Here is a 72089-nt window from a genome sequence, read left to right on the forward strand (position 1 = left end):
CAATCAGGCAGTGCTTCAGGAGCGCTGATATGGTCTTCCTGTGAAGGAATCTCTGGAGTCCTAATTTTGGGGACCCCCCTCTGTCCCGAAAGGGGTGTCTTCCATTATTGGAACACCCTCTGTCTCTGGGGGAGTCCTCACCATGTGCCTCATGGGAAGGACCTTGAGATTTTTTGTGCCACATCTTTCCACTCCACTGGTTCCTGGATAAGGAGCATTGAGGTTTGGAAAAATGTAGACCCACAGCAGACAAGGTCTTCCCATCTTGTTTGCACCTGGCTAATGTGTCCTTGACCTTAGAACTGAACAGAGCTGATGGTTCGATAGGGAAATTTAAAAAGGAAGACTTGAAGGAGTCCACAAGGTCACAAATGCGCATTCAGGTGTGGCGTCTCATAACTATACCTGCACCCGCAGCTCTAGCCACCCCCTTGGTTGCATGGGACAGTAACCTCATAGATGAGTTGGAAATTGACTCTAGGGTGGCAAGTTGGGAAGCAACTTTATCACATGCCCCATCCGAAACTTGACCCACGAGGGTTCCAGAGAGCTCGGTGATGAGGTCTCTCTGGAACCTCGTAAAATGTGCCAAAAAGTTCAAAGACCTGACAGCAAAGGTCGCTGAAGCAAAAACTCACTTCCCTAACCTATCCACCATCCGGGACTCTCTGTTGGCTGGGTGGACAGTAGGACTTTCCTCTGCAAGGTCTTTTTTCATGGCCACCACCACCACCATAGCATCTACTGGCAAACCTCTAGACCAGTGGGGTTGATTCTCTAAGGGGACAGTATCTTATCTGATCTCCTGGGGATGGCCTCAATGGTGTCAGGATTCTTCCATGCCTGCTTCATGATGAGCTTGACTAACTGATTGGCAGGGGGGGGGGTCACCCAAGAAGTAGAGGGCCGAGAGCAGAAGGCCTGCAGGAATATGGATTTCAATGAGGAAGGGTTGGAGGGCTTCCAGTCATCCCTCTGCTTCAAGATTTCCAGGATGTCTCCAAATGAGACATTGTCAGGAGGTGACCATGGGGACCCTTCCCCATCATCGTAGTCCATATCTTCCATGAGGGACTCATCTGGGGAGTCCATGTGTTTCCTCTTACATGCTCTTTCCGGGGGGGGTTCTTTGGTGGTAGCAGCCAAAGAAGACTCAGAAAGGGAAATACCCTTTACAGGGGTTTCCTGAGTCTTGCGCTCTTGGAGTCCTGGGGGGGGAGTGGCCTTTGATAGCTGCAGCTCAGAGGGAATGGGTGGTAGTTCCAATGCAGGAGGATTATTCAAAGCAAGTACCCTCTCTATCAGCCAGAAAGCAGGCCAGCCTGAAGAGGAATTGGAGCCCGGAACCGAAGAAGACAATTTCGGAACCAGAGTCACACGCCACTCCACACAGTCCGCTACTAGGGATGTAGCCTCAAGCAAAACTGGGGTGGGAGTCACCCTCAGACCCAAAGACAGAACCAGTGACACAACCGGAATCATGGCCAGAACTGAGTGTTCCACCCCCCAAGCATGAGATTGAGCAAGGGTGGGTTCCAACGGAACCAAAACCCAAAGGGGTCTCAGAGCCTCAGAAACGGTCATTGGCATTGAGGCAAGGGGTTCTCTTGTAGACGTCAGAAATATGAGCCTCGGAACTGAGGGGTCCAAGGGAGGAGAATATGTGAGGGCCGCCAGGACAATGGACCCAAAACCCGGAGTGGGGTGGGCTCTAGGAAAATTTGTAATTCCCCTGGTGGTCAGCAGCTGATCAAAGAGGCACACCACGTCCAATTCAGATAGGCTCTTAGTGGACCTTACCGATGCCCCCGAGGGGGAATCTGGTCAGTTTAAAAAGGGTCTGAAGGCTTGTTTGGCAAATGGATCCACAGCCGGGCAGTACTGGGTCCGTGGTGGATTGCAAAATGGCACTGAGGATTCCAGTTTAGAAACCGGTAGCAGAGGAATAATCAGAGCTGAGAACAGGCCTGGAGCCGAAGTCACAGCTGGGGTGGAGGTCAATATCGGCTCCAAAGATGTTGTTGGAACAGACGTTGGAATGGAGATGGGCATGTCGGTGCTGAGGTAGAGGCAGGCAAACTGTCCGGAACCAAAGTTGCAGTGGGAGCCATAGTCATCGGTGCCAGGACTGGCTCCAATGAGGCGATCATGGCAACTTCTGAATGAACCACTGGAGCCAAACTCGGAGCTGAGGTTGTCGGAACCGAGGAGGCGATTTGATGCTCGGTAGAAGTCTTATGGGCTTTGTGCTTATGAGTCTTGCCCCTATCACCGGCCAATGAAGAGGGGTCAAAACGAGGATGTTTTTTGTCCACAGAAGGAGGGGATGAGACCTCCAATGTCGAAATAGCTTCCGAAAAAGAGGAAAGTAGGCCCTTGAGGATTAACTTGTTTCGTCTTTCATTCAGTGTCTACTGACTGAAGCTGGCACAAATGTCACAGGGAAGTTTCATCGATAAGTGCAGAACCCCCAAACAATGCACACATTCCTCATGTAGATCACTATTCGGGAGTTTACCACTGCAAGAAGAGCAGTGTTTAAACCTTGTAGTCCCTTTCTTTTCAGACATAACAATAGAAACACACACAACGCTAAACTAATAAGAAAAGTTAGAGAGAGAGAAAGAGAGGGAAATACCAACAATGGTACTGGGAATACCACAAGGGTAAAAAGGGCAAATACCAACAATGGTATGAAAAAGGAGATACCTGTTGGTAGAACTGAGTGTGAAAATAGAGAAATATAATAATTTGACAGGAAAGAACTCACAAATACTTATAAAATTTGAAAAATATAACACTTAGCTGGAGAGCTCAGTGAAACGCTGCTATATGGCTGCATGGCAAATGAGATATGGGGTAACTGGGTGAAGTGCTTTGTGGGTAGAGCTCAGTGAAACGCTGCTATATGGCTGCATGGCAAATGAGATATGGGGTAACTGGGTGAAGTGCTTTGTGGGTAGCAGCTTAGCTTGAGAAGTTTTGGTGCACGCAAGCTTGGTATAAGGCCGACTCAGTTCCGAGGGCTCGGAATCGAACCCATCAGTGATGAATTGGAAGAAGATTAACAACTTCAGATTGTGTGTTTCTTTATGGGTCTAAGTGAGTGAATGAGCAGTCAGAGGTTTACATGCTTAGTCTGTGTGTGTGTGTGTGTGTGTGTGTGTGTGTGTGTGTGTGTGTGTGTGTGTGTATATGCAGGCTACTTCTACTTGCTGTGTGGGTGCATGGGATATGAGTGTATTTGTGTAAATGGGTGGTTGGGGTTTTGACTAATGTGATTGTTGAGCAGGATGGGTGTTTATGTGACTCAGTGTCCTGAGCAGAATTTATCCCTCAAGGGAAGTGGGGTCTCAGAGTTTGTTATATTAATTTTGGGGTGAGAATGGGGCTTGTCACATGCAGAAAAACACATTTGTGTGTTTTGGCTTGAGGGTATGTTTGTGCATGTGTATATTTTGTATGCATGTGTGTGTGGGTGTCTGGTGTGATGAGTATACGAGGTGATTTGTGTATGTGTCTATGCATCATTGATGTTCTTTTTATCAGGGAAGTGCCTGTTAATTAGTATGCTTTTGCTATTAAGAACAACACCCAAATGTACACAACCTGGTGCTTTCTTTAAGGTCAGATTCTAAAAGAATGATAAGCTAAACATACTGTGCCAGTGGACTATGAAGGACAGGCAAGCAGTACAATTAACGTGTAAGCAAATGCCATATGCTGGGTAGTGGTGAAGATATGGTGAAAAAACCCCCATCATAATGCACACCTATGGAAATATAACAGCTAGCTGATCCAAACTAGGGAAATGAGCATACCCATAAATGCAGGCCATATCCAGTGCAATGAACCATAGGTAGGAGAATGTGGAAGCACTTCTATTAATATTATCATCAGAATGTCAGATCTATTCACAATGAAACATAATACACATGTGTAAAATAAACAGCAAGTAACAGTCCAAGAAAGAAAGAAAGAATGTAAGCTTGGATATTAAAGAATAATTATTGGTATTTGGTACATAATGGACTAACAATACATGCAAGCAGACATTCCCCATAATGAGTGAATGACTTAACATAGGTCAGAAAACAGATAATTAAAATGGTGATGTGGCACATCACCAGCATTGTACAGGAAATGCATATAAAATTACAGGGGAGCAGGACATGTGTGGAGAGCACATGCAGCACACCCACTTAAAGGAACGGGAGAGCTAGGAGAGCAGAAGGGAGGAGGAGCAGTAAGCAGGATAACACAAATGGAAAAAGTGACAGTAAGGTCAGATGGGTATGGATATTTTCTTTGCAGGGATAAGCCTCTTTGTGTGAAAAAAGAGGGTCTGGGTGGGGCAAGGTGCATGGGAAAGGTTAAACTGGACAGAAAGGAACACAACATAGTTGACATATGACAGGATCTTGGTGGGAATGTGTCCATACTGGAAGGCAGCACACAGACAGGCAATACAGCAGCGGGGATGGAAAGACAATAAGAAATAAAAAAAAAATAGCTGGGTGTAGGGGCAATGCATGTGCCAGCATGATGTACAAACCATGTAGTAAGTAAAGAAATAACATCACCAACTAAGCACCACTTTGCTAAGTATGGGAGGATGTCCACCACATGACACATGCATAGAGAATTATTGTACATTCTCATGATCGATAAATGCTGTGCAGGGAGGCAGCAAGGACTACCTTGCAGGGCTTAACATAAACAGGAACATATACATGCTAAAGGGTGTATGCAGGGACACAACAGGTATGTTACCACATAATAGTCAATACTGGCATCATTGACAAAGATATGTCTGTAAGGTGACACCAGACAGCCATGGCATGTGTCGACAAAGGGCAGTAGCTAAAGGAATGCAACATACGTACATAGTCACAAATACAGGGAAAGTAACATGTAGAGGCACAACTGGTGACACATTTGTGGAACTGGAATGGAAGGAAGGTCTATGTCAATGGGCCACATGTGTTGTGCCCTCTGTAACATACACAGTGTTTACAGGGATGTTAAGTGGATACAATGAAAGATGTGTAGATGACAGTCTGCTAAACAGTAAAGGATGTATCCAGAAAAAGCAAGATGTACACTATTAAACTGGGTACCGTGATGAAGTAGCAACACAGACTCTGCAGGTTGATGCAGAAAAAATGTGAAATGGCACCATTATGGAGTCAATGCAGCATACATTTTGGTTCAACAGATGATAGACAACAGTGAGGGACACACACACATGCACACACACACACACACACACACACACACACACACACACACACACACACACACACACACACACACACACACACACAAGGGAACATGTGCCAGAGGCACTGGGGATATGTACTGAACTTCATACTATGCAGGGCTAGACCACATAAGTGGAGGATGTGTGTGCAGGTAAAAGAGGTACATATGGTTGTAATTAACCAGATGACAGCCGTCACCCATCAAGGACAGGAGAACAAGTGGTACGGAGATGTAAGAAGCAGAGCAAAGCATGTTGCCAGTGTTGCCTAATGGTTAAGGTGTTTGCCTTACAAACACAAGGTGCAGGGTTTGAGTCTTACAAAGAATAATTGGCTAGGCTTCAAATGACTCGCAAAGGCAGTTAGCCTAGTATGAACCTATGAACTTCAGCTTCTATGAACATCACATTATGGATATAATGCAGCTTCACTATATGGTAGGACACATCTGTATTGTGGGATACCTCTGTCAAGTGAGTCACAGGGATAACCGATGTGCAACAACAGTGTATAATATGTATTATGCTGTAGTAGAGTGAGCATATGGCAGTGGAAAGACACCAAAGGACCATGATGGTCAAAACATGGGAAATGTTTGTACCAGTGCTGTATGTACAGCAGGAGGGACACCACAGCAGGGATGAAAGTGAGACAAGAAGCAACAATGGGTATCAAAGGTCATTTGTCAGGTAACCTGGAAAACTGTACATCCAGTTGCACAGCAAGTTGTATCTGACGTACACAGCAGATGTACTATGGCTGAAATATGTCATCAGTTTGCCATACAGTGAATGTGTGTATTCACAAAACCATTTTGTAAAATGCAGCAGCACAGTGTAGAACAGCAGACTAATAAGTAGTGTCAGAGAAGTTATGAAGAATCCACCACAGGCAATATCACTTCATTAAGGAATAATGGGTCCCCAGATTAAGGAACAGCAGGGTGGAGCAGGAGAAATCTGAAGAATATTTGTCACATGGTGATGCTGTTGAGCCTTCTGTGGGAGACTGGTTTGAAGCAAGGGAAGGAGCAGAAAACAGTGATAACTCTGAAGCAGGCAATGTTGCAAAGTAGTGGGCCAAAGGGTACCCATATGAAGGAGAAGCAGATGAAGCAGGGTGTATCTAAAGAAAACATGTCACAGAAAAGATGTTCTGGAACATTTTGTGGAATGCTCACAAGAAAAGGACAGCAAAGAAGATACTATCAGTCCACAAAGAATGATTTAAGGGAAGACCTTTTTCCCTTAACAGATCATCAAAAACACTTATATAAACATGTTAAATGCAATGCACAGTTTCAGAACAGACCAACATTTAACATGTACTGTTGCCAGTAATAAAATAAAAATACAAGTACAGGCAGCAAAATGTAGATGGTATGCAGATAAATATAAAGGAAAAGTACCAAATAAGCGATTCATTAATGAACCAAGATATTTTATTGAGAATTGTGGAGAAAAAACAAAAGAAACAGCACAAAAAAAGAAGAAATAAGCAGATTTTAGAGATGTAGTTATAAAGACTCCAATGAATATAATAAAGATGCTGAATGGATAGGAGAATTAAAAAAGAGAGAGAGATAAAAGAAGAAACAGTAAAAAGCTCTTATGTAAATGATATGAAATGGGATGGCAAATGGCCAAAAACATTGAGACAAAATTAAGAAAAGCTCCAAAATGAAAAATCCCAGGCCCAAATGCAGTACCTAACTTCTGGTTAAAGGTATTTACATCTTTACACAAATATTTATCCCCGAGTAAGAATTACTTGTATGAACATCTCAAACAGACAGCAACCTATTTAAAAACAGGAAAAAAATCCTCCTCAAGAATGAACCTGCAAGCCATCCTAAAAAAACTATAAACCAATAATTTGACTTCCAACAATATACAAATTACGTACTGAAAATGATGCAGACATGGTTTACAGTCATCAAGAAAAAAAAATTCAATTATGGCAATAGAACAAAAGAATAACAAAAGAAAACCACATGGAACAAAGGATCATTTGTTGCTAAAAAAGCATAACAGAAAATTGTAAAAAAAGGGGAAGAATTTAAGAATGGCATGGCTAGATTACAAAAAAAGCATTTGACCACATCCCGCATTCACTCACAAAGGAATGCTTACAGATGTGTAAGATACACTCTATATTGATCAGTTACTTTGCAATGACCATGAAACAGTGGCAAACTACTTTGCAGTTCAGCCACGACAAAGGGCACATTTTCATCCCAGGGATAAAAATTCAAAGGGGGATATTCTAGGGTGACACTTTTATCACATTTACTGATTTGTCTTGCCCTTAACTTATTACGTTGTTTACTTAAAAGATTAGATTATGTTTAGAATTTACCTCATAGCAAACAACCTTTTTAAAGATTTCTCATCTACTTTTTGTGGATGACTTAAAACTGTATACTTCATCAAATGAGTTGCAAGCATAACTGCAAATAGTTAAAACTTTTTCAGATGATGTAAGAATGATATTTGATCTTGATAAATGTGCAAAAGCAACATTTAAAACAGGAAAGCTACAGCACCAAGAAAATATCAGCTCGGGACAGGAATGTGATAAAAGAACTTGAGCAGGAGGGAGTCTATAAATATTTGAGATTAGATGAAGGCTCAGCAATAAAACATGAACAAATACGAATAAAGCCCAGTAAGGAATATTTCAGAAGACTAAAATTAATATTGAAAACTGCCTTGACATCTAGGAATAAAGTCCAAGTTATAAATCAATTTTCTCTACAGTTTTAGGGTGATTGTCTTGCCCCAAAAATTATTGGATCAGATAGACAGGAACACTAGAAAACTGTTTCATGCTTATCAAATGATATATATATATATATATATATATATATATATATATATATATATATATATATATATATATAAAAAATCAGTGTATACCAAGATTATATATTAATCTTGCTGAAGAATATACGGACTTCCTCAAAATTGATTACCTATAGAGATCTGCAATTGTGGGACTGCAAAGCATATCTGCTGACCTTATCAGATCCAATCATTTCAATGTTAAGTGGGAATGAAAATCAAACCAAAAGTAGGTAAAAAAATCAGACAGCAACTAAATGTGGCAAAAAAACAAAAGAAAGAATGTAAGGCAAAGGATCAGATGAGAGGGAAAGAAAAGTGGAAAATTCATAAAATATAGTGGCAAGTACAGAGCTTTCCTGTAACAGCCCATATTAACTAAGATTTGAAACAAGAATCATTAAGGAGAGGTGAATTGAAACCAAAAGATGAAAGATTAATAATGGCAGCGCAGTATAGTGGACTATGTACACATTCATTTACAAAATACTATTGATGTGCGGGAGAAATAGATAAGAGCAGGTTCTGTAAAAAAGAACTGGAAACCGTTGCATGTCTTGTTGCTAGGTGTAATACACTCATGGCAATGGGCCTGTATACTGAAAGGCACAATAATGTGGCAAAACTGTTGTACTGGGGATTGTGCAAACATTACAGTATGGTAGTAACTGAAAAGCATTTAGGAACATGACCACAAAACACAGAGAAAACTGGCTTCACAATGCCCAATTATTACTTAACCCCAAAAAACAAAACTACTCTTCTTCTCCCCAAAGCACACCTGAAGGACAAATCCAGCTTCAAAATCTTCTCACTTAACAATAAAGAGATAGAAATGATATCCCATACAAAACTGCTTGGTGTGACAACTGATGATGACCTCAGATTTGAAATCCACATTCAAAATAATATAAAAAAATCACCTGAGCCTTGGCATGCTTTATAGACCTAAAAACTTTCTCACTAACTCTGCTAAAACCACCCTAGCATCCATTGACCTCTTTCCTTCACTCTTAAATGGTGCCCTATCCTTACTACCTTGCAGGTATCTGTTAAAACTAAACTTGAAATATCCTACAACAAAGTTGCTAATTTTGCTGCCCATAAACAATACTATACACATCACTACAAGGCCCTTAAAAGTTTTAACTGGATTGAGCTACCCATTACCTGGACTTCATACAACCAGCTAGTGCTCATGACATCATTTATAAACCCCATGCCTGTCCTGCACTAAGCTCTTTTCTTCCTTCCTATCACCCAAAACTGACCCCTTTGTTGTAATGATAAACAACTTTTCACCATCTATAAACCTCAAAAAGCGAGTGAAAATAGCCTTTACTGCTACTCTGTTGCTAACAAATGGAATTCTATTCCACAGGCTATTAGAACTGCAACGTATCATCCTTCCTTCAAGCATCTTCTGAAAGACCACCTATCAAACTCATGGCTCTGCTCATGCTATACCCCCAGCTGAACATAAATCTTGCCTACTTCTCTCCACCCTTGTCTGTACAGATTCTCTACCCATCTCCACATCCTCATCTTCAATTGGCTATCCTACCCTCTCTACCACTTTACATAATATTTTCCTATCACCCTCTCCTCATACTAATCTAGCCTAATCTCTCTCCCCTTTATATTTGCAATGGAATTAAACACATGACTTTTACTTATTACGTCCGTAAATTGTCAAAAGGATGCTCTCCAGAATTGTATGCAGTGTTTTATTTTGCTTTTTCTCATTGTTCTCTTTCTAATATATTTTTAGTATATCTCTAATGCCTTACAATATTTTTGATTATTTTTGAAATGTATAATTTTCATCTGTTTCTTAAGTAATGAGTTTGAATTTTTTTATTTTCTCTCAAGTGGAGCTTTTCTCCCCTAGCTTCCTCTCAAAATAGGCTCTTGTGTACCAGTTGGACTTTCCTGGTAAGCAAATGTCAATAAAATAAATAAAATACACTTGCACTTATATATGCCACCAAAGCATTTAATTCCATCTGAAATATAGAAGGAGTTAATTCTGGGGACATTGCGGGTGCTGAGAAGATCACTCTTAGCTAACATCAAAGACTGAAACAATACTAATTTCATGAACTCAAATTATACTATGACTTAGAAATGGGATTCTTTCCTGTCATGGTATTACAAACCCAAAAGACTTGGAGAAAATAAACTTGGCAAGTATAATATGGTAACCATAGAACATGTATAAGTAACAAGTGGCAAGCAGATGCAAATAAGCAGCATATCTCTCGCATTGGTACTAAAAGCGCATGACAAAGTGAGCACATGACAGGCATGTGATGTCATGGTACCAAAGGACACCATCATGGAAATGTCAGTAAGAAGCCATTGTGCAATATCAAAGATAAAGCAAACATGCATCTTCATATGCCATGCAATAGCCATGGATAAAATGCTCGACAATAAGACACACATATTAAGACAGACTGAATGGAGTTGACCACACATTTTGCATAACACATGCCATACATAAATTCTCACATCACTTCATACACTTGCAGTAGCAAAACTATGTTGACATGTGCCCACATGCAATTGCCCAACACAACAAACTGTACAGTATCAGTATGGAATGCGCAACATACGCATATATGGTTCTGTTACCAGGGTGCATTTAGGGTCTACCACAGGCACATGTATGTTTGATGCAGACATGTTATTGCAACACTCTTTATGCCCAATGTGCAACAAGTAGTATTGATGGCTAGAATACTGTAAGGATAATAGCTGCACATAGCTGTGGACAACAGATATGTATGCATGTTGAAGCATGCACAGAAGTTCAAACCAAGACAGCAGCATAGCATAAGAGGTCAAAGACTGTTACTACCATGCCAGAAGACAGCCTACACATGTGTGCAGGAATGTGAGGTGAACAGTGTGGTAATAACCTGTGATTCCACAGCAGCACTAGGCACATAAACATGTATATGGTTGTGGAAGACTACAATGCCACTTATGACATTCAACAAACCATTCTTGGCTGCAGTATACTATGAATACATGTGTAGAAAGGATTGTAGTAGTACTGCTGTCACATGTCCTGCCTCACAGCAATGATGGTGATGATTACAACAGTGCTAATATGACAACTACAGAGATCAAGCACATGGCATAAATACTCTACAGTAACCCACAGACAAGCTTCAGTGAATCAACATAATACCATCAACCCCCAGTGATTATACATCCAGTAACACAAACCCAGGTGTCATGGAGGACATCAGTGTCAGTGGTTTGTATCCCTAAAAGTAGGGAAGATGTGTATTGACTGCTTTGGCAGTGGTAATCAATGTGTATCACTGATATGTGATACAAGATATCATAAAATAAATGTAAGTTAGGATATACCAGAAGGGACCAGTCTACCTTTCACAGGTGGACACTGTAATGTCAAGACACTGCCCAAATAGTAGTAAGAAGCACACAGCACTTAGCAATATATGTGCATCAGTGATTTAACAGTGAACACATCCATGAGGTAGATGTCGATACAAAGTGGTGGTGGTGGTGTGGATGAGATGGTGTCCACCACCTCTGTGTATCACCTACTAAAGCCAATGCAGCTGTGAGATTACAACACTGGATGGAGAAAATAAATGGACTGTACATGATGTACTGACACATGATGGAGGGACATGGGAAGATAAAATGCAAACAATGCCTACAGCTGAGACCAGCCATCACTGTGCCTACTGCCATCCCTGGCAAGGTTGGCAAAAGCAGTGCTGAAGACCCGATGCATGACTCCAGCCATCTTCCTGAATATTTCCTGAAATATATCTCTCATTTGCTCCTGGAACACTTCATAGATGATCTGTCACATTTCATCTTTAAAGTCAGTATAAGTAGACCTGGGAATGTTGATGGCATGAGCCAAAACAATGTCCTGGGGCAAGTGTTACTCACTTCAATCTTTGTTGGTGGTTAGCATTGCTGACCTGGTCCTCTGACTTGTGGACTGTACTCATTGGGGAAATCTATATAGAGAAATGTATTTTCAGTATGGTAGATCACACACTCCCATAAAATTTATCACTATTAACAGCACTCAGTTGTACATCAGCAATATATGTGTCCAAACACATAGGGTGCTCATTAGATATACATGTGTATTAGTAACAGGTATGTACACCGTGGCATACATTTTCTTCATCATGGTATATGGTAGTTCACCGCATGTAGCATGCACCCAACAATATCCACAGTATAGCCACAACTTATCAGCATACTATACATGCAACAGTACAACAGGGGCTAGAAATGTGGGGCACCTGCTCTCACAGTATGTGCTGAGTGGACAGGATAAATTACTACAAGCATCACAACATTGACTGCATGGATAAGGAATGCACCTTTGAATGACAACAATCTGTTGCAACACTCATTGGGTGTTGGCAACAGGTCATGTGAGGTACAACATGATATAAACACAGCCATGCCTCCATGCAGTATTATGTCCACTATGTAGCTTGTGGAAAATGCCACAGTATATGACAGATGTTCATGACAGTGGTAATATGCAGACACCACTATGGCTACTGTGACAAAGCATATGTACTGGAGCATGGGACACTGATGTTCAATGGTCCTAGTTCAGATAAAGACAATGGTTACCAACATATGTATACACATGGGATCCTTTCTGCAGCCAGTGGTATAGCATGAATTATGTGATATAGTCTTGTCCAGTTTGCACATACATGGATATCAGCAAGAGTCATATCAGCATGCACCCATAGTGAATATGGGTATGGTAGCAAAGGAACCATAACCACAATAGAATGTGCATAACACAGAAATACATGTACCCATGCAGCAATGTTGAGAGAACTAGGACATAGGTTCATAGGTTCATAGTTTGGTACTGAGCTATCTGCCCGAAGGCATATATTAGCCCAGCCACATTGTGCGGTATTCACCGCCCCTTTAGTAGTTTCCTAGACCCTTGTACTAGCAGCTAGTACCCTTGGCCCCTATCTAGTAGTGCTGTTGGTGTGATCCCCGGTGTGAACTTTCTGTTACCCATCCACTCATCAAGGTTCCTCTTGAAGAGTGATAGTGAGGGGCTCTGTCTTATGTAGAACGGGACCCTGTTCCATAGTAAGGGAAGTCTCTGCGAAGGGAATCTATCCCTCCAGCATGTTCTATTCATTGTTGTGTTGATGTTTATATCCCTAGAGTGTTTAGCTCTAGTAGATTTGATTTTGCTAAGATGGAGCATGTTCAACAATTCTGGGTTGGACATGGCTCTGTACGTTAGACAGAGATCGCCTCTGAGAAAGTGGTATGCAACAGAGAACAGTCTTAGCTTTTTCAATCGTGCTGCATAGGGCAACTGTCTGAGGCCAGTAATTCTCTTGGTTAGGTACCTCTGTGGTCTCTCCAGCTGCTGGAGATGTCTAGCCAGGTACATTCCAATTGGTGCATTGTACTCAATAATGGGTCTGATGAGGGAAGAGTAGAGGGGCACCATTACATCCTTAGATCTTGATGCAAACCCTTTCATGATCAGATAGGTCACATAGAAGGATTTTCTAACCACTTTGGCAACATGGTTATCAAAGGAAAGCTGGCTATCTACTTGGGTCCCTAGATCCCTTATTTCTTCTTCAGATTTCAGGGGATTACCTCCTATGTTGTAGTTTGCGGGTTCTCTGTTTTTTCCAAAGGGGATTACTACACATTTTTTTGCATTTAGCTTGAGACCATGGCTTTGACACCATGCATCAGTCTCATTTAGGCCCTTCTGGAGGATCTCCATGTCGGCCGGAGACTCTATTATAGCACCCAGTTTGCAGTCGTCCACAAACTTAGTCAGCCACAGCCCTTCCGTGCTTATCTGTACTTCTGAGAAGTATATGCCAAACAGGAGGGACCCAGGACAGAGGCCTGAGGCACACCACTCATTACTGGTCTGGATTCGGACATAGATCCCACTACTCTTACTTTATGGGATCTGTCTGAGATCCAGTTTGCGATCCATCTTGTGACGTAAGGGTTTATGCCCAGGCTGGTGAGCTTATCAATAATATCCGAATGGGGAATGGTGTCAAATGCTTTAGCAAGGTCAAGGTAAGCCGTGTGTACCTCCTTTCCCTTATCTATAGCCTGAGTAACTGTCTCAAAGAAATCCACCAAGTTCAGGAGGCATGATCTGTCCTTGATGAAGCCGAACTGTGTGGGGTCCAGCGACTGGAGGTTCCCAATCTCTCCATTTATGAGTTCCATAATGATTCACTCCATAGCCTTACAGATCAGAATGGTCAGGCTTATTGGTCGGTAGTTCCCAGGGTCAGTTGTGGCCCCACTCTTGTGTAGCGGGACCACCGTTGCCGTGCGCCATTCTCTGGGCACATATCCTGTGGAGAGGCTGAGACAACAGGGCATTAAGATGTGGGGTTAATTCCTTTAGGAGCTCACGTATGACACAGCCTGGGACACCATCTGGTCCCATGGAGGCAGTATTTTTAGCTTTAGATAGAGCTTTATTAACCAACGTATCAGTAATAATTGGACTTACACAATCCCCTGGAATGATAATAGGCCCTGTAGGTGGTGGGGGGGGGGGAGAGAAATTTGCACTGAACCTGTCAGCCAAGATGTTGGCAATGTCAGAAGGGTCGGTGTATTTTGTTCCATTTTGTACTAGCTCAAAACAGACCTGAGCGTTGCCATTTAGGTTTTTGATGTAGCCATAGAAGGCCTTATGCTTATTCTTGGCAACTTTCTTTTCAAAATTAGCTTTAGTTGACTTGATGAGAGCCCTCAATGTCTTACTAAAGCTGATCAGGGATGATTTTTCTACTTGAGATTTGGCCTTTTTTTGTATAAGTCTCCTCCTTTTATTGTAAAGTTTGCTTATGGTCGGGGGTCCACCAGACTGGTTTCTTCTTGCTTGAGGAAGGAGTCTTGGTTTTATTTGGGATAGCACGGTCCATGCAATCCTGAAGATGCATATAGAGTGCCTTGGTGTAGGATTCCACATCCTGGATATCGTTATCCTTCTGCAAGGGAATAGTGAAGATTTCCACTTCGGATGCAAGTAGTTTGAAGTTTGCTTTGGAAAGATTTTTGACTATGTTTTTTTTGACTGGGAGCGGTGGAGGGGTGAGGAGGTCCAGGGTTATCAGTTTGTGGTCGGATCTGACCAAGGAGGGAGTGATAACGGGTGTGGTACAGTGGGCGCCTATATTTGTGATGTGTGTGTGTGTGTGTGTGTGTGTGTGTGTGTGTGTGTGTGTGTGTGTGTGTGTGTGTGTGTGTGTGTAAAATATACAACTGGTGGTTGACAGATGTGATACATGTATGCTATTTACAGTCAAATGCATGCGAACTATAGGTGTCTTTCAATCCTCTCAATAGAATTTACACTACATCAGTGAACATAAGATGTGTGTTATGTTCAACTAACATACTGTGCCATAAATAGGCGACATGTAACAAATGCATTGTTCCATCTGTCTCGAAAAGGCTAACATCATTTAAATTTATAAAAAATGAGAGTTGTATCATGGTCATGTAACACTCAATCAGTATAACTTCCTTGTTCTGCAAATGTTTTGAAAGATGATGTTTTGAAATTACTTGAGGCTAATCCCAGGCATGGTGCTGTGTTGGATATCTGTGGACATGGCTTTTTGAAAAATTGTTCTACTTCTGCTTGCCTAATCAGTTTTTATGATTATGTTATTAGGACTATGGACAATGGATTGGGTGTTATTGTGGTATATTTAGATCTCTCCAAAGCATTTAATAGTGTGCCACATTCAGTTATGATAGAATGTATGATGAAACTTGGTATTAATGCCGTTATACTAAACTGAACTAACTTGTGGCTTTTTAAAATGCAGTTTAATATAAACACTGGAAGTCATTTCTTTCCCAATTGGCTGGAGTTGACTCAGAGGGTTCCTTAGGAGTCTGTTTTTGATCCAACACTTTTTCAACATAGTATTTTCATTTCTGCCTATGCATAAAAGTATTTGGATTACCTGATATGCAGATGATATCAAGTTAGGATCAGTTATTACTAATGAAACTGATTATAATATGTTTATTGACTATCTTTCAAGTGTAGTAAAATGGCTAAATAGGAATGGGCTTAACATAAATTTTAGAAAATGCAGTTTCTTGTCTTTGGGGCCTCTGAAAATCAATCATGACATCTTATTAAGGAAGACATCTATTGGCTGTACTTCCTTATTTAAAGAGCTTTGTGTCTACATTGACCTCAAACACAATTTTAAAGCCAATGCTTCAGTGGTCAAACCTAAAGTCCTAAAAGTATGTGGCCAAGGTTTCAGAAATTTTAAATCTAGGTCTTCTGTTTTACTTACAGAATTATTTTTAACATATGTTAGGCCAATTATTGAGTCAACTTTTGTTTTCCTCCTACTCTAAGAGTGATTTAACTCTCCATGAAGGAGTATAAAAAATAATAGACATTTGATGTTCAAGATCATAGCTTTTCTGACATGCTTCAATACTTAGGTATATTTTCCATTCACTACCACTTTATAAGAAACAGATTTAAAGCTTTACAAAATGAGGAGTTAAGAATCTTGCTGGGTTTGGAGTTAACTCACTCAAAAAGATCATTATGAGATAGTTCATAGGTTTGTATTAGGCTAATGGCCCTGGGGCCTTTACAAGCCTAGCCATAGGATTACCCTGGCATAGTGCCAACCGACCTTAGTTCCCAGTGCCTCTGTCAAGTAGAGCAGCTGGAGTTATCCCTGGGGTGAATTTTCTGTTTCCCATCCACTCATCAAGATTTCTCTTGAAGAGGGTCAGCGAAGTGCCCTGGTTGACATGTATGGGAAGTCTATTCCATAGCATGGGCAGTCTCTGGGTTATGAACCTGTCCTTCCAGCATGTTCTGTTAATTGTGGTAATGAGGTTGAGGAGGGATTGGGATTTCTTTAGATGTAGCATTTCTAACAGAGCTGGGTCAGACATGGCCTTGTATGTCAAGCAGAGATCGCCTCTAAGTAGGCAATATGATACAGAGAATAGTTGGAGCTTTTTGAGTCTGTCCATATAGGACAAGTGTTTAAGGCCTAGGATCCTCTTTGTGAGGTACTTTTGTGGCCTCTCCAGTTGTTGCAGGTGTCTAGTGAGGTACATGCCAAATGAGGCATTGTACTCGATGATTGGTATAATGAGGGAAGCGTACATGGAGACAATGAACTCTTTCTTCCTGGATGCAAAACCCATAGTAATGAGATGTGCCACATAAAAGGACTTTCTGATCACAGTGGCAATGTGGTGATCAAAAGAGAGGTTGCTGTCAACCTGTGTTCCCATCTTATAAAGCCTTCTGTGTTCAGTGGACTACCATCAATGTGGTAATTCATGGGAACAGGGTTTTTCCCAAAGGGGATGATGACACATTTTTTGGCATTGAGCTTAAAGCCATGGTTCTGACACCAGTCGTTGGTCTCAGTGAGCCATTCTGTAGGATATCAACATCACTTGGGGAGTTAATGATAGCTACCAACTTGCAATCGTCTGCGAACTTTGTCAGCCAGAGTCCCTTTGTGTTGGCCTGGACTTCAGAAAAGTAGATACCAAACAGGAAAGGATCCAGAACCAAACCCTGTGGGACTCCACTCATGATTAGTCAGCAGTCTGACTTGGAGTCAGCTACTTTCACACTGTGGGTTCTATCTGTGAGCCATTTTGCAACCCACCTAGTGATATAGGGGTTGATGCCAAGCTTAGTGAGTTTTTCTATGATTCCTGAGTGGGGAATGGTATCAAAAGCCTTGGCCAGATCAAGGTAGGCTGTATGAATTACCCTTGCCTTCATCCATAGCTCTGGTGACTGACTCAAAGAAGTCGACCAAGTTGAGCAGGCATGATCTACTCTTCACAAAACCAAACTGTGTGGGATCCAGAGTTTGGAGATTCCCTATATCCTTGTTTATTAGGTCCATGATGATGCGTTCCACAGCTTTGCATATCAGACTCGTCAGGCTAATGGGGTGATAGTTCCCAGGGTCTGTAGTCTCTCCTAATTTGTGGAGAGGGATGACTGTAGCAGTGCACCATTTGGTAGGGACAAAGCCTGAGGTGAGACTGTGATTGAACAGGGCACACAGCTGAGGTGCCAGTTCACTCTGTAATTCATGTAGAACACAACCAGGGATATTGTCAGGTCCCATAGCAGCTGTATTCTTGACCTTGGACAGTGCTGTTTTAACCTGTGTAGCAGTAATACTGGGTGCCTGACAATCTACTGGTATTGTGACTGGTCCTGTGTGTGTGTGGGGGGGGGGTAAAGTTGGCAATGAATCTGTTGGCCAGTATACTAGCAATATCTGTTGGCTTGGTATAGGAGGTACCATTGTGCAGTAGCTCAGATCAAATCTGGGTATTGCCGTGAAGATTCTTTACGTAACTATAGAAGGCCTTGTGGTTGTCTTTACTATCTGCTGCAATTCTGTTTTTATATCTAGCTTTAGAGGATTTGATGAGGGATCTCAACTTTTTGTTGAGGCTGATAAGGGAGTTTTTCCACTCTTGGGACTTTACCTTATTCTGCATCAATTTCCTCCTTCTGTTGTAGAGTTTGTTTATGGCAGGGGACCACCAAATTGGCTTCCTTTTTTTGGAGGAGAGCATCTTGGTTCTACTGGGTATGGCAAGATCCATGCATTTGTGTATTTGTTCGTACAGTGCATTGGTGTATGATTCTGTGGTCATGCAACTATTCTCCATTTGCATGGGTGCTATGAAGTTAGCCACCTCTGTTTTTAGGAGCCCAAAGTTAGCTTTGGAGAAGTTTTTCATGGTGGTCACCTTTGCGGGTTGGGGGTGTGGATTTCCAAGGTGATTAGGTTGTGGTCAGATCTAACCATGGAGGAGCTGACTACTGGTGTAGAGCAATGGTCAGCCATGTTAGTAATGACCAGGTCAAGGATGTTGCTATTTCTAGTGGGGGTAAGAATGAGCTGGTCCAGGGCATTGGAATTAATGAACTCCATGAAACTTTGGGCAAATGTATTCGTACATGAGTAGTTTACCCAGTTAATGGAGGGGTAGTTGAATTCACCTTGTAAGAGAGTGTTAGGTTGGACCCTAATATTCTCCAGGGTGCTTAGGAACATGGAGTGTGAGTCTTGAAACATGGCTGGGGACCCATAGCAGGCTGCGACCTGAATCGCTGTCTTATCCAGTGTTAGTTGTACCTGAAGTATTTCTGATGTGTTATGTTGGGCTACCAGTCTGGAGGTGTGCACATCCTTTATGACTATGGAAACACCACTGCTTTTGGAGCTTCGGTCCAAGTTCTGGGGCCGAAAGGTGTGGAATGAGTTATAGCCTGGTAGTGCAGGGGTGCTTTCTGCTGCCTTGAACCAGGTCTCTGTTACAGTACAAATGTCGATGTTCTACATTTTAAGGAGTGCTTAGAGCGAGTGCATTTTGAGATTTAGACTTCTAGCATTGAGCAGCATGACCCTCAGATTGCATTTGTTTGTAGCTGTTACAGTGGTAATTTGATCTTTGGAACACAGCCTAAAAAAAGCACTATAGGGGTTGCAAAAGCCTTGGCCAGTATCCGGAAGCCCAGGGGTGACAGATGCAGCCATCTCTGGCAAAGAATTGAGGTCTGTCAATCATGCCATTCCAGGCAGACAGATACTGGATCCCCTTAGAATGACACCAGAAACTTAGCCAGTTGTTGAAATTGATCATTTTCTACTTGTACTGTTGTATCATTCTGGGTGATGGTACGATGCTGCTCAGGGCTAGGGTCATACCCACCTGGGCTACATAATCCAAGAGCTCCTCTATGTCTGTTTTCATGTAGTTCAGGGTGGTACATCTCAGGTCATTCAAACCCACATGTACAATGACAGAGTCATATTTCTACCTGTTGTTGAGGGACCTGAGTGCGTGCGTTATGTGGCTGATCCTGGCACCTGACAGGCAGCTGACTGTTACTTTCTCCTTATTTAACCTAGTGAGTGGGACATCAGTGTACCTCACTATCGAGTCACCTATGACTAGTGTCTTGGGCATGCTGTTTTGCCTTAGGGGCTTTGGTTGAGTGGCACACTCTTTAGGAGAGTTATGTGTCTCGTAATTAGTGTTGTGTTGTGGTGGTTGAGTGCATTTCTGCCTTGGAGGTCTCTTCTGCTTGGGTAGATTTTTACTGAGAGTCTCCTCAAAGGTGGTTGTATGGTTTAGTGTTTTTATGTGAAGGCAGTGCTGGTGTGTGTTCTGGAGGGCTATGTGTTCCATGTGGTGTGGTGCAAGTGTGGGTATATAAGTGCATCTCTTGCAAGTGTGGGTGTTGGAAGGTAAGAGGAGAGGGTTGTCGGTGTACATTGCCTCAGGAAGCCCAAGTTCACCAGGTTAATAGGAGAAAGCACAGGGAACTGACCTTTTAATGTGCCTGGAGGGATGGGCTTTGATAATAAGTACTGGATCTGTTTCCTTATAGAACGTTTAGTGCTGGTAGCACTTTTGTGTGCTACAATAATTGCTACAAGAAATCTGGTAAAGTGCCAGACTAATAAGCTAGTATAAGTGCAGGACAGGAGAGAACTAGTAGAGCTAAGGGAAAAATTGACAAGCAGACTCTGGCACTGCTCAGAAGCTTACAAACAGTTCTGGATACAGCAAGTCTGTATCTGGACTAGACTAGTTACAGGAAAGGCTTTCAAACCAGAAAGTTGAGAGAGATGGAAAAACTGTCCAAACGGCCAATAAACTACAATTTCTGGGCCAGAAACCACTCCTCTTGTAGTAGATAGGCTACCCAGTGCTTACCACTCCCACTGATAAGCTAGAAGGCTTCCCTCCAACACAGAAAGGCTTGTGGGGCTGTATTACCTTATAAGCAGGATTCAAAATAAAACATACACCAAAAGGTAGTTATATAGACTTTATTTCTACTGACACAAAAAACTAACAAGCTAATAAACTCTATTTGTCTAAGAACAGAAAAGTGAATTCATTCTATTCTACTAAAATAGAGAATTCAATAGAAAATAGAATTAGGCAATACATTTAAAGAAAGTTATACATCACTGATAAAGAGAAAGCTTCATCCTGTCTTCAGTCTTGACTGGGAAGCTCTGCTGCAGTCAGGCAGGAGTCTTCATCGGGAAAACAGTCCTGGACAGTGCGGTGGGGCTTCTGCCTGAATGTGGAGAATCCCATCTATATATAACTAGGTTGCTTACCACAAGTCATGAGAATCAGTACTTTTCCAGTGTAGGCTGGATCTTGCTAGAGCATTCTGTGGTGTTGGCCACCCACCCCAGAAGGAACAGCAAATCCTGCCAAGTACAATGATTCTGCAAATTTCAAATGCTACACTGGAATATTCCAATGACCTTACAAGTTGTAATACTTTACCAGAAAATTCCAGACAAGTAATGTTTCGTAATCAAATATAATAACTTGCTGAAATCATCAGAATGTTCCAGAAAAGGGCATCATCCCTTATGCCTGCTGAAAAGGCTGGGATGTTCCAGAACATAACATCATTTTATATATCAAAAAGAAATAAAGAAATTAAAAAGAATGTCAAGATATAGTGAGGCAACAGTCAAATAATCACATTCTCTCAATGTTCCCCTCTTTCATATCACATTCGTATCACAGGGGCTCAGACGCTTACAAACAGTCTTGGACACAGCAAATATGTATCTGGACTAGACTAGTTACAGGAAAGGCGGGAAACAAGCGCAAATGTAAGCTTTTAAGCCAGAAAGTTGAAAGAGATGGAAGAAACTGCCCAAAAGGCCAATAAACCACAATATCTGGGCCAGAAACCACTCTTCTTGTGGTAGATAGGCTACCTAGTGCTTACCACTCCCACCGATAAGCTAGCAGGCTTCCCTCCAACACAGAAAGGGATTGAGGGGCTCAGGAGCTTACAAACAGTCCTGGATATAGAAAATCTGTATCTGGACTAGACTAGCCACAGGAAAGGGGGGAAACAAGGTTAGAATTTTTTTTTGCAAAGTGGAAAAGGAGAAAGATGGAACAGAAGATAATTCAAGGTCAAGAATCTAACTGGGTTGGCCTTCTCAAATGTTCTCTTACTATTAGGTAGAATGAACTAATGACACTAGACTGGGAGGAATGTCCCAGATCACATATACAGCATGGGTGGGCAACTGCAAAGCCACCAAGTATAAGAACAAGACAACAATAGGGAAGGGGTGGGAAACTATTACAGCTGCTAGCTGTAGTCACTAAATGAAAGTTTTAAACAGATAAAGGAGCAAGGAGACTCTAGAGAATGCTTTTAACTGCAAACAAATCATCTATATGATACCTGACTAGAACACAGAAACCTGAAGAAAAAATGCACAGAAAAGCACAGATAGAGCACTCATAAACAGAAAATACAACTCTTAGTAAGAAAAAACGGTTTATAGTTAAGTAATTCAGTAAACATGCACTTAGAGTAATGAAACAATATCTAGCAATGAAAAATACAGTTAAAACAGTATAAAACAGTACATAAATGCAGTGAAGCAGTAAAAAAAGCTTTATAACAGTGCAAAATGTAGTAGATTAACTGTATAGCACAATTATAAGTGTTACAGAAGTGCAATTCAATGGAATAAGTGTAAGAAATACTTATTCTGCTCTTGGAATCTTAAGGAATTTCTCCTTAGTCCCAGTAATGAATTAACATCCACAGCCTGGTAAATACAAGCACAGCCCTTTGCAGACGCAGGGTTTACATACCAGAAAGGATGGAAGAATCAATAAGCTCGAATTACTACTCAGTCCTATTAGCCCCTGCTGTTACCCAATCACTCATGTTGCAGAAGGTCAGGAAACCCTGTTACTCTCAACAATACTGAAGACAACACACTATTAGCAGAAAATGTCTGCCAGAAACACAGGAAACTCGACAAACAAAACTACCAGGCCTGAACAACAGCAGGCCTCAATCAAGATTATGCTACCTGAGTAGAACACAGAACCCTCATGATAAATGCACAGAAAGAGCACTGACAAACAGAAAATACTGATCTCAGTATGAAAAAGCAGTTTACAGTTTAGTAATTCAACAAAAATGCAATTATGGCATGCACACTATTACAGCTACTAGCTGTAGCCACTAAATAAAAATTTTAAACAGATAAAGTTGTAAAGAGACTCTAGAGAATGCTTTTAACTGCAAACAAATCAGTTATATGATACCTGACTAGAGTACAGAAACCTCAAGGAAAAATGCACAGAAAAGCATGGATGGAGCACTCATAAACAGAAAATACAACTCTCAGTATGAAAAAGCAGTTTACAGTTAAGTAATTCAATAAACATGCAATTAAAGTAATGAGACAGTATTTAACAATGAAAATACAGTTAAAACAGTATTAAACAGTACATAAATGCAATGAAACAGTAAAAAAGCTTTATAACAGTGCAAAATGTAGTAGATTAACTGTATAACACAATTATAAGCATTACAGAAGTGCAATTCAATGGAATAAGTGTAATAAATACTTATAGGTTCATAGGTTGGTACTAGGCTATCGGCCCTAGGGCCTGTACATGCCTAGCCATAACAATTCCCTGGCTATTTCTTCCCACAGTATTTACTTCCCTGGAACCCTCTCTATTCTGTTATTGGAATCTTAAGGAATTTCTGCTTAGTCCCAGTAATGAATCAACATCCACAGCCTGGTAAATACAAGCCAAATAATCAGCCCTTGCAAGTCTTGGACCCAGGACCCTGCACACCATAGCCACAACAATTTACCAGTAGTCTGTATTACCATCTTTGTTCTTGTAGAATTGTAAGGCATTTTAAATTCACTTCATACAACATTGTTTGTATATGGAATAAACTCTCAGTTCATAAACATAACTCTAACTATATGAACACTTTTAAGCTATCACTAGCTTCTTGGCTGGGCCATTTGGTGTTCTCAGCAGATGTGAAATCTGTGTTCTAACACGGCCTCTGGCCTGAGCACAGGTATACCTTGAATTATGAACTACTACACAGGATGCCACACAATGCAAAAATACAAAACTATGGAGTATAGGGTACTGGTTTCAAAAGCTGGCCCCAATACATAATGAAAAATTCACAGAATACTGGAATAATGTACACTGTAACATGTTCAGTGGAATGTTGAACTACATCATTGGTCGTAGGTAAATGGAGAGAGGTATGATTAGCATGGGTGCCACATCAATCACCTACACATCCCAAAGGCATAATGGGCAGTTTGGCCACCACACACACACACACACACACACACACACACACACACACACACACACACACACACGCACACACACACACACACACTGCAGCAAGTATGAACATTATAGCAGAAATATCATTCCCATTGAGGAGTAACCGCACCCTACATATAGATATACTACTGCCATATAGATGCATAATAATGTTTCATATGAACACATCTCATAGGTTCATAGGTTAATATTAGGCTGTTGATCCAAGGGACCATTAGTAGCCTAGTCATAGTATTGCAAATTGTCAGTTCCCATTGACATGACCGATTTATATCTAGTTTTGACTCCTCTCAGTGAGGACTTGATGTGCAAGATCAGGGTGCATTTATGATTGCATAAAACAACAATGTAACAGAAAATAATAAAAAGCAACAAAATGGTCACGAACACAAGAATATGATTTTATTACCAAGACTTAGCGCATCGGCTCCATAGCAGCCTTCCAAGAGTAACAAACACTAAAAAAAAATCACTAATTTATATAATACATCCAATAACTGAATTAACATTCAATTGTCTAATTATAAACTTCCAATTACATTCCTTATTTAAACCATTAGGTTCCAAAGTGTTATACTTTAAAATAAATAATGTTTCTTTGTGCATCAATTTGTGTTTAACATCGCAACATTCTCCAAAAATAAATTAACCTGTTCTAAAACAGTTGCTCTCAAACAGTCTGGATTAGATGCATGGAAATGCTTAAAATGTGCATCCAAAGGGCTATCCATTCTCTCATTAACTATATCCCTAATATGTTCTTGTACACGTTTTTGAAAGGATAGCTGCTGTGGTGAAGCAGTAGCATTGTCAACTCACAGCAAGAGGTTCTCCTGTTCGATTCTCAGCTGGAGTGCCTTCTGTGTGGAGTCTGAATGTCCTCCCCGCGGTAGAGTGGCATTCAAAAGACATGTGTGAATGGGCGTGCCTTCACTGAAGGTTGGGCATCAGGCTGGCAACTTGGCACCATAAAAATCTACTGCCAGTCATTAGCGGACTGGAGTTCTGCTGTGGCAACCCCTAACTGGGAAAAGCCGAAAAGACAAACAACAACAACATGTTTTTGAAAGGATCTAACAGTCTCACCTATATAATATAGCCCACAATCACATTTCAGCAATTATATAACATTCTCTATGTTACAATTATAAATTCCATTTGGAGAAAAATACATTCCATTTACATTATCAGACTTTCTAACTATGAATTTGCAAATACAACATTTCTTGCAAGCATGTGTACCCCTGTTTACAGCTACCTCATTATTCATAACAGCATTCGGTGGAATAATCTTTATGTACCAGCATGTCTAACAAATTCCTTCCTCTCTTATATGATAGTTGAACATTTTTAGATAATATTTTCTCGAGATTTTATCCCTTAATAATAATGGTCAATAGTTTTTAACCATAGTGATAATTTTTTTGGTCAAAACATTATACGTGGTCACAAAATAAACCTTTCTACCATAACTATCTTGCTGATTATAAATATCATATTTGTCTCTTCTTTCGTTACCTACAACGTTAACTTTTATGGGGGTATTGTATTTATGATTGCCCATACATTCATCTAGGTAACACATGTGATACACTAAAACATTGCATGCTACCAAATTTGTCATGTGAACCTAAGGGGTCTGGACATTATACTATTACACATCCCTGGGCCCAATAATGGAAAGTACTATGTGTCATGGAGGTATGTATACATACACACACCTTTGAACTAAAAATAATGACTATATGTTACTGACACTTCAGTGGACTCCCAGACCACTTTGCACAAATGATACACCTATAGAAAATGAAGTGTAGGATATTCTCATTGTATAATACTTATGTGTGCTGCTTAAGACAATGCTCACAAATTACAAGGAAACATTTTAGCCCATTTCAATGCACATAACAACTACTTGTAAAACTAACACCATAATAAAAGTATAGTACCTATAAGAGCATCCGTGCATGCATATATGAATGCTACAAAGACCTTGTTTATCTACACATGATAAACATACAGAATGTGGGAACACTGTGCAGCTGACACCCTGGGACTGGTGGGTGTCATAACTGATACCTGTATGTTCGCTGTATAAAATCCAGGTCCTGTTTTTATGTCCAACAAAGGGAATCATGCACTATATGGCAGTTCGTTATGAAAATCAGCAAATCAGTGTGCAATGACTAGACTGCAGCTATAATGCTGCAGCCTGAAGTATATATCACAATGTCAGGCTACATACAATGGTCCTTATCAGAAACAGCAGGCATGCTGCCACAGAAATGCATCTACACAGATATTCCCATTCAGTACTGGAACTCTAGTGTGAAGGAGGCATCACCCATAAGGAAAGAGCTTAGAAGATATGCAAGTCTTGTTATCCAAAAAAAGTCACAAATAGTGCCATGCACTCACTCCTCCTCTCCTGTAAACAATTTCGGATAATGTCGATAGTGTCACATCTGTGTTCTGTTTAAGACCACCTCTGCTGTGCCTATATGGATACATAAGTACATAGGCTGCATTAATAGTTGAACCCAAAGTATACACCCAATTGCATTGTTCAAGTATGAAGCTCTGGACAGTAGTATTATGCCACAACTCTACTACGGCAACATCTCTGTATCACTAAATATGTCACAATGAATGTTGTCTATAGGCATCCAAACCTCAACACTGACAACTACTCGTGTGACACAGCAAACTACACACAAGTACATTGTTAGAGAATCCATGGCAAGGGCTTCCACATAACATATGTATATGCCAAACCTTTGTTTACATTGATGTACACACTGTCCATGACAATCTGTGCCAGATGACTATGCAAAAAATACTTTCTCATACCATGCATGCTCACAGGTCATTACTGTTGTGTGTACTCTACTATCTGCTTAACACTAATTTGAACAACATCAAGGGAATATATTCCACCATCTAAATCAGATGCCAGAAATGTGTTCACCAACTTGTACAATGCCCTATCATACAAGTATATATTTAGCTATTTCCACAAATAAGTACATGTACACCTACATATACAGTTTGTAAGTACAATGATGTCCAGGTATATATATGTGAATATTATCATACGTACGACTTTATATATCTCCATGATTATTGCCTCCAAATAAAACCTGTTCCACCAGAAGGCATTAATTAATGTCCTTTTGCATGAGCACATGTGCACATGTTACGGTCCGCTACATATCACAGAAATTCATGTTCTGATGTATCCCAATGTGACTTTCCACACATCCCCATGGAAACAGCCATGCATATATCAAAGTAACAATTCTTTACATATATACAGATTTGTTTGTCTTACATTACTATGGTATGAAATATATCATGAATAGATGAAGCAATGCAAGGCCCTGTTTGTATGCACCTTTGAGAATGGCTATTATTGCTTTATACATACATGTGGATGCAATGTCTGGATGCAGACATTTGTTAAATAATTTATTCGTACATGTTGCTGTACATATCAATCTGCAAATAGCAGATATCACTCTAGAATGTAAAATCACAATAAGTGATAGACAGATACATGTATTGATAAACACAATACATTGTCATATCAATGACACTAGCAGAGATACCATGATTAATGTCATAAAAATGAAAGATGTGGATACCACAGCTGAGTCAAATATGTAGTGTGATTGTACATTATACAATACTGCAGCAGTACTGTAGTGGTGGTGCTGCGGTAGCGTTGTCGCCTCACAGTAAGACATTGTCCCATTCGATTCTCAGTTAGAGCGTCTTCTGTGTGGTGACATGTGTGAATGGGCATTCCTTCATTGAAGGTTGTGCGTCAGGCCCGGCAAGTTGGCACATAAAAATCTACTGCCAATCATTAGCGGACCAGAGTTCCACTGTGGCGACCCCTAACTGGGAAAAGGCGAAACACTCAACAACAACAATATTGCAGCAGTAGCATTATGATATGATATGTACTGTATATTCTCAAATAGACTGGTAATGTAGGCATCAGACAGGTGTGTAACACTGCTATTAGGTCACAACCATGTTAATATGGAAAACATCCACAATGCATTCTCTTATGCTTCCTATTAAATTGCTTGTGTGCAACCCCATACCTCAGTACATAGAATGTATGTTAAAAAAACAATTATTCTGATACACTGCATCCTTGTATGTTAAGGCACATTATGGAACAATGATGATGGAAGGGTTCTTTTTGGCCTATACCTTGGCCTAGGGGCGTGTGCAACACAGAACTATGGAGTTGTACTGACAATATTCTCAATGTTGGGGTTCCAGTTCAGCTATGTCCTGGCCAGCCATTCTGGGTCATGTTACTCTGGTACTAAACAGTCTCGATATTGTGGTACACATTCTGCCAGAGCACTAGCCTCCATATTGCCCACCAAATGATGGACTTTAACAATCACATTGTGCTCAGATGGGATTATACAAATGGTGAAATGACATTATTCTGCTTATTATGGGGCTAGGGTCAAATGCAATTGTTACTATGATGACATGACACGATGGATTTTAATTAAAGTAATAAAGGTCTTGCTTTGCTGCAGAAGTTGTGATCAAGCAATAAGGACAGCACCATATACACATTTTTACAATTACTGTATTTCATTCCTTCATATAAAACATCTATAGGCATTGTATCAACAATGGGTTTTCCAACCATGAACAGGACTTCAGCTAATAGACAAGACTATATTAAATAAATGAAAGTTTATCTACACAAATTGCAATGATCAAAAATCCAGGACCTCGAACTTGCAATTGTGGGGGGCTGTGCCCCCCACACCCCCTAATAAATATATATTCCAACTCCAAGATCTCACTACAGTGAGGAAAGGGCAAATATTCTGATCTTCACTGTACTGTGATCTCACAAAAAAAACATTGAGGTCCTGGATTTTCGATCATTGTAGTGTGGATTTAGATAAACTTTCGTTTATCTAATATAGACCTGATTTTGTTTAATATAATACACTTTGCTGTACCACACCTATGTAACAATGCATTCCACAAGTCAACTCTGAGGCACAACAGGTAGCATCCTGAAAAATTAGTTGAGACCTACACCATGAAAACATCTGAATCATTTTAGCATTGTATTGTAATACTACATTTGACAAACAGAACAATATGCAAGTATGGGTGTTAAGGCATGTAACTTGCTGCATAGTGTAGTCCTCTGGCAGATTTCACTGCATTACCTCCAAGCATTCATCTAGCTCTGGGTTCATCCAGTGGTGCAGGTCATCATACTAGTGCCTTACTTGGATGGCAGTCCGGTAGCTCCCCCTTCTAGTTCTCAGATTCTGGATGACCTCCTCCTCAGTGTCAATCATAGGAAAAGAATGCCAGGGATCTTGTAGTCAACCTTCACATCATGTATAAGTATGAAGAGCATCCAGTTCGGTGCACAAACTTAACCCAGTCTCTTAACGTTCAACATAACTTTACAGTCAGTCGTGCAGTCATCAGTAAGCCATATGCATTATAGCATAACTTCATAGTAGACAAATTACATCTTTTTGAATTTTTCACACTCCAGTCCTGGGCATGATTTCAGCATGTACATAACCATATGACAGCATGTGTAGACATTGCTACCCATTCATAATCTTTGACGTCATGAACATTTGTGAACAGGTACAGAGTCAGGCACTACAAATATTCTTTATTATTAGTGATGGATGCTTAACTCATGAGTCATGCTCTTTCATTTGGAGTAATGCAGTTTCACAGTATTCCATCTTTAATGGAGATGGGTGTAACTCATATTTGAATGGTGACAGATGGGGAGCTACTGCTTACAACTGATGAAGATTATTATGCATCCCTTGAGCTGCTACTGCTGAACTTCAATGTAATTATGAAATTTAGATAATTTTGTCAGGTTTTATGTACATACACATACATATATTGTTCATTGCCTTCTACATGTTTGGGACATCGGCAGCTGTCTAAACCTGTGCACTTTTAATTTTGGTGACAGAGTAGGTTCCTCAGTATTTTAACTGCATAAAGTGTGTAGAGACATCTCATTTCATTCACAGCTATAGTTTTTGACATCTGCATAACATAGTTCTGTTCTGTCAAAACTTGTAAGGGCACTGACTGCACTGTATATATTCACTATCAGATGCATGGTTGCCTTCATGGCCCTTGTAACTGTTTAGAGTACTCACAAACATCAGCTTTAATTCTCATGTGTGTGCATTGCCATTCATAACTCCATGCCATCTGCATATATGCCATCCAGAACATTTTGGTATCAGCAACTGCATAACGACAACGCAGTATTTTCATGGGTGTGTGACCTATCATAATTCACCCACAGGCCATCCCATCCAGAACAAATGGGATAACAACCACTACTCTCTGTTTCTGGCTATTAATGCTGGTATGCACTGATTACTTTTACTCCAGCTTCTATTGCAGATCACGTATCATTTACATTGTTACCAGTCTGTGGCATTCAGTGATCCTGAATGATGTACATTAATGTAACATATTGCATACTGAGCTGACCAACATCTGCAGTCAGTGCCTGTTTGCACAGTGGTATGCTAGTGGTATGTGCATCATAGGCCCTGGCATTTATTGATGCACATTAGGTTTGCATGTTGATTACTGACCATCACTGGGTGTATTGGACTGCAGTAGTCTCCAGCTATATGTTCATTGTAAATACTGTGGCCATGTTCTGGTTTATTTCAAATGTCTGGTCTGAGAAAGAGACAAAATAATTCTGACAGTTAGGATCAATGAAGTATTAATAGAAGCAGTGTGAGTGCATAGAAGAGGATTGGTTAGCCTTTGTGGTGACAGATTCCAGTGCCTTAATCTGTAGAAGGATATTGTCTATCATGTTAATGCCATTGGGAGTCATGAGAGGAGCACAGAGGTCTGTCATCACTGTGTAACAGATGTGATAAACCATGCTGTATAGCATGCATGATGTTTGGATCTATAGAGTGAGGTGACAGTTTGTGGACCTCCACCACTATTTCTGACTTATACATAGGAATTTATGGTGTCCCTCTGAAAGCAAGACGGTAATCATCACATTCTTGTAGGGGGCATTGAAGTAGGTGTAGCATAGCATCCAGGTATGGTAATGTAATTGCTATGTATGTACCTCAGGATAACAGACTCACTCATTGGGCAGGCCAGGTACAAACTGCATTTGTATCACAGGTGGGAGAGCTTCTCATTTACAGAATATACTATATGAGGATAATAACTCAGGTAAGATACAGCTGCACATGTGTATAGTGCACATATACCTAACATGGGTAAAGTACCAATTGACCTGCCATTCTTTACAGGATCCTCACACGATGGTGAAGCTGAGGATGGTAATGGCAGTAAGCAGACTCATTCTTCTTTGATTTCATTGTCTGTCTCACATACACCTGTTATTTAGTGTTCTGCACAGTGATGTGCTTTGGTAGTAATAACTTAGCATTTCCTCCTTTGCAGCTCCTACTGGATACTTGTCATTATCATATTCTTGTACTGACTGTGATAAATGTGATGATATTGGTGAAACAGCACAACATGTCACACACATAATGTAGTAGCGGGTGAGGATGTACATATGCTGTTGCTGTTGCTGGCCAGTCACAGACCACAGCACCACTTCATGTCCAACTGTCAGGCAACTGATACCTAATGATGTTAATATCTTATTGGGTGAAGATGAGCCCACAGAGCATGACCATGGTTCACAGTATGGAGGTCCAACTGCTGGGTAATACACTGCCAGCAAAAATGGGCAGTACACAGAGGTGCAAAGGAGCAGCTTGCATGGATGCATCTCAGAAGATATCTGCCTGCCAGTACAGGTACATGAAAATGTGCTTTACTGCATTTGTACTCCAGATAGTGCTCATTTTACCACAGACTGTATTGCTCAGCAACTAGTCATTCAAGGTCATTGTGTAACATGTCTAGTTGCTGAGCAGCACAGCATGTCTAGTTGTTTTGTTGCTCAGCAACTCTACATGCTACATGATGACCCTGAATAACTTCTTCAGAACTTCTGGCCACTATTGGTAGCCACATGGTGTCTATTGTGAACATTATTCAAAGTATAGAGTGGACCCTTTCAGCACAATACATGTACAGATCTGTGGTCCAGTCAACTAGGATAATGACTAGTTGCTATGAATGTGCCACATGTGGCACTTTGTCCATTGCACAGCCCACTGGATACCTCACACTGGGTGCTGTTATTAGCAGTTCAGGTACAACACAGATTGTCTGTAGTTACCCTTTCCCTACTTCAGCAGTTGTGTACCCAGAGTATCCACCCACCATGGAAGCAATGATGACATGCTTGCAGTTCCACATTGTGTAGAAGTGGCTCCGCTTTGAGATTTTTGATTGGCTTAAAATGGCAAAGCAGAGCATCTTCTGTATATGAACCAATCAAAAATCCCAAAGCATATCTCAAGCAACCAGAACATACACTTAACTGGCATAACCAACATCTACCAATCCCTACAGGTGCAGGTTAAGTGAGACTTTACTGTACATACATATATCATTATGATGGCAGCATCTTTTGATTACACATTTATAAGTGCCTGATACCTGTTGCTGTGAGCAGTGACCCCATCATACATGCCATGACATGTTTACTCTGAATACTACTATACCTGTGACCTGTCATAAAGCTGTGAACTGGACTTTGCCATGTTGCCTGTTCTTCATAAGGCGGTCACCACTGCCATCACCCTTGCCTTGTTGGTAGCTCACTTGGGTCATCCTATTTGGCTGGTAGTGACAATGGCTGTTCATGTTCAGCTACGTGGAGATCTTGGGGTAGTTCATTGACACCTTGGATTGGCAAACCACCATGCTTAACTGTTAACATACTGTGTAACATGGCACACATGGTGACCATCTGCACTGCCTTATCTCTACATCACCCCCCCTAATATTAGGTAAATTAACATGTAGTACTGAAAACCTAAAGGTATGCATATCATTAGTTTGTAATACATGCTTAGATAATGCGAATTTGATAAAGATGTTTCCTCACCCTTTCTTTTAACTTTCTATCGGTCTTACCAATATAGAAAGCACTGCAGGATGTACAGGTAGCAATATAAACAGCATGTTTAGTATCACAGTTAGCAGTAACATTAAAAGAAAAAACTTGATTAGTTACTGGATGCATAAGCATGCTGATATTAGAAATATAGCAGCAGAAGTTACATTTATTGCATGGTTGAGTACCATTAAAAGTTAATGTTCCTATGGATTGTTTATTACTGGGAAAACACAACAACCTATGTAAGTTCTTCTTATTTTTAAAGATAAATCGTGGCTGTTTTCCAACAAACATTTTAATTTCTGGATCTATTGTGAGTAGATCCCAATGCTTACTAATAATCCCTTTAATCAATTGAATGTCCTGAGTGAAAAATAAAGTTAACTTGTGCTGCTGCTCACTGGCTGTATTAAATGCACCATCAATATTTAATTTATAAGCTTCTATTCCTGCTTCAGAAAAAATGGGACATGCTCTATTTGTTCTAATATCTCTAATATGAGTAAAAACTTTCTCTATTTCTGCTGGCTTATAACTTCTAGCATGTAACCTTGCACCCAAATCATTCAATTCTTCTTCAAAATCATTCAATAAGGGATTTAACCTGGACGCCCTAATACCTTGTCCTTTAATAATATTAGAACAAATATGACTAGGGTGCATGCTGTTTCTGTGCAGAAGTGTATTTTTATAACATAATTTCCTGTGCACATCTGTATTAAATTGTCCATTTTCCAGCCGCCAAATAGATACATCAAGGAAGGCAATATTCTGATTGGAATGAGCCATAGTAAATTTTAAGTAAGGGGTCAAAGAATTAACTTGCTTCTCAAACCTTTTAGTTCTTCTAAAGTACCCTTCCAAAGAATAAATAGGTCGTCAACAAAACGCCTATAGGAGAGTACATATTTCTGATAAGAATCCAAGCAAAAGAATTTCTGCTCCTCCCATAAAGCCATGACCAAGTTGGCGTAGCTATTGGCACACGAAGTGCCCATAGCTACGCCATCCTTTTGTAAGAAAAGGTCATGGTTGAACAGGAACACATTGCTCTCTAGAACAATTTCTATTAGCGAACAAAGGAAGTCTATTCTGTCTGATGACATATCAAAGTGTAAGGCTAGATATGTCTGAATACTTTCCAAACCTGAAACATTAGGGATATTGGTAAATAATGATTTGACATTCATGGTAACCATTATTGGTACTTGGTATTCAGACAAATCTTTGGTCGCTTCATAAAAATCCAACAAAAACTGCTTGGAATCTTTAAGTATAAAATGATTCAGGTCTACAAAAGGTCTTAAAGTTTTCTCTATAAAGATAGATAAATGTTCTGTGACCCATCCTCGACCAGAGACAATTGGTCTCATTGGAGGGTTGGTTGGGTCCTTATGGACCTTAGGTAGACCTTGGATAACGGGGATCATAGGGCTCTCTATTAGAAAGTACTCATATAGCTGAGAGTCCAACATACACAGTTTGTACAAATCATCAAGGGTACTATATACCCTTGCTACAAGATCCTGAACTTCTAGGTCTGAGACAGGGCTATAGTAGTGTGTATCATTCAACATTTCAGTCATACTAGTGTCATAGAAAACTTTATCTTGTACTACTATGGGACCTCCCTTATCTGCAGGTCTAATGGAAATGTTCCCATCATTCATTAGATCATGCAATGCTCTGATCTGTCTCGGGTTCAGATTGTTCTTAGTCATAGAGGTGTCTATATTAGTACTTAAGGAATAAATATCCTTCTCTACAACCTTACTAAAGGCATCAAGTAAAGGATGCAAGTTAGGTACAAAAAGGCTAGGTTTCTTAAACTGTTTATTTATAGTTGCTGGATTGACATCTGAAAACAACATTTTTAACTGTAGATTTCTCACAAAGAGTTTAACATCTAAAATAGTGTCTGTTAAACTACTCCGTCTAGAAGGGATAAAAGACAGACCCTTATTCAAAACTTCTAGTTCATACCTATCTAACGGCCTGTGTGAAAGATTCCACACTATGTCATCCTTTCCCACATTTTCTTTAGGATGGGTTTCTTCATTTCACCTGTTAATTCCTTCCTCTTCTGCCTCCCCCTGCTCATTGAGCGATTTCTCCCCCGATGGTATGTTTCTGCTATTGGGAAAGGGCTAGGTGTCTCTTGTTCTTTGCTAATACCACTCTGTGTGCTGTATATCTTACTACGTACTACTGGGCCATTACTGCTAGAGGCACCACTATTTGTAGCTTTTATGCCAGATGTATTGACACCATTCGCCTGTTCATCTTCTTTGGTTATCAAAGTTACATTAGCTTTCCTAGCTACATTTTCATTATCTTCTGGTGCTACTGCAGGACATCCAGTGTGATTATTGTTACTATTATTATTAATATTAACAGCCTGACTGTCACAAACATTATCATTAATAACAGGTTGTTTACTTAAGGCACTATTAATCATACCATCATTATTGCTACTAGACACAGGTAAATTACCTTGTCTATTACGAGAAACAGACTGTCTATTCCACACATTCGTGTTATTCCTAGGCCAGGTAAAGACCTGGCCATGCAAGAAATCATTAGTATCTCTCAACAATTTATGTTTTTTCTGCTCAAGAAGTCTCTTTTCAAAGAGGTTGACATTGTCAATTAAACGATCAAGTCATGGTTCAATAGCGTTACTACTAAAATCATTATACAAGTCAATTTGTCTCTTCTTGATAGCTTCTTGTAAAATAAGCTCCTCAGGCACGAAGAATTCATTTAAGAGTTTCATATAGTTAATGCTCACCTCTATGTTGAGCTGTTGCCATCGGCTTAGAAGGCCCGGATAAGTATTGCCGGTAGTCAGCATTTTCAATAACCTCAGCCCCCGCGGTATAATCCTTTTGTAGATGCAAATCTCAAAATGAAAATGTTGCATCTGTAAACGTTTCAACTTCAGTAGATCAAATTCTAATGAACTTAAAGCCGAGTTGAATCTTTCAAAATCTTCACTACTCAGCGTTGCACTGTCATTAGCCATTGTTGGTTCATACTGGGCTAACGGGTTGACGTCAGCAGCTAGGCAGCGCTGGAGCCGCTCATGCGGCGGTCTTTTCAATTGCAAGTTATCAGGGTTGTAAGGCAGTTCCAAGTTACTATCCAGGTTGCTCCCCATGAATTCAGCCATGGTACCACTGTGGTATAAAAAAACAATATAATAAATAACCAAAATAAACAAAAATACCACCAGTGGATGAATGACCGCAAACAGAAAATAGTACAGAGCCAGTATATGAAAAGTAAAAGATAACTGTTCTCAGTCAAACCAGGCTGTAAATAAGTCAATGATGATTAAAGTATACAGTTCAACGTCTCTTCAGACCTTCAGATCAATATGAATCCAAACAAGGGTAACTGAGAAATCCAAACTCAATTCTGAGCATAAACATAAAAACTTTCTTTATTGACAGCAAATTCAGTTGGTAAGCGCTTTCGCAATACAGCTTTATCAAACCTATACTGACCAATGCTAAAAAAGTGCTTATATAGTGCTTCTCTAATAAGATCATTAGGACAATTAATCAATAATATAAAACGTTCCTTAAAGAGACACCAACTTTAAAAAGCAAATACTTAGTGCAAAAAACTACTTGCAACTATTTTAGTCATTATTTTTAAAAATTTTAATGCAAAAAATAAAAAATGTGACATTCATAAAAGCTAAAATTCTAATAAATACTAAATATAAGTAGAGACAAGTATATATAATAAATAAAATAAATAAAATGAGTGAAATGGAATAGATACACTCCTAAGGACTTAATAGTTATTTATACAATTGGTTCACCCCAGTCTTTGTTTTTTATTTTTAAGAGCAGATTTCAAGGGAATCCTGTCATTAAGCCCAGGAAAAACATGAGCTTGTAACCTGATGATCCATTTGGTTTCTGCTTGCTCAGTATAATTCTCTACATCACCCACCCTAATATTAGGTAAATTAACATGTAGTACTGAAAACCTAAAGGTATGCATAGCATTAGTTTGTAATACATGCTTAGATAATGCATTGACTTCAGACTTGATATGAATTTGATAAAGATGTTCCCTCACCCTTTTCACTGATTTCACAAATTTCACTGTTTTATGATTTTTGTCCTCAATAACATATCCTGTTACAAACTCTGTACCGTTAATTACTTAATACCATTGTTGATGATTTTTATTTCCTTTTTGAAAGTTGCTATTTTTATTAGTATATTGATATTTTTTCTGTGTTGTTTGAAGTTGTACTATTGTATTTAGACCATGTCTTGGAGCTTATCTCCCTGGGCCTCTACTGAAGAAGGACATGTATCCACTAGACTAGCCCGGTCAACAAATGTAAAATAAATAAAAATAAATAAATAAATTTATATGAATGTAAATTTGCCTATGTCACAAGTGATAATTCAATAAAGGTGTTTGAAAAGAAAACAGGTCCTCTGTCATTAGTGTGTCACACCCGACAACAGGATGTGAGACTGTTTCCTCTTCTGTTTTACAGAACCTGCATTTTTCTGTTTCTCCCATATATTCAATGGATTTTGTAAACCAAAGCGTATGTAGTCCACTATCCTGGGCTGCTAATATTAACCTTACATCTTTTGGTTTAAGTTCACCTCTCCTTAACCCTTCCTGTGTCAGATCCTGACTGACATGAGGTTGTTCCAGGCATTTTCTGTACTTGCACTTATATTTATGCCTTTTCTACATCTCTTGTCTTGTCATCTGATCTTTGTCCATATACTCTTTCTTTTGTTTGTAGGCACATTCATTTGTGGCCTGATTTTTGTCTATTTCTGGTCTGATTTCCATTCCTGCTTGATACTGATACGCTTCTGCTAAACTAAGTAGGGAGATCATCTTGGACTTGTTCTCCTCATATTCTAAAACTTTCCCCATGTTTGGATCTGGTGAGTTTAGCAGACATGTATGCAGTCCTACAACTGCAGATCTATATATGTAATCAATTTTGAGGAGGCCCATACTTCCTTCAAAATGAGGACTATATAATCTTGGTATACTCTGATTTTTATATATCATTTGATAAGCATGAAGCATTTTTTTTATTTTCTTGTCCAACTGATCTGATACCTTTGGTGCCAGTCACTCACCTCAAGCTGTTAAGTTAGAACAGGAAGAGTAAATTGGTTTCATAGGTTTATATGTTCATAGGTTCATACTAGGCTATCTGCCCTAGGGCATTTATAAGCCTAGCCAGAGTGTGTTTGGCTTTCGCCACCCATTTTAAGTGAATTTTGCTATGCCCTTTTTCGAGGTTAGTATACTGTGCCTCTGTCTAACAGTGACACAGAAGTGATACCCGGGGTAAACCTACGATCTCCCATCCACTCATCAAGATTCCTCTTGAAGAGAGTCAATGAGGGACTCTGCCTAACCCGGACTGGGATTTTATTCCAGAGTGAAGGGAGCCTCTGGGTTATTAATCTGTCCCTCCAGCATGTCCTATTTATTTCAGTGCTGAGGTTCAAGTCTCTCGAGCACGTAGCTCGATGGGATTTGGATTTTCTGAGGTGCAGCATGTCCATTAATTCCGGGTTGGACATGGCTTTATACATCAGGCACAGATTGCCTCTGAGCAGGCGATATGCCACTGAGTAGAGCTGGAGTTTCTTTAACCGGGCAGCATATGGCATCTGTTTGAGCCCTTTGATCCTCTTGGTGAGGTACTTTTGGGGTCTTTCCAGTTGCTGCAGGTGTCTGGTAAGGTACATCCCAAAAGGGGCATTGTACTCAATTATGGGCTTGATGAGGGATGAGTAAAGAGGCATGATGACCTCCCCTGATCTAGATGTGAATCCCTTCATGATTAGGTGGGCTATACAAAATGTTTTTCTAACCACTTTGGCCACGTGGTTGTCAAATGAGAGATTGCTATCAACTTGAGTCCCCAGGTCCCTAATTACTTCTTCTGTACTTAATGGATTACCACTTATGTGGTAATTTGTGGGCACTTTGTTTTTGCCAAAGGGGATGACTATACACTTTTTGGCATTTAGCTTGCAGCCATGACTCTGGCACCAGTTTTCTGTTTCTATGAGACCCTTTTGGAGGATGCTTGTGTCGGTTGGAGAGTCGATTATGGCATCCAGTTTGCAGTCATCTGCGGACTTGGTCAGCCACAGTCCTTCCGTGTTGGCCTGTAACTCCAAGAAATATATACTGAACAAGAGAGGTCCCAGAACTGAGCCTTGTGGGAAGCCACTTGTAACTGGTTTGGAGTCTGACATGGCTCCAGCAATTCTAACCATGTGTGTTCTGTCCTTGAGCCAGTTTGCAACCCATCTAGTGACATAGGGGTTTATATTTAAGCTGGTGAGCTTATCTATAATTCCCAAGTGAGGTATTGTATCAAAGGCTTTTGCGAGGTCCAGGTAGGCTGTGTGGACCACCTTCCCCTCGTCAATGGCCTTGGTGACTGTTTCAAAGAAATCGACCAGGTTTAAGAGGCAGGATCTGCCCTTAACAAAGCTGAACTGGGTGGGATCCAATGTCTGTAGGTCCCCAATATCTTTATTTATGAGGTCCATGATGATCCTTTCCATAGCTTTGCAGGCCAAGCTAGTCAGGCTTATGGGGCGATGGTTTCCGGGATCCGTTGAGGCACCACCTTTGTGGAGAGAGACCACTGTTGCTGTACACCACTCTTTGGGTACATATCCTGTAGTAAGGCTGAGATTGAACAGTAGTTTTATGTTTGGGTTTATCTCTTCTTGGAGTTCATGTAGGACACAGCCCGGGACACCGTCTGGTCCCATTGATGCTGTGTTTTTTGCTTTGGAGAGGGCTGCTCTTACCTGAGCATCTGAGATGTCAGGGGGACAGCACTCTGCTGGGATAGATATTTGCCCTTTTGGTGGGGAGGGGGGGGGAGTTTGTGCTGAACCTGTCAGCTAGGATGTTGGCAATGTCTGTGGGTTCGATGTATTTTTTATCATTTTTGAGTAATTCTGAGCATATCTGGGAATTCCCACCCAGGTTTCTAACATAACTACAAAAAGCCTTGTGATTATCCTTAGTGTCCTGTGCAATTTTTCTCTTGAAGCTGGCCTTAGATGATTTTATAAGTGCCCGTAGTTTTTTGCTAATACTGATCAGAGATGCCTTCCCTTTCTGGGATTTTGCTCTACAATGTAGTAGCTTCCTCCTTCTATTGTATAGTTTGTTTATGGCTGGGGTCCACCAGACAGGACGTCTGCCTTTGGAGGATTGGGTCTTGGTTTTATTTGGGATTGCATGATCCATGCATTCCTGAAGGTGTTCATAGAATGCGTTTATAAAGGATTCTGTGGTCTGGGATGTATTTTCCACAGGCTCGGGGGCTTTGAAGGATTCCTCCTCGGTTTTGAGGAGTGTGAAATTTGCTTTAGAGAAGTTTTTCACTGTGGTTTTCTGGGCATGGGGTGGGGTCGGGATGTGAATATCCAGTGAGATTAGTTTATGGTCTGATCTTATCAGTGAGGGATACACTTCTGGTCTGGAGCATAGAGTCCCCATGTTGGTGATGATCAGGTCCAGTATGTTTTCTCCTCTTGTGGGAGTGGTAACAAGTTGTTCCATAGCATTTGAGTTTATAAATTCTAGGAACCTTTGGGCTAGGGTGTTGGAGCTAGAGTAATGCTCCTAGTCTATGTTTGGGTAGTTGAAGTCACCCAATATAATGGTGTTTGGAGAGACCTTCATATTTTCCAGTGTTCTCAGGAAGGCCGAGTGGGATTCCTGGGTTTGGGAGGGTGGTCTGTAGCAGGCTATAAACTGTAAGGCAGTTTTACCCACTGTTAGTTGCACATGGATAGTCTCTGATGCTTCGTGCTGTGCCACCAACCTGGAGGTCTGGGCATCTTTGACTAATATTGATACTCCCCCTCCTTTTGTGGTTCGGTCCAAATTTTGGGGCCGAAAAGCATGGCATGAGGTATAACCTGGTAGTGCTGGGGTGCTCTCGGGAGCCTTGAACCAGGTTTCTGTTACTGCACAGATATCGATGTTCTCCATGCTAAGGAGAGTTTCGAGTGCGTGCATCTTGAGGTTTAGACTTCTGGCGTTGATTAGCATTACTCTTGGTTTCTTATCCCTTGTGATACCTATGGAGGTGGGTTTGTCTTTTGAGCCTTGCCTAAAAAAGGCACTATGGGGGAAGCAAGAGCCTTTGCCAATATCCGAAAGCCCAGGGGTGACAGGTGCAAGCCGTCCCTAGCGAAGCATCGTGGCTTTAGCTTGGACTTTGTTTCTAGATATCAGGGCTATTGTCAGTATTAATTTTAGTTTCTAAAATATTCCTTACTGAGCTTTGTTTGCATTTGTTCATGTTTTGTCAATCCTTCGTCAATTCCCAAATATTTATATACGCCTTCCTGCTGAAGCTCCTATATAAGATACTTCTGTCCCAGATTGATATTTTCTTGGTGCTGCAATTTTCTTTCTTCAAATGTTGCTTTTGCACATTTATCAAGACCAAATGACATTCTTATATCATCTGAGAACATCTGACCACTTGCACTTGTGCTTTCAGCTCTTCATTTGAAGAACTATACAGTTTTACATCTTCCACATAAAGAAGATGAGAATTCTTTCCACATTGTTATTTTCTGGGAGCCAAATGGTAATCATGACCTAATCTGTTAAGTAGACAGTTTAATGGATTAAGGAAAAGACAAAAGAGTAGCTGTGACAGTCATCCTGGAATAACCCCCCTTTGAAGTTTTATCCCTAGGGTAATAATTTTTCCTTTATCATGGCTTAACTGCAAAGTGGTTACCAATGCTTTAGGGTCACTGTGATGTAATTGATCAAGGTAGGGTGTATCTTATACATCTGTAATCAGTCCTTTATCCATGAATGTGGGATGCTGCCAAATACTTTCTTGTAATCTATCCATGCCTTACTTAGATTCTTCCCGTTTTTACAATTCTCCATTGTGATTTTAATAACAAATTATCCTTTGTTCCATATGACTTTCTCTTGTTACCCTTTTGTTCTATAAGCATGAATGTGTTTTCTTCTAAATGGCTATAAACTTTGTCAACATCAATTCCAGTATATAGAAGAGAAATATACCAAAAGGGCAAATCATTAGGGCCAGCTGAATGACTAGTGGTGAAAATAAGTTCCTAAAGGAGCTAGATTAAGCATTGTGTATTGCCTCATTGCTGTGTTTTCCAGTTTTGATTATTGGTTTGGTGTTTATGGAAATTAGAAAGATTATTTTATTTGTGTCATGTTTTTCCTTCTGATGGCAGAGGCAGTACCTAACCCGTTATTGGATTGCAGCATTCATTCCACTTCTAAAATGGGTGATTCAAATGTTTTGGCTGCTTTATTGAGTACTAGGACAGACATTCAAAGTAACTTTAAGGCTCGTGTACCTAAGAGAAATTCCAGGGTAGAAGTTTTTTCCAGCTCCGAAGATGACAGAGAGACTGTTATTGACTGTTTGATTGATAACAGTTTAAAAGGAAGAGAAAAATGGATAAGGGAGCCCTGCAAGAAATGGGATTGTACCTGGATGTAGGGGCTATGCTTGATAACAAATACAACCCCTTCCATATCACAAGCAGTAAAACGGATTATGCTGGCAATCTTGGTGAGTTGAAAGAATAATATGAACATTTGTGCACCTTAATGAAAAAATATCATGGGTTACATCCTGAAAAAAGTATTTTTTAAGATGTACTGAAGTCAAAACTGTTCCCAAGGGACTACGTTTTTTTCAAGTGTCCCAGTGGGGTAAAGGGTTCTAACCCATTTTTTGGCATCTTGACTGACTTCTTCAATACTGCCAGTCTAAAATTATTAGATCTCTTAACTGAAAATAACAGCAAAAATATGAATGTTATAAAGGATGAGATATTGGAAATAGATCATCATATTAGTGCTCAATTCACAGATGATTTTAAAGAACATTCATACTATGTTGGGGCATTGGAAGAAGTTGAATTATATGAAAGTATTGTTATTACCAGAAAGCATAATAAACTTAAGAGAGATTTGGCAGCATATTCTACCTATGTTCCAAATTTCAGCTGTACACCACAAATCTATTAATTACCTTTATTTTTAAATTAATATTTTTTTGTTTGCTCTCTCCACTGTAACTGTTGATGTGCCGCATACCACTGTAAAAACATGTCTTTTGTAATTTGTGTGTATACTGATCATGTCTAAATAACTAAATGTATCTGCAATTTTTCTTTGTGGAGCTTTTCTACCCGGGCCTCTGCTGAAAAAGGGCCTTTTCAGTTCAGACACCCCCGGTTAACAAATGTAAAATAAATAAACTGGGGAATGTTTATTCGCACTTTGATCCATCAAATAAATCAATTAATAAAAGAAAAGAAGGACAACAAAATGCAAATCAGGTTGGCAGTGTGATTGATGGATACAAGCACCAATCAAGATCCAAGTTTGTAAAGGGGCAGGCAGTTCGCAAAGAAGTTATAAATAGAGCCTTAGGAGTTTCCATTAGTGTGCAAAACAATGTTCAGTCGGTGACTAAGGCTAATGACATGACTGAGTTTGTTAATGGGTCTGTAGAAACCATTGATAAAAATTCAAATGTTAATAGTGGTGTGAGACCTAAGACTTTTTTATCAAAAAGGGAAACGAAACCCTACAGAACGAAGGGAAACAGAACAAGAGCTCAGACGACTTTGGAATCGTCCATGAACAATTGATAGGTAGAAATGTAGCTGTATTTGATGTTATTAATTTTTCTAATTTTGTTTTAAGCCCTTTACAAGAAAAAGTGTTAAAGTTGGGCCTAAATTTTGTTCCAGCAAAAAGTGCTGATGTTGCATGCACTGTTGTAGGCTTAAAGGAATTTGTTCATAGACTGAATATTGATTAATTCTTCATGATGTTAAATTAGCTTCTTAGTAAGCCAAAAGCAAATAAGTATTTTAACTTAAGTATTTCTGAAAGGAAAGCTATATTAGGGCTTAAGAATAACAAATAAGTATCATAAAGAGTGATAAGGGTGATAATCTTGTTTTAATTAACACCATTGATTATATTATCACCATGGAAAAGGTGTTAAATAATATTATTGAATATGTAGAGGTTCAAAAAGTTGAAATTTTAAATGCATACAGGAATATACATGGCTTCTTATTTGATAGCTTAATGAACTGGAATATAGATATGGAAATTTATAATTTTTGTCTCATAGATACACCTAGAATAGGGACTTTATTTGGTATCCCAAAAGTCCACAAGGACCCTAGTAATTCACCATTCAGGCCGACTGTTTCCTCAGCTATCAGCATTACTGAGGGAATTTCTTTGGTTATTGATTCTCTACTTAATCCCATTATACAAAAAACTAATTCTTATTTAAAATATTCTTGGGATATTTTTAGATAAAATCAGAGATTTTTTTATCTCAGTCTGAATTTGTATTTGATGTCAACAAACATATTATATTCACTGTTGATGTTTCCTCTCTTTTTACATCCATACCAAATGACAAGTGAATTAGTTATGTTAGAGAGTTTTTGAATATGTATACATTATTACCCAATTACACTATGAATTGTTATTGTGGCTTGATTGAGATCATGTTTACAAATATTTTTTTATTTAATAAAAAATATTACAAGCAATTAAAGGAGGTTGCTATGGGGTCTCCAATGGCTCCCTCTTATGCTAACGCAGTTATGTGTCGGTGGGAAATAGTGTTGAAAAATATTTTTGCACAATATAATATATTATTTTATAAGCGGTTAACAGATGATTTATTTTTTTATTATTGAAGGTAATGCCAGTACAGTGAAGGAATTTTTGAATGTTATTAATCTGAAATTGGATTTTTTAACATTTGTTCTAGGTGACTGTGGAATTGGTGTCAGTTTTTTAGATGTATGCCTAGAATTGAATGTTCACAGTAAGAGTTTTGAAAGCAGTATATACAGGAAAAAAACATTTACCAATGGGTACCTGCATTTTCATAGCAATCATCCACATTTTATCAAAAGAAATATACCAAAAGGGCAATTCATTAGGGCCAGCCAAATGACTAGTGGTCAAAATAAGTTCCTAAAGGAGCTGGATTAAGTATCATGTATTGCCTTATTGCTGTGTTTTCCTGTTTTGATTATTTGTTCAGATTACATTATAGCTGTAATCCTATACTTAGCAAGTAGGAGCCATTCAAAAATGTCACCCTGTTGGAAAGTTGAAATCAACTCACTTTCCCTCTGTATTGCCACATCATGCACACTTCCAGGGAGTGTTGACACAATATTTATAATGAGGCCATCTGCAGAGCACGCTACCTGACAATTGAGCAATGGCCTCTTTCTGTTGATCTACTGTTTTGCATCATCTGATGTTGAGGTTTTTATTGGCAACTGGTTGCAGTCAATTGCACCAAGGACACCGGGAAAATTGGTGATGGTTTAGAATCATTCCATGGTAGTCTGGTGCTCTGTGGTTATTGCTGGGAAGTGGATGAACTTCTAGGAACAGTCCTAGCATTTGACTAATGGCTACAGCATCACCGATATTCTGCTGAAACATTCCATTGGCTAATATACTCACACTCAGCCAACACTTTTGTTTCTACTGGGACAGGGCTACCCCCCAGACTACATGAGGAAATGTGAGGTGCACACATCCTACAAAAAGTCTGCACCAGTAATATCTATTCTCTATCTATCGATGATTTCCTGGTTACAGAGCTGGCATAACTGTAGCCTGGCCTGGTGCTATGTTGGCTGTCTTCTAGGATGCATTTGTAGATTGCCCTTGAGTATATCCAGTAGAACTATTGCCTGCTGTAGTGAGTTTACTGCAGCTTGCATTTTTATTTATTATATATTTGTTGAATCCACAGTATTGTTTTATAATTCATCTCATATGGCTGTAGCACCAATGGCCTCCTCTGAGTACTTAGGCAAAAGTGAAACCATACTACTCTATCACATTTCTTTATTGTTGGGCTCACCCGTTGTGTTTTGGAATTCAGCATGCTTGTTTGTAAAGGAAAACATTGGTGAAATAGTGGCAGACACAATTAATCAAAAAGGTGCACCAATGTGAGGACATTTTCCACAAAACATCAAAGTCAGATGAATGAGGGAAAATGTTTATTAACAACATGGTAGCTTAAACAGGAACATTTTATTTGTTTTGTTTCTTAACAAACATTTTTCCCTCATTCATATGGCTTTGGTGGTTCATGGAACATTTCCTCACATTGGTGCACCTTTTTGATCTAATTGTGTCTGCTACTATTTCACCAATATCTTTCTTTGATGCACAGCACAATGTGCAACTTTCGTTTGCTATCTGTCTCTATGTCTAAGTAATTCAGATTCTAGGTCTCTTCTCAAAATAATCATTTCCTTAGTTATAGCCATTTGCCCTCCAATATTTCTGACAGAATTCTTTAGGGAATTTCTTAAAAGTCTGTCAACTCATTACACTAAAAAAAAATATGTTTCCAGTTATCTGTTTCTTTCTCATCACACCTTCAACACTTGCTATTTACCTGATGAAAATTTGTTTGAAATGTGCTTGGGATATAAAAATACCTGTGCAACACTTGCAAACAAAAATCCTAAACCTTTTGAACTTTGTTGCATACTTGATAGCCATACATATGTCCTCCAATTGTTCCCTTGTAAATTATATTTCCAGTCTATCTTCCCAATCTTATCTAACTTCCTCTGATTGATTCTTATAGTTATAATGCAATAGTTTACATGCTTCACTAATTAGTCCATTTTTAATAGCAGTTTCAGTTATAGATTTAACTAAAAACTTTACCAGAGCAGGTGTTTTACTTAGGACTCTCCAATCCTTTTTTGTTGGCCTGTACTCTAATATCAAGTCCTTTTAAGAAGGCAGTCTCAAACCTGCATTCCAAACTCCTTCTTGGTCTCATCCCATGATATTACCTTTCCTTCTCTAGATTCTTTGTCAATTTTATCCAGTAAATTAAAGTTCCCTATTGCTTATTTTCTGTACAACTACTTGTAGCCATCACTATTAGCCAAATCTCCTTTCTCCACTCTTGTGTTGCCGTTGTTTTTAGAATACTTTCAGCAACTTTTTGAATTTACTATTCTGTATGGTTGCTATTATTCTCCTTAAGGATCTGTATCTAAATAAAAAAAACTCTGTCATTTCTTGAACTGCCCCTCTTCTTAATCATCACCCCTTTCCACTTTGAATTATAACATTCTGTTTGTATTATTTATATGAGCCTGAACTGTGTAGCTGTGAAACATTCCTTCAAATCAGGTAACTCTAAACCACCTAGTTATGTTGGGAAGATCAACTTATCTCAAGTAAATTCCTTAAACTTTATTAATCATTGTCCACAACTTCCCCTCTGGTTGATAAAAAATATGCCTGACCAGTGTATAAAACTAAAGTATCTAAAACAATTTCACTGCTTGTACCTTATTATCCATATCCATAAACAAGAGCTTCCAGTTTGCCAGTTTTTGTATTATGTTTTGTTTAATCTCTTCCAACATATCCTTAGCTGCTATAACAGAAGCCTTTTTAATCCATACTTCTAAATACTTCAATTTCTTGTGTCCCCAAAAATACTGGTATTGAATGTATTCTTGTGCTGGTGCATAATTTATGGGTATAACCTTTGTTTTATCATTATTAATTTTATATTCTGAAAATATTTAAATCTGTCTCAAAATGTTCCACAACACCAAAATGTCCTTTTCCTGCTTCATCAAGTATAAAATAATATCATCAGCAAATAAAGTCAACTTTTCTTGATTACCATACAGATTATATCCTTGGATTTCTGAGTCCCTTAATTTCTTTGCCAGTGGAGCTAAATATAAAGCAAATAAAAAGGAGAAAGAAGACATCCCTGATTGGTTCCTCTGATTAAACACAAGGAACCCTCCCACTTTAATTCTTGCCTCCAATCCTTGATATATCTTCTTAATTTACTTTATTATTGTATCAAGGAATGCAAATGCTTCCATTGCTTTACTCAAGAAATCCCAGCTTACCCAATTGAATGCATTCTCTGCATCAAGACCCATCACCAACAGAGGTATTTTCTTACATCCTGCATCCCTCTGAATCATCATTGTTCTGTTATTGTTGTAAAATGTTTACATCTTGTCCACAAAACCACACTGATCCATATCTATCAATTTTGGTAATGCTGTTCCCTTTCTTTCAGCTAGTGTAGACGTTAACTCTATATACTCAAGATTTAAAATTGAAATGGGTATATATGAAGCTAGGACTGATGGGTCTTTACCCTGTTTGGGTAATGCAGCCATGACAGCTTTCTTCCAAGATGCTGGTGCTTTCCTGCTTTTTAAAATGCTATTAAAAAATCTTCCAGATCTTTATCACTTTCTTCCCTCCTTACCTTTACAAGAATATCATCACTTCCTGGAGACTTTCCTACACAATCATAGATGACTGTTTTTACCTTATCTCCTCCTATCTTAACTATTAGCTATTCAGACTCATCTTCTTTTAACCTTGATGTAATGAAGTTTTTCATAAATATTTCCATTTGTGCTCTTTCTTGATTTTCACATTCTTCAGGATATCTGCTTATTTTTCTTGTCATAGATAATCCTTTCTACTTTCTGTTGCCTGTTGATGTGCTAAATGTTTTGTGCTCCGGAGTTGTTACCAAACATAGTTACTTAACAACAATCTTTCTAAACTTATGCATAGTATCCAAATACTCATTTAATTTCTTTTTGGTACTCTGCAGTTGCTCCTTTTCTTGTTTTGTGTGATTCCCCTTATTTAGCAATACTTTATTTTTTGTCAGATCCTCTAAATAATTATTATTACTTCTTAACCATATGTTGTTCTCTTCTATTTTTCACTATTTTTAAACTCCATTTTAATTTTATTCCACTCACTAGCTACCCCTTCTGAATACATTTCTATCTTCCCTAATAACTGTCATATAATTTCCATTCTTTAAATTCTACCATCTTTAGTTATATTTCCCTTCTAGGCCTCCCTTACAGATTCTCAATATTGCAACTCAAGTTTTTGTCCCTACCTGTAAGCAATATTCCCTGCTGAAAGTTAATATTTGTCCCCAAATTTTCTTAAGCTTCATAATAAAAGTTTTTGGTGGAATATAAATACAAATATACATGCCAGTGTAATCCTCTTACCCTGCCAATAAACCTTTACTACCACTTATCTACCATTATTGCTTTTTTTCTCTTCTATCACTGTTTCATCCCATATAATAATCAGTATTGTTACTACCATTTCCTTTGTCCCTGATATTCTGCTGATTGTCCATCCTGAAAGCCTTTATTTGTCAAATTCATATGCTCATTACTTTCCAAATGCGTCTCCCATAGCATTGCTATTTGCACGCTCCATTTTTAATATAATCCAATATTCTTTCCTTTTTGTCAGTACCTGAAAGGCCATTTACATTCCAAGATAATATGGATACAGTAGCCATTATAAAAAGCTATTTTTCCCACCATTATACATGACAGTTTTTTGATTGTGTATTTCCAACATTGTCTTACATTCACACATTGATGCTTGGCAGGACATTTTTTTATTTAGTTGTTTCTTCTCATCTTAGTTTGAACCTATGGCACATTTTTCAAGTCTTTTTGCTTTACTGAAGACCCTCAAAAAAACTTAATACATTTTCAGAACACCCCATCCCCTATTAACTTAGAAAAACACACAATATGATGTACATTTTCAACAAACAAAGTTTGTCCCTTCAAGTAGGAACTGTTGCCCCAAATTGACTGCTGCACCCATAGACACTACCTAATTTAAAATGAAGGTTATTAATATTAAAGTGCATTTCTCACTTACGTTGACTGCTGTCTGTCCTTTTCTTATCTCACCTCCCATATGTGAAAAAAACAGCTGTAAAAAGTATACTGGCTATCTCTGAATAAAACTAAAATGTGCACTGTTCGATTAAATGCATTAAAGTATTGAGGCTGCTGAGGAGGCTACTATCTTTTATTCACTTCCTGTAATTTCAAACTTTATTTTTCACTGAACTGCTTGCCATTGCACCTTTAAATTTTGCATTTCCGCAGCAAACAATCCTCAGAACTCTCAAGATGAATTGCTTGCACCTAAAGACAGCTTGCCTCCATGAAGAAGTACAAATACATGAAAGAAACTTTGCAAATTTCATTCAGAACACAAAATGTATTGAATTCCACTGGCAAACTGTCTTCAGCTGTAGACTTCTTGTCTCCCACTGATAGGACTTGGCAATATAAAAACATGTTAATTTCTTTCCAGTTGCAAAAAACTTAGCATTTTCATGCTTTTCATATATTTTTTTAAATTTTCAGTCCTATTTTCTTACAAAAAACTTGCTTATAGTTTAAGCCAGGGCCATTAATCTAAACATATACTGTGGTAAAAAACAAGGAAAACTATCATCTTAAATCTAAATAAAATATAATATAATCAGTACATTTTTACATTCCATCCCCAACCCCAGCAAGCCAAGATCACGCATTATATTAACTTACAATTGCTTCTGTACAGCCTTTCTTGTCTTGTTGTAATGTAAAGCCTACATTTCTTAAAACTAAGGAACAGTACTTGTTTACTTTAATATCTTTAACATATTCAACAGTCACTGAAAAGACTCCCTTCACATTTCAAATATCCCAAATGGACACTCTACAAAACTGCTTTACAATATCGCATGCACTTTATATCATGAAATGTTTTATACAAATAGTAATAAGAATTATTTTTTATTCATAGTTACTTCTTTTTTCCCTTTAGTGTCCTTCTAAACATTTATGACATAAAGTGAGGTACATGCTTTACAGTCCACCCACAAGTTTGATAAAGTCAGCAACAATTCAATCTTTCTCAGACACTTTTTCTTGCAAAGCCATATTTCACAAATGTGAGTGATGCTTTATAGTCTCCCATTTATTCACTAAGGTTAGTGTTGCTGGTCTTCTTCCTGACCATCTCTACCTTTCAACACTAGACTCTGGTTCATGTCCAAGGCACTCCTAACTTTTCTCATCAACTCGTGCAATTTATTTTGTCTGTCAAGTATTTTCCTTTGAAAACACTGGAAAAGGTTTCACTGGCAAAGTCTATCTATGAGCTTTACTGTCAGAAGAATGAGATTCAAAGTCCCTTACTGTTTGCTGGCTCACATTTTGTTGAATAAATGTTTTTTTTCCTCCTTACCCTGTTCTGCATTAAAGAAGTCCTTTGATGAAAAAAAATATCTTTGATCGTCCAGGAAAAATATTCTGAAGACAACTGGATAGTACAACTTGAATCTCACAACTGCCTCATGACTTTCCTTGATTACTTGTGTGACATCCCCACTCTGGGCCAGTAATCAAGGAGCTGAATCTTCATCACTGCCACTGGAGAAGGACGTTCACTTGGAACAAAATTGGATACACCCAGTATTTCCAGATACAGTTCTCTGCATCAAGCACAATTGTCTTTAAGATCACACAGGGAACACACTCAGTCAGGGTCTGGGTTTCTCTATCTGTCTCCCTCCTTAGTATGACTCCCTATTGGCACAACTGTAGGGTTGAATCCTCAGCTGAGTATCCAAGCCAAGTCCTCCAGCACCCTCTCTGTGAAACCAGTGTTTTATGTCCCTGCTCCAAGCAGCTGACACACACACTTTCAGATTTGATTTTCACACACACACACACACACACACACACACACACACACACACACACATGGAAAAGGCTAGCACAGATTTGCTAGCTCTGCTCCCTTCTGCCCATATTATAAGATAGTGACACTGCCACTAGACACCCCAAAGCCAGCTACTCCAAGACTCTTACAAGGGTACCCAATTATACTGAGTGAAATTAATATTAATACATATAGTAGTTTGACCAACAGCAAGGCTTTCAGGATCAGCCAGAGATGTCATCAAATTTATGTAAGTACTCTCAGAGATTAAAATATTCTCTAAAGTAAATATATTTAATAATAAATAATAAAATAAAATGAAAATACTTTATACACCAGAGATTCAGTCACTGGAAATATTAAAATTAACACAGGTGGACAGGTTAACACAGTTATAGAAAAACAATACTTAACTAATCTCACTATATTCTCCTGATGGATCTAAAGAATTATTATTCCTAGTTACTTACTAGAGAAAAGCAAGATGATGTAGGTGTGAGATCCTTCTTTGTCAGATTACAAAAACAGAGTGCTCTGAGACTTCAGTCTCACCTAGTATTAAACATTATTTTTAGTGATGGGTCACAGAATGACATCACATTCATCTGGTCATCTGACTTCTGGTTCCCATGCAACCCCCCCTACTTGGCTAGAAGCTGTCGGGATTTAGCACTTATGTGTCAATAATACTCACACACAGAGACTTGCTAAATTCTGCTGCAGCTCCTGGAAGTCATAAAACAATTTCAAACCTCCACCCTGCCAGAACAGCAATTAGTTCATCCCAATGACAAAGCAGAATGCTTCCTAGTGCAGACTTTTTGTCTCTGGCTGCATTGAGAACTATAAGATGACATATTTATGGCCTAGGCCCAGTAATTTAATTTCTTACTATTTTCCAAAGTCAGGTGGATTGAGATTACCCTCTTCTCTTCCAGTACCATCTGTTACAATATATACATTTAAACAGTTACAATAATGTGTGTATATATTTTTTTCTGTCCAGCAGGGCACACTGTTGGTACATTTTTAACAAGAGCAATTTTACAAATACATTTTCAACACAATCATCTGTACAAATCAGTTTGATATTCAAATAACATATAATTCTTTACTAAATTCCAACTACATGGTGGCATATGTTACACATCCACTTCCCTACTTCTCCTGTTATAGCTGGAAATACCTCGCATGGTCACAACTTAGATACAGTGAATAATCATTTTCTGCAAACATTCTGCTTTCTTCAATGTTTAATATTTTTCCTTTTTGCCACTGTGTTGTCCAGGTCAACTCTTTCTACTGGTATGATTGCATCTTTACTTACATAGTAAATTTTATTTTTACTTATTTCCTCTAAATTACTGGTAGCCACCTGGCCCATCTCTTGCACTAAAGCTGAAGCTTGAATTGCTTTTTTGCTGAACAGCTGGCAGATTCTTCTGAGCCAGTGTTTCCTGTTCATCTTTTCTGGTTGATTTTCTTTCAAATTCTCCAAATTTCATATTTGCTGGCATCCATGTAGTATAAGCCATTAACTCAATATTACCCGGGTTGACAATTTCACTGGTCCTTTTTTCTCAGTTTCTATTTTCACTCTGGGAGAGATGAAATTAAGCTGTTGGTTAGTGTGCAGCTATCTTGAAAGTCTCATATATTGGCAACTATTGGACATTTACGCTGAGCTCTGTTAACTTAATCTGAGCTATTGGTTAATGCTGTGAGATTTGAGAACTTATGTGGTCACCTGGAAAAACAATTAAGAAACATTAATTAATTATGTATGGCCCAAATGGTATTTAAGAGATGTATGCACTGATATGCTCATACCCTTAGTTATACTTGCATGCATATAAGTTCATAGGTGTATACTAGGCTATCAACCAATAGGGCCCTTATAAGCCTAGCTGTGCAACCCAAATGTGACACACACATTTGATTTATATAGGGGTGATTTACTGACTGCCTCTATCCATCAGAGACATCAGAGCCAGACCAGGAATGAATTTCAGATTACCTATCCATTGGTCCAAATTGTGCTTAAATAGGGATAAGGAGGAACTCTGCTTCACACAGATGGAGATCCTATTCATGGAATGAGAATTCTTTATAAACATATCCATCTCTCCAACATGTCCTATTTATGTCACAAGTAAAATTTAAGTCTTTTAATTTAGTAGTTCTGATGCCATTTGTTTTGTAGATGTGCAAAAGGTTGATCAAAACAGAGTCTATGGATGCCTTGTATGCCAAGCAAAGGTCACAACTCAGATGCCTGTATGTTACAGAGTAAAGAGACAGGAATTTAAGGTATTCAGTTTAGGACATTGTGTTTAGTCCCTGTATTCTTTTTCTAAAGTATTTTGTGTGTTTATTGCAGTTGCTGTATGTGTCCGATCACTTACATACCAAACGGGCATTATACTGTATGATGGGTCTGATGAGGGCAGAGCACAGTGGCATGATGACCTGTCTGCACCTAGATGCCATGCCCTTGCTTATAAGTTGAGCAACATAGAAGATTTTTTCTACTACCTTGGACACATGTTGGTCAAAGGCAGGATCACTATCTATATGAGCTCCCAGATTCCTGAGTAGTAAATCAACTTTTAAGAGTGCTTTATTGATGACAGAGTTACCTGGGGTGGCTGACTTCCCAAAATGTACTATAATGCATTTCTTGGTGTTGAGTTTTAAGTCCTGGCTTTGGCACCAAACATTTATCAGTGTTAGACCTTCATGAAGGGAGTTCTCATTTTGAGGGGATTCAATAATTGCTCCCAGTTTGCAATCATCTCTGAATTTAGCCAGAGGCCTTTGACTTTGGCTTTGACATTTGAGAAATAGATGTCAAAGAGCAATGCTCCTAGCATGGAGCGCTTGTAGAATCCACTATTGACTAGTCTGTTTGTGGAGGTAATCTTACTGATTCTAACCTCATAGGTCATATCAGTGAGCCAGCTAGCTATCCAATGTGTTATAAAGGGGTTTATACCTAGTTCTATACAGTTGTTAACAGTGGATCCCCAAAACACACAAAGATTTCAATGATCTACCTCTTGGACCAATAGTAGATGCCAAGGCTTCAAAATATTTCTAATTGCTAAACTTATTGACTACCAGACCAAGAATATATTGGAGGGCTACTTGTATTGTTTCAAGGACTTATGGGATTTTTCAAAAAGGTCTCCAATGATTGATATATATATATATATATATATATATATATATATATATATATATATATATATATATATATATATATAAAACAACAAGATTATTTTTGTCACTATTGATGTTAAAGATTTATTCTCAGTGATTCTGCATAATATAGGACTTGAATGGTTTTATTCTTTTTTATGTCACAATTCAAACTCAGGATATAATAAAATCCTTACACTAATGTCACTTATGGAAGTGGTTCTGGACAACAATTTTATTATTTTTGAACAACAGTTGTTTAAACAGAAAAAAGGTGTAGCAATGGGAGCAGCTTGTGCCCCCATATTTTCTAACATATTGCTTGCTTATTGAGAGACCAGTTATATAGTTAATTTCACATTCTATAATAGCTGATCCTTATATGAATGATTTTTAGATGATATCATAATTTTTAAGACCGAAACTAGAGAGAAATTAGACCAGTTCTTTGAGTACATCCACGGTACTACCAATTTTTTGAAATTCGCCATGACACTCTGTGGTGAAAAGGTTAATTATCTAGACATCACTATTAGAAAAATGAAATTGAACAAGCAATTTGAGTCCACAATTTACAGGAAACCAACTTACTCCAACACATTATTGCATTATAACAGCTATCATCCTGTACATCAAAAGAAATTGTTAGTCAAAGGCCAGTGTGTACGATTGGCACGGATAGTCTCTGACTTCGAGTTTCGAACACAACGCCACATATTGAAAAATATGTTAATTAGCAGGGGATATCCAGTTATTTTTCTGGATAACACCTTTATTGAAGTTAAAGAAAAAAGGATGAGGGGGCAATATACTACCTTATTGGGCACCAGAATGTTTTTTTTTTTTGATAAAAGGGACAATTTAGATAATACTAGGCTATACAAAGCACAAGTATTAACATATAATTGAAATTTTGCCAGTATTAGACAGATCATACAAAAAACTGGAATGTTTTCAACTTAGACACTGATTATGTTAACATCATAGGACAAACCCCCTTGTTGTATATAAAAAAGACAGATGCATACAAATATTTTGGAGAAAGCTAAATAGTTTGACTAGGAGGGTAAAATAACAAAATGTGGACATTGTTCACAGTGTAGATTAATTCTTGAATCAAATGAGGTAGAAAATGGAAACACTGGCACTATAAAATTACAAAAGAGGTATAATTGTAGCATGAAAGGGGTGGTTTATTCATCTTTATGCCAAAACTGTATTTGTTTTTATATTGAGAAGACCAAGAATAGTTTTAGAAACAGGGTTTACCAGCATAACTATGATATAAAGAAAAAAGAGGTCAGGAATGCCTTGTCTGCACATATTTTGAAACGTGAGGATCATTCCTTTAAATTTATAATTATTGACCATGTGGACCTTGGGCAGAGGGGTGGACCCGCGGATGGTTATTTAGAGTTCAAGGAATTACAGTGACAACTTCAGAGAAATGCTACAGTCTATCCAGGCTTAAATGAAAATATATCCATTAGCTCGGTGTTACGTTTAAGAGATGCCTTTGCAATGTAAATACAAATGTTCAATATGGAATCGGTTTTGGTGTTCACTTTATTTTTATTTTACTTTTATCATTTGTATTTCAACTATTTTTGATTTGGTATCTTTACAGTGTGACTTGTTAATTTCAGGTGTTACTTATTCAATTATCTGTTGGTTATAGTATAAAGCTGGGTTTCTGTGATTAGTATTTCATTCTGAAGAAGTCCTTCTCTTTATGGATGAAAGCACTTAATACATTTGAATTACTTGGAGATTTGTTGCCTCAGGTTTCATCTGTTTTTCGTTTATTATTAGTTTATTATTTGTGGTGTTTGTTGTTGACGGTGTCCGAGTGGGGTATTGTATCATAGGTTCATAGGAGGTCACTGGACTAATGGCCCTTAGGGCCTTTACAAGCCCAGCCATGTTAAACTCATGTTCCATAATTGACCTTGGTTAGAGTTTGTTATTTTCAGAGGGAATCTATGATCAGCACTGACTGCCCCTGTCTATGAGGGACATAGATTCCACCCCTGGAGTGGGTCTATGGTCCCCCATCCAATTGTCTAGGTTGTACTTGAATAGGGTCATTGAGGAGGTCTGCTTCATGTGAACTGGGAGTTTATTCCATAAGAGCAGCAATCTCTGGGAGATATATTTGTCTCTCTGGCATGTTCTGTTAATATCACAGGCTAGGTTGAGATCCATGGAGCGAGTGACTCTTGTTCCATTTGATTTGAGGATGTGCAGCATTTCCATTAGGGCAGGGTCAGAGACTGTTCTGTAGGCCAGGCACAAATTGCCTCTCAGCAGCCTGTACGATACAGAGTACAGTGACAGGGCTTTCAGTCATGTAGGTCATGGTTTGTAGGCCCTGAATTTTCTTGGTGAGAAACCTCTGTGGTCTCTCCATCTGACCTGTTGTTTGGAGATACTAGGTAGAGGACTGGTGTCAGGTATGCTTTGAGGTATGGCTGGTGGGGACAGAGGGGTGAAGTTTGTGCCAAAACTGTCAGCTAGGAGGTTGGCAATTTCCTCAGTTTCAGCATGAGAGATACGACCACTTTAAGTTCACCTCATAGTTGGGCATTCCCTTTTAGATTTTGGACGTAGCTAAAGAATGCCTTATGATTATCCTTAGCTATGGATGCAAATTTAGCATCATTACTAGCTTTACAAGACTTTACAAGATATCTGACTTGCTTGAGCAAGGTGTGGAGGGTATTCTTCTGCTGAGTAAGTTTTCTCTTGTTCTTAGACATCAGTTTTTTCCTTTTGTTATATAACCTATTGATATTTGAGGTCCATCAGGGTCGGCTGTTTTTTCAGGAGGACCTTGTTTTGACATGGTCAGGTACATCTGAGTCTATACAGTTGTTCAGGTGGTTATACAGTACTCCTCTGCATAGGACTCATTGTTGGCTGTGTTAGCAGGGTTTTAAATCTTTTTATACCATTGCCTAGTAGGCTGCAGTTTTCTTTGAAGACATTTTTCAGTTTTTTTTGCTCCTTTGGGGGTGTCAGGTCTGATCATTACTTTGAACAAGACAGATTTATGGTTGACCTTACCAGGGAGAGCAACACACAGGGGTAGTGCAGTGACCCCCCCCCCATGTTGGTGAGTACTAAGTCTAGAACATTTGAGCCCCTTGTGGGGATGTAGACTAGCTGTTCCAGGGCATTTGTATTGACAAAGTCCAGGAACCTCAAGATGAACATGTTTGTGCTTGTGTACATCACCCAGTCGATGGAGGGACAGTTGAAATCTCTCATGACTGAAGTGTTTGTCTGTAAACTGAGTTACTCTAGTAAGTCCAGGTAGGTGGTGTTTTTCTCTTGGTTCATGGTGGGGGACCTGTATATAGCAATGATGCGGTAGGGTGTTTTACCTACAGTTAGTTAGACCTGGAGTAGCTCAAGATAGTCATACTGTTTAACCAGTCTTGAGGTATATTTGGCCTTAATGAAGATGGATACACTTCCAACTTTGGTTCTTTCCACTCGTTTTGGGGTCTGAACATGTGGAAGGCATTGTAGCATTGCATGGCTGGGGTGTTCTCTGTGGCCTTGAACCATATTTCAGTGACTGCACAGATGTCAGCATCTTCCATGGTGAGGAGTGCTTCCGAGGTGTTTCCTGTTTAGGCTCCTAGCATTAAGCAGCATAACCTTGAGTTTGTCTCGAGTGGATATTTTACATCAGAAATTTTGTTGTTTTGACAGTGTCTAAAAAGGCACTACTGGGAAGGCAAGCACCTTTGCCAATATCCAAAAGTCTAGAGGAGACACATGAAGACCATCTCTGGTAAATCAGCACAGTCTGTTAACCATCTATTTCTCAGGCTGACAGATACTGGATCCTCTTGGACTGACACCATAAGCTAAGCCAATTGTTGAAGTCAGTCATTGTTTGTCTATACTGTGGCATCATCCTGGGTGAAGGTAGCATCTGCTTAGGGCTAAGGACATACCTACCTGGGGCACATAATCCGGGAGTTAAGTCATGTCTCTCTCTTCATATAGTCCAGAGAGGTATGTCTCAAGCCATTAACCCCAACATGTACTATGACAGAGTCATAACCGTAGTTGTTGTTGAGTGTGTGTGTGTGTGATTTGATGGATCCTGGCACCTGACAGGTAGCTGACCATGATTTTCTCCTTGTCCAGCCTGGTGATGGGGACATCTGTGTGTCTCACTATGGAGTTGAATATAACCAGGACATTTGGTTTTGTGGTGTTTTGCCTTACAGGCTTATTTGCTGATGGTGTATGTGTTGTTATGTGTAGTGGATTCTATCAGAACAGACCAGGATCTATTGTACACTTTTGCAAATAATAAACTAAAGATATCAGCACTGGCAGAAAAACTTAGAAGATACGCAGATAAATATAAAGGAAAACTACAAAAAAAGTAATTTATTCATGACCTAAAAATGTTTTTATAGAATTGGTAAACAAAGCAAAAGGAGTAGAAACACCATCAAAAAAAGAAGAAACAGACACATTTTTGAGAAATATCTATAAAGACCCTATGGAACATAACTAATATGCACAAATGATAGAAGTAAAAGAAACAGTAAGAAGTTCAAATGTACAGGATATGAAATGAGATGAAGTAACATCCAGAGAAACTGAAACAAAATTAAGAAGAGCTCCTAATTAGAAAACCCCAGTCCCAGATGCAGTACCTAACTTCTGGCTAAAAATGTTATCATCTTTACACAAAGATTTAGCCATGAGTAAGAACTAATTATATATGTACATCCTGGAGAGATATCAACAGGAACAAAATTATATTCCTCCTTAAGAGTGAACATGAAAGCTATCTTAAAACTATAGACCAATGACTTGTCTTCCAACAATGCATAAACTATAAACTGGAATTGATGCTAACAGTTTATAGTCGTTTAGAAGAATGCTTAATCATGGCAAAAGAACAGAAGGGTAAAAAACGCCATATGGAACAAAGGATAATTTGTTGTTAAAATCATAATGGAGAATTGTGAAAAGGGGGAGAATTTAAGTATGGCATGGATAGATTGCAAAAAAGCATTTGACAGCAAACCACATTCATGGCTAAAGTAGTGCTTAAAATGTGTAAGATACACCCTACATTGATCAGTTATATTACAGTGACCATGAAACAGTGGCAAACCATGTTGCAGCTAAGCCACGATTAAGGACAAATGGATATCCCAGGGATAAAAATTCAAGGGGGATATTCCAGGTTGACTCTCTGTTACTGCTGCTATTTTGTCTTGTCCTTAACCCATTAAGCTGTCTATTTAACATATTTGGCCATGGTTTCAATTTGGCTCCCAGAAAACAACAGTGTAAAGTCTTTTCATCTACTTTTGTGAATAATTTAAAACTGTACAGTACATCAGATGAAGAGCTGAAAGCACAGCTTAAAGTGGTCAAAACTTTCTCAGATGATATAAGAATGTAATTTGGCCTTTTAAATGTGCAAAAGCAACATTTAAAGCAGGAAAGCTGCAGAACCAAGAAAATATCAGTCTGAGACAGGAGTGTGATGTAAAGGAACTTGAATATGACAGAGTGTATAAATATTTGGGAATTGATAAAGGATTGACAATAAAACATAAACAAATGTGAACCAAACTCAGTAAGGAATATTTTAGAAGACTAAAATTAATATTGAAAATAGTACTGACATCTTGGAACAAACTCCAAGTTAGAAAACAATTTGCTCTTCCTGTTCTTACAGTTTTAAGGTGATTTACTGGTCCCAAAAGATATTGGATGAGTTGGACAGGAAAACAAGAAAAATGCTTCATATTTATCAAGTGATATATAAAAATCAGTGTATACCAAGATTACATATTCCTCATTCTGAAGGAGGTATGGTCCTCCTCAAAATGATCGTATAGGTCTGTGGTCTTAGGACTGCATACATATCTGCTGACCCCACCAGATCCAAACATAGTGAAAGTTTGAAAACATGAGGAAAGCGTGTCTAGGATGACTTTCCTTCTTAGTTTAGCAGATGCAAATAGGTGTCAAGTGGGAATGGAAATCAAACCAGAGGTAGACAAAAATCAGGCCGCAAATGAATGTACCAAAAAAACAAAAGAAAGAATATAAGGAAAAGGATCAGATGAGAATGCAAGAAATGTAGAAAAGGCATAAGTATAGTTGCAAGTGCAAACAATTCCTGTTACAACCTCATGTCGATCAGGATCTAATACAGGAATGGTTAAGAAAAGGTGAATTTAAACCAAAAGATGAAAGGTTAATCTTGGCATCCCAGGATAGTGGACTATGAACACATTGGTTTACATAATCCATTGAACATATGGGAGAAACAGTCAAATGCAGGTTCTGTAAAACAGAACTGGAAACAGTCTCACATCTTGTTGTTGGGTGTGATACTCTAATGGCAGAGGACTTGTACACTGAAAGGCATAATAATGTGGAAAGACTGCTGCATTAGGATTTGGGCAAACATTGTGATAGTGAAGTAGCTAACAAGCATTGGAAACATGAGCCACAAAGCATTATACAGAATGATGACGTTTATATCACATGGAATCACCCATTACCAACAGTTCAAAAAATAGGAGATACATTTGTCAGTTTGTCTGCTTTGTCTGTAAGGATCCATTCTAATGTTGAGTGTCTCCCTGAAATTTTATTGATACTAGTGGATGCGGTTATTAATACTTTGAAGTTGCACAAGCTTATGGATTCAGTAGGGGTAGTGGACTTTATGAGTAGCCAGTCTATATTTAAGTCTCCATTATATTATAGTTTCATGGTTAATATGTTGGGATATCGAATACATGATGTTTTCAGCAGTATCGATTTTATTCCCTGATGGTATATAAATTGCTGTTAAAAATATAGTTTTCCTATTGTTGATTTTAGGAATGTTATTATAAGTTCAGCATTGTTAAATGTGAGTATTTCCCTTTATAATTTCTCCAAAACTTTTGGGTTTCTAATACCATGATGGGAATGGACCCCATTCCTAAGTCAAAGTATGATTCAAGCTAATGAAATTAGTGTTGTATAGTCTTTGACGTCAGCCAGAAGTGCTCTTCGTAGCACGCACAATGTGCCCAGTAATGTCTCCTTCTGCAATTCATATGGAGTTACATGTATTGGTAACATACCTAAATATGATTGTAGATTCTTTTTTATAAGACCTATTGCTCCTACTACTATTGGACCTGTCTGGGTATCTTTCTTCCACATTGCTCTCATTTCTGCCTGCAAATCCTAATACTTTATGACTTTGTGTCTCTCTGTATGCAAGACACTGTAGTCACTGGGTGTAGCAATTTCAATGATCAATGCTACTTTTGTCTTCTTTTCATGGGTTACTACATCTGGTTTTCTCGCATCTATCTTTTGAACTGTTGGTAATGGGTGATCCCACGTGAAGTAGACTTCATCATTTTATACTTTGTGGCTCATGTTTCCAGTGTTTTTCAGCTACTTCAGTATTATAATGATTGCACAATCCCCAGTGCAACAGTCTTGCCACATTATTATGCCATTCAGTATACAGTCCTATTGCTATTAGTATATTACAACCAGCAACAATGTGTGTGACTGTTTCCAGTTCTGTTTTACAAAACCTACATTTCTCTGTTTCTCCCACATGTTCAATGGACTTTGTAAACCAGCATGTATGTAGTCCGCTGCCTTGGACCACCAATATTAACCTTTCATTTTTTGGTTTGAATTCACCTCTCCTTAACCATTCCTGTGTTCAGTCCTCATCAACATGGACTTCTTCCAGGAGTTTTCTATACTTGAAACTATGTTTATGCATTTTCTGCATTTCTTGACTTCTCATCTGATCCTCCACCTTCTATTCCTTCTTTTGTTTTTTTTGGTACATTCAGTTGCTGCCCGATTTTTATCTACTTCTGGTTTGATTTCCATTCCTGCTTAACGCTGATATGCTTCTGGTAGATTAAGAAGGGAAGTCAGCTTAGATTTATTCTCCTCATGTTTCAAAACTTTCAATATATTTGGGTCTTGTGAGGTCAGCAGATATGTATGCTGTCCCACAATTGCAGATCTATACATGTAATCAATTTCAAGAAGGCCCAAACCTCCTTCAGAACGGGGAATATATAATCTTGGTATGTACTGATTTTTATAAATCATTTGACGAGCATGAAGCATCCTTCTTGTTTTCCTGTCTAATCTATCTAACACCTTTTAGGGCCAGTCAATCACTCCAAAACTGTAAGTTAGGATAAGAACAGCAAATTGGTTTATAGCTTGAATTTTTGTTCCTAGATGTCAATGGTATTTTCAGGATTAATTTAAGTCTTCTAAAATATTCCTTACCAAGTTTTATTTGCATTTGTTCATGTTTTATTGTTGATTCTTCATTGATTCCCAAATATGTATTTTATATATTTATTTTATATATGTATTTTATATCACATACTTGACCCAAATTGATGTTTTCTTGGTGCTGTGGCTTTCTTGCTTTAAAGGTTGCTTCTGCACATTTGTCAAGACCAATGACATTCTTATATCATCTGAAAATGTTTTGACAACTTGCAGTTGTGCTTTCAGTTCATCTGATGATCTATACAGTTTTAAATTATTGACTAAGCGAAGATGAGAAGTCTTTACACTTTGCTGTTTTCTAGGACCCAAATTATAGCTATGGCCTAACCTGTTAAGTAGACAGTCTAATGGATTAAGAGCAAGACAGAATAGCAGCACTGGGAGACAGTCACCCTGGAATATCCCCCTTTGAATTTTTATCCCTGGGATAATAATTTGTCCTTTATCATGGCTAAATTGCAAAGTGGCCCACCACTGTTTCATGGTCACTGTAATGTAGTCGATCAGTGTAGGGTGTATCTTATACATTTTTAAGGACTCTTTTATCCATGAATGTGGGATACTAGCAAATGCTTTTGTAGTCAATCCATGCCATACTTAGACTCTTCCCCCTTTTTTTTTACAGTTTTCCATTATGACTTTATTGAACAACAAATGATCCTTTGTTTCATATGAATTTTTTATTGCCCTTTTGTTCTATTGCCAGAATTGAGTTTTTTTCTAAATGACTATAAACTCTGTCAGCATCAATTCCAGTGTATAATTTATATGTCATTGGAAGTCAAGTTATTGGTTTATAATTTTTAGGGGAACTCACAGTTTCATTCTGAAGTAGGAGCATTGTTTTTCCTGTTGTTAGCCAGGTTGGTGTCTGTTCGGGGTGAGCATATAAATAGTTCTTGCTCATGGCGAAATCTTCATGCAAAAATGTTAATACTTTTAACCAGAAGTTAGGTACTGCATCTGGGCCTGGGGTTTTCCAATTAGAGGCTTTTCTTAACTTTGTTTCAATCTCTCTGTTTGTTTCTTCATCCCATTTCATATTCTGTACCTTTAAACTTCTTATTCTTTCTTTTACTTCTTCCATCCATTTAGCATATTTATGTTTCACAGGATCTTCATAACTACTTCTCCAAAATATATCTATTTCTTCTCTTTTTGATGGTCTTTCAATTCCATTTACCTTGTTTCCCACTTCTCTATAAAACGTTTTTGGGTTATCAATAAATTGCTTATTTTGTACTTTTCCTTTATATTTATCTGTGTATCTTCTAAGTTTTTCCACCTGTGCTGAGATTTTTAGTTTATTTGTGATAGTGCATGATAGATCCTAATCTGTTCTAATACTGTGCATTGCTTTTATCTCCTCTATCTTTCTGAGTATTTTTGTTAATCTGTTCCCTCTTCTATACTCTTCCAACAGTGACACTTCTTATCTTAATTGCTTTATAGTTTTCTCTTTTAGATACTTCCATGATGGCATTCAACTTCTCCCCTTCCTTTCCCTCACTACCCTGTGTTTTTGTGGTAGAACTTTATCAGTTATTAATTTAGCTGCACAGTAATAAATCCTGTTTATTTCTGTTATATTGCATGGATCTCTATGAACAATCCTAATCAGTGTGTTCATTTGTTTTATCAAACTTCTGAATTTGGGTTTTCTTGACCTTCAGCAGTCTATGTCTTTCATTGATCTTAATGTCCATCTATATTAAATCAAGCAAGTCTTTTCTTAGCTCATTTTCTTATCAACTGTGGGCACATTTTTTGTTTTACATTTTTTGCGGACATTCTATAGAAAGTTCTATAGCATCCTCCTATGGCACATTCTCTTCAATTTCATCCTGTGCCATTCATTTCTCTGTCATATAGGAACTCACTGGCCTATCACGCCTCAACATTGACTGTGTCAGAGTTTCCATAGTTTCCTGTTCCTTCCCTTGCTATCCAACGTCAAGTGAATGTTTATAGTGGTTTCCTGTGGAAGGCTCCAAAATATCTTTATACTGCATCTAACAAATTGCTTACCGTTCCACTGGTTTCCCCTTAATTTCGATGTCCATTGCTCTATCCTGTTGTAGTGTTTTCTGAATTAGATTTTTCTCACTGAATCCTTCACTTTGCAGGTACTCCATAATTTTTCTATTTCTTTAACTTCTCCTTTACCAATCTTCTTTTCTTCTTTTCCTCTTTGTCTTCTTATTTTTTTTTATATTGTAATGTTTTCCATGTCTGGATTCCTTTGCCTGTATTTCTCTTCAAATATCTTTGGTGCTGCTCTTTTTGTATTGATTAGCTTTGTTTTCTCCTTTGCATAGATATTACACCATATTAAACCTCTTTTTCTTTCCCATGTCCATATTTCTTCTTCAGACGTCTCCTGATCTTTCTGTTTCTCCTTACTTTGGGGACTCGTTCCATCATGCTATAATGTAACCTGAGTTAGACCTTCTATACCAAATCCTTCACTTTGCAGGCACTCCATAACTTCAGGTTCTATTTTTTTAACTTCTACTTTATTAATCTTCTTTTCTATATACCCTCTTTGTGATATCATTTTTTATTGTGAAATGTTCTATGTCTGGATGCCTTTGCTCGGCTGCCTTCTTTATATGATTAATTTAGGTTTCGCCTTTGCATAAATATTGCACCATATCAAATCTTTCTTTCTTTCCCATGTCCATATTTCTTTTTATAGGTTCACATATGTGTACTAAGCTAATGGCCCTGGGACCTTTACAAGCCTAGCCATAGGATTACCATGGCATCGTGCCACCTGACCTTAGTTCCCAGTGTCTCTGTTGAGTACAGTCACTGGAGTTATCCCTGGAGTTAATTTTCTATTTCCCATCCACTCATCAAGATTTCTCTTGAAGATGGTCAGCGAGGTGCTCTGCTTGACATGTATGGGAAGTCTATTCCATAGCATGGGCAGTCTCTGGGTTATGAACCTGTCCCTCCAGTACGTTCTGTTGACTATGGTAATGAGGTTGAGATCTCTGGCGTGTGTTATGCGGAGGGATTGGAATTTCTTTAGCTGTAGCATTTCTAACACAGCTGGGTCAGACATGGCTTTGTAAGTCAAGCAGAGATCGCCTTTAAGTAGGTGATATGAGACAGAGAATAGATGGAGTTTTTTTAGTCTGTCCATATAAGACAAGTGTTTAAGGCCTAGGATCCTCTTTGTGAGGTACTTTTGCAGTCTCTCCAGTTGTTGCAGATGTCTAGTGAGGTACATGCCAAATGGGGCATTGTACTCGATGATTGGCCTAATGAGGGAAGAGTAGAGGGAGACAATGACCTCTTTCTTCCTGGATGCAAAACCCTTAGTAATGAGATGTGCCACATAAAAGGACTTTCTGACCACAGTGGCAATGTGGTGATCAAAAGAGTGGCTGCTGTCAACCTGTGTTCCTAGATCTCTTATAACGCCTTCTGCATTCAGTGGACTACCATCAATGTGGTAATTCATGGGAACTGGATTTTTCCCAAAGGGGATAACGACACATTTTTGGCATTGATTTTAAGGCCATGGTTTTAACACCAGATGTTGGTCTCAGTGAGGCCATTCTGTAGGATGTCAACATCACTTGGGTAGTTAATAACAGTTCCCAACTTGCAATTGTCTGCAAACTTTTTCAGTGAGAGTCCCTTCGTGTTGGCCTGAACTTCGAGAGAAGTAGATACCAAACAGGAGAGGACCCAGAACAGAACCTTGTGGGACACTACTCATGACTAGTCATCAGTCTGACTTGGAGTCAGCTACTTTCACACTGTGGGTTCTATATGTGAGCCAGTTTGCAACCCACCTAGTGATATAGGGGTTGATGCCTAGCTTAGTGAGTTTTTCTATGATTCCTGAGTGGGGAATGGTATGAAAGGCCTCGGCCAAATCAAGGTAGGCTGTATGAACCACCTTGCCTTCATCCACAGCTCTTACACGTTTCAAAAATCTCTAGGTTTTATTGTTTATATTTTCACACTTCCTCAGATGCTTTTTTTTCCAAACAGATCAGAGTTTCTTGGTCTATATACTATTTTTCACAAATCGGTTGTATTAATGAACACAAATTTTGATTCTGACTATTTGTGGCTTCTGACAGTTTTTCTTGTGGGAGTATGTTTCTTTCCTCTAATTTCTCTCAATCTTTTTGTATATCTTATGGGGTTTTAGCATGCTAGTAACAATACATAATTTCTTCAAGGAAAGCAAACATTCCTACAGCCATAGTTGATTTGAAACTTTTTATTAGGAAAAATAATTTGGTTTTGTTTTTTTTTTGTAATGAATCAAGGGTTAGACAACTTCATACACCTTTGAGGAAGAAAAGCACCTTCAACCCACCACTCCACCCTCAACTTAAAAATTTGGAAAATATTATGGAAAGGGAAATCAGGAAAGAAGTCAATAACCACAGAGTTTATCCCAATCTTTTAAAAGAAGAAAATAATTTATTAGATTCCCTTAAACGTGATAAAACTGTGCAAATTATGCAACCAGATAAGGGGGTGGTACGGTTTTGATGAATAGTATTGTGTATGAATCTAAAATGAAAGAATTGTTGAGTGATACTAACAAATATTCAAGGGCTTCTATTAATGAGGTGAATATAGCCAATTCAAGAATTTATGCAATGCTTAATTATTTGTTATTGGAGGGTTCAATTAACCTAGATACCTTTAATTTTTTAACGAACAAGAATCCTAGGATTTCCTCAGTATTTGGGATTCCATAGGTCCACAAGGACCATTTGGACCCACCTCTTCGATTAATGGTGTCAGCAGAAGGCTCTATTACATCCCCTTTAGCAAAATTTATGGATGTCAAATTAAAACAATTATCTCTAAAAGGCCCAGCTGTGCTTAAGAATTCTTGGGATTTTCTCAGACAAGTAAAACCTGGTTGTTACAGAGATGAGATGCTATTTGTCACCCTAGATATTGTGGACCTTTTTGGATCCATTCCCCATGACACAGGCTTAGAATGGTTGGAGGATTCTATGAGAGAAAATGGTCACCTGAACCATAATGATTTTACTAATTGCCTGTTATTAATGGAAATAATACTCAAGAACAATTACATGTATTATGAAGGTGAGTTTTACAAGCAGAATAAAGGGGTGGCAATGGGGGCTAAATGTGCGCCGACCTATGCTAACATCATTTTGACTTGGTGGGAGACTAAATTTGTTTTTAACAGTGAATTTAGTAGTTGTTGGTCCTTATACAAGTGTTTTTTTGGATGACATTTGTATTTTTTGGACAGGCAGTATGGATAGATTCCTAGATTTTTGACCTATTTAAAAAGTACTACTAATTTCTTGGACTTTACTTACAATATTGACTATCAGGAATGAACCTACTTATAAGTTTCTCTTTCCAAGAGGAATGGTAATTTTTCTTCCACCGTACATAGAAAAAGTACCTTTTCGAATTCCTACCTTCATTATGCTAGTGGACATCCATTTTTTTAAAAGAGAAACCTTATAAAAGGTCAGTTAGTTAGGATTAGTCATATGACATCCCTCGACAAGGATTTCAAGATAGAATGTTGTTTTGTTGGTGACATGTTTGAGGAAAGGGGATATCCCGATTGTTTAATTCATGAAGTCACCTCAAAAGTTTTTGAAGGTAGAAAGAACAGATTTGCTCCATTACTTGGAAAGGACCAACCTATGCTCATCCCCACAGAGATTATTAATAATACAGATTTTTTTCCATGGATTGGGATGATGCTTATACCATGGACTTTACAGGTGATACGGGGATTATTAGGTGTGTTATTAATAAGGAATGGGAACGATTTAAGGAATTTTCAGATCTGGACATTTTATTTAAACAACCTTTAAAGTTTACATATGGGAAGGATAGAAATATCAAGAATTTATTTGAGTTTGGGTGTGGGCATGTTACACAAGGTAATCACAGAAAAGTAGGCACTTTCAAATGTGGTTCATCTTCCCAGTGCCCCTATATATACAATGGATCTTTTATAGAAATTGTTAGTAGGGACCAAAACATCAAGAATAACTGCTTTTCAAATTGTAATACTAGTGGTTTGGTTTACTTGGCCCAATGTAAGCAATGCAAATCATTTTACATAGGCAAGAAGGAAAGAAAATTAAAGATGAGAATTTATGAGGAAAAATAACATAAACAATGCCCTGTTCCATCATAAAGAAGTGTGTTCACAAGCATCATTTTTATTTTTTGTATTAGAAGTTGTGCCTAAAGAAATTAGAGGGGGCATGTGGGAGGCCAAACTTGAATATCGATAGCTTTACTGGCAGACTGTACTCGATGCCACAAGAAATCCAGGCCTGAATGACATGTTTTCCTATAAGAAATACACAAAATCAAACAGACCAGGAGTAGTACCATTCCCAATCACAAACAAGGAACATTACTGAGCATGGACTACAGAAGACACACTTTTGCCTTCTGGATTCATCCTGTGATGCTCTGCAACTTGACCATGGCTAATGTGCAAAAACAGTGTCAGTATGTGCAGTGCTACACTATATCACAGGCAAAAGGCTTTTAGAGCAGGGTGGGCACTTACAGAAGGAGCAGTCCCCAGCACACCAAGAACTAGAGGCTGAGTCAGATAAGGAGTCAGTGTAGGAACCAGCAGCATGATATGTTCATGCCAGACAGAGGCAGGTGCAATATGCTGTAGTACTGACCAGGAGGCATTAGCTCAGACAAAGCTGCAGATCACAGAAGACATGTGTAAAGCAGATACACTACAGTAAAAGTGATGCATGCAAAACCAATCTCAGAATGTGCTTAAATATACTTGTTCTAGCCATGCTGTGCATCAGGCATAGGCAACCCAAGTAGAAACGTACATAGGGCAAGCCATGATTATCATCATTTGCTTGGAATGGGATGGGATCACATGTCTGTATGTCTTTCACATTTTGAGTGTTAAGGATTGTTAAAGTAAAAATGTGCTGTTGTGTGTATTTACTTTCAGTGCATGGAGGGAGACACCTAACATAAAATGTATTGTGAAGGGCCACTGTCACTGAAAGTGTGAGTAATGTGTGATGCATTGGGGGTTGTTGTGTTGTAAGAGTGTGTCTGCTGGGGCACAGTTTCAGCAGAAGTTGCAATACTGTAACTTGATGTAATAGGCAGGCCCAGGGCATCCACTCCTTTTGAGCTGAGCATCCATTGTATAGACCCATCCACAAAAACTGCCTCTACCAGGAGTTGCAGTGGTTGTGCCATGACCCTGGCTAGATGCTGGCATGCTGCATGACTATGAGCAACTTCTGCTATGAGACATGACACTGCCTCAACTGCCACAATCGGGGGAGGGGGTCCTCTCCTGGTCATAGACACCTCCACAATCAATGTAGACATGGAAGTGCTAGTGCTGGGGGAGAGTGATCTAGGTCATTCATGCCCATGATGGCTACCATCTGTACAAATAGAGGTGGAATCGTTTCATGGACAGTGGCTCACATTTGTCAGGTGAGCTTGATAGGACATGGAACTTTCCAATGTATGATTTACTCTGTCAAAACTATCACAAATATGGGACATGCACTCCCATAGGTAATTTCAAACACCCTGAATCACCTGTACTGACTTCACCAATATTAACCTGTGCCTTCTCAATGACCTGATACATAGGCTGAATTGCAGCTACTGACACACCATCCTAAGGGGGAGGGTGGTAACCCATGTGTCCAACAAGCACCATTAACCACCCCCCTGTGTGTACCTCTCTTCCTGTGGGTGCTAGGCGCAGATTCTGACAAGCATCTGCTAGGGGATACCACACTTCCTTGACTACTAGTATCTTCGGTAACCTGTATTCCGTAAGTGATGTATGTACCTCCTGAGCGTCCTCAGGCATTGATGCTGAGTCTATGATCTGTGTAGGGGATGCAGTGGTCACATTCCCTTTGTCTAACACACACTCTGTCCCTTAGCCATCATCAGAGGCTATTGAAACTCCAGTGTCAGGCAACGATAGTTCCAATACAGTTGCCAAATAAAAAATTACCTATGAATACACCAAAACACAATATCCTCTGTAAGTATGACACAGCACCAGAAGTATACATAAAATTGGTCTGTACAAATACTAACATAAAAAATAAATATTTTAAATGCATACATTGTGCAGATGGCCATGTAGAGGGAATCACAAGAACAAAACCCTCTGCAAGTATGACAGGTCTGGTGCAAGGCAAAAAATATACGTAGCAAGAAAAAAGTAGCCAGCACCAAATATCAGTGTTAAAAAATGCACAAATAAGACGTAAAGTTATCACATGAGATTTATTGAATAAATAAATCCCAGACCAGTTTCAGCCCAAAGGCTTTCATCAGTGGGAAAATAATTGTGACATAAGCAATTCGGGTCTATATTAT

The sequence above is a fragment of the Protopterus annectens genome, chromosome 2.part2, assembly GCF_019279795.1.
Source record: "Protopterus annectens isolate FY-2018-M chromosome 2.part2, PAN1.0, whole genome shotgun sequence".
Taxonomy (NCBI): Eukaryota; Metazoa; Chordata; order Ceratodontiformes; family Protopteridae; genus Protopterus; species Protopterus annectens.